Genomic DNA, 72,089 nt, shown 5'->3' on the forward strand with positions numbered 1-72,089 from the left:
GCTACAATTTTCATAAGGACCACTAAACCCAGAGATGTCAAAAAACAAAACCAAATTGCTGGCCCAATTTGGGTCACAAAACTGTACAGAATTAGGTTACCTAGAAACTGCTGGACCTAACCTCACCCGACCAGTTTTGGCAAAATAACCATAACTTGGTCTACAAGAACTCAAATGTAATGAAACTAGTAGCAAAATGTCCAAAAGACACAGACCTACAAAATTAGTGTTTTGACCAAAACCCAAAAAATAAGAGAACTAGGTCAAACAGTTAGAATAAGTCACTGCATCAAAACCTGCAATCTGACCAAACTTCACTTCACCCTAAAACAGTCTTTTAGTCATAACTCCCACTAGAAAAATCCAATTGAGATGAGCCATACCTTTCTAGAAACCTAAGAAATAGGCTACAAATTTTGTTTAGGAACCGTCCTCAAATTATGAATTTAAGAGTCTCAAAAAGTGACCTGCAGTCACTGTCTTGAACTGAGCCCCAGTTGGCACACGATACATGAACCCAGGTCAGTTAATTGGCCATAAATAATTCCACAAAACTTGAAAAATTGTGATACAAATTTCTCAATTATCATAAGAAATAGGCAACAATTTTTATAAAGATTACCATGCCTAAAAGTGACTGCAACCTGTTCCATTAATTAGGTAAAATTTAAGTCCAAAAGCTGCCTAGTTAAGGAACCAAAATCTAAGAATGAGTCAGTTATGGTTATGCAACCATAACTTGAGTTCTAAAAATCAAATTGACATGATTTAAAAGGGAAAATAAAGATAAGACATAAAGGAACAACTTCCATGAAGGAAGTGTGGCCAAACAGTGGCTACAAATTGATCATATGGATAGGTAAAAGTAAGACACAAAAACTAAAACTAAAGAAAGGTCCATGAGATAAATTATCTTATGGTAGGAATTTAACCCTAATAAGCCATTAAATACTAAACCACATAAAAGGGTATGTGGGACCTATTTTCCCACTATAAAGTGATATTTACATTTCAAAGAAATAAGTAATAATGTGTAATTGCTCAACGTGATATGTAAAGTCAAAACAGTGAAACTAAACCTAAAGAAAAGTTCTTGAATTAAATTGTTTTTAGTAAGGACTTATCCCTAATAAGTCTCTACATGCTAAATTACATGAAATAGGTATGTGGGACCTACTTTCCCACTACAAGGTGACATGAAATTAGTTGATACATAAAATGTAAATTTACCTAAATAGTTTGCTAAACACATAAGTCATAGGAAAATACACTTGGAAACTATGTTTCCATCATATATGAAATAACAATACTATAAATATGTATAGTACATGACATAAAATAATGAGAATGATAAATACATAAGTTATATGAATAAGTGCTTGGGACCTATGTTCCTATTATAATAACATGGAAATGGTATGAAGCATAGGTAGTACATGAAGTGAAATAAAAATATGTTATGAACCCTTAATAGTACATAGCATGAAATAATAAAACTATAATTGCTTATTAGTATTAATTTGCTCAAAGTATGCCTAGGCTTATATGTATATAGTTGGATCGATTGGTATACCAATTAGGGACCACAGATAGCAGTACTACTTACAGAGCAAATCATGAACTGACAATATATGTCTGATATGATTGTTCTATAGGCTATATGCCTACCCATTGGTTGTTGTGCCTAACCTTATTTCTAGCTTTACAAGCTTGACAGTAGGCCTCGTGCCTGACAACAGGGCTCATGCCTGACAGCTGGCCTCGTGCCTGACAAATGTATACAAGGTAGACATATGGCTGTCTAACCTGTATACTCCTTTGTATCCAGCATTATAGTTTGTTATAGGTTACTTGGGCACAAATATACAGATATGACATGAAATACACCGATATTACATAAAATACACTGATACGATTCCAAATACTCTAATATGAGTTTAAAAAGTCAGAGAATGAAATTAATACCTAGAAAAGATACTGATAATTAATTTATTTTCAAAGTATAGAAAAGTTATAAATGACTTAGACTGTATAAGAAATGAACAGAAAAGATACCGTTAAATTTAACTGTTCCCAAATTGTGGGAAATTTATAAATGTCTTACTATTGATGACAAATTCACTGATATGAGTTTAAGGAGACTGAAAAATGAAATATATGCATAGATAAGATCCTGATAAATATATTGATTCCAAAGTGTTATAAAATATGTCGTTGACCTAGAATTATGAAATTACACATATTATCGTCATTTTAAATTATTTAGTTATTCTGCTTTAAGATTATGCACCACTAAGTAAATTGCTTTGCACGTTGGATTTTCCATCGCGTGGGTACTGGAGATCAATAGCTGCCACAGCAGCAGCTGCCACAGTAGTCTTCTGACCGCAGTTGACCAGATCTGCATACAGTCTAGAATCACCTCACCAGTTTTTTGTATTTTGGTAGGACCCATGTATAGACTAATATTTTGGTTCATTGTGTATAATCATGATGTAATTACTAGTTTGTGATGTAAATAAAAATTGTAATTACATATTTTGGATTGTAAGTAAAGTTATGAATTTCTGCATATGAATTTCTAGATAAATGAATGAACTTGAAATTGTATGAGCAGAAATGACATGATATGACATGTAGAGATATGAAATTGTTGTTAACAGGTAACTAGTAAAACCCGCCAGATACTAATTAAACAGAGGAGGCTTTTCCTGGGTATCCGCAGAAATAAATTATTATAAAAAAAAATTCACATATGAAATACCTGTTTTTAAATGATATTAAAAATTTACAATGAATATGATAATACAAGATACGGTGCTCCGGCACCGAATGTGGCACTCCTCGCTGGGTTACACTGTAGACGGGTGAGGGGCATCACATGAAGTGTCCATTTTTTTTTTTTTCATAGACTAGAATTCCATCAGAATGGAATGAAATAATGGGAATCTTGTTATGTTTTCCTTACTATATGCTAGCCAGAAGCTCCTTAATCTAAATTAAATGTTAACATAACCCTACTCATGTGGTGCTGAGATACCAAGGCCTACCATGGCTAACAAATCTCAAGGTGATGGCTTTATATTGTTATATAAAAGTAGATTAAGAAGATCGTATCAAAGGATTAATGATCGAGCATTTTCTATTACATAGGATCCTAAAAAAAGCCAAGTGTATAGCATACTCAGACTTTAGTGAGAGGATATATGAATTAGATAAAATATTAGACTTTTAAGAGATGAGAGGAAATTTAGCAAGCCATAAAAGTAGAGATAAAAAGTTGGTTGTTATTTCATTCTAAGTAAAACTGATACAAACTTCTCCTTTTATAGAGAAGAGGAGGGGAAGCAGATAAACTAAAATAGAATATATTCACATGATGTAGTACATCCACTAACACCACTAACTCCAGACTTACTTTTAGTATAGACATGACTTACTTTTAGTATAGATATCTTTTAAAAAGAAAATAAAGAAAATAGTACACAAGGCATCCCATGTGAACCGGCTCAAAGTTGAATGCTTAAAGTCAAAAAGAATTCTGACTGCGACTAGATTAAAGTGATCTTAATTAGAGTCTTCAAATTCAATATTTCCATAAAGACTTTTGTACCATGGCCTACTACCAACATTTGCTCTGTGTCCCTCAATTGTTGTGTTATCTATCTCAGTGGGTCTTGTGAATCCTGCCTGTCACACATTACCCCTCTGTAAGGCATAACATGATCCAATAGTATACATAATGAAATTACCGAACTTCGCCTACCAATAACCCATTAAATATACTACAAGGGATTTTAACCAATTCAATTCGTTTCAAATTTTGAAATAGTGATGAATTATTATTAAATGACTTTTAAGTGAAGTTTATGTCATGAATTGAAATTTTGATTTATTTGGGATTTCAAAAAATTTTACACAAATTTCGGTAGAGTGCCGGCTAAAAATTGAGAAAACAGTTCTTTAAAACCTGTTAAAAACACTCCCAATGTGTATAATATCCACAACTCCATTTAAATCAACACAATCCTATCTCAACCAACGCAAGTTCAAGCAATCTCAATATCATTTAATTCAGTTCAATTTATATATAAAATTCTCAATTTAAGAAAAAGAGAAAAAAAATAATATTATTACAAATTTTATTGTACAACTACTCATTCGGTTCTATAGATACGTATGAATAAACAATTTAAATCAAAAAGAAATTTACAAGGGTATAAATATTATACTCGAAAAAGATCCAAAAATTTCTTCGACTGCAGCTATAAGTAGCTCACTCTACTGCTTTATCTTTCTCCTTATCTGCGACAGTAAGAAAAAGCCATCGCTGAGTAATTTACACAGTGGTGCACAATAATAAATAATTTTTAAAAGTCACCAAAAATATAATCATCCATCGGTAAGTAAAAATTTAAAAATTTTCACAATCATAATTCACAAAACTGATGCCAATATTTTAAATAACAATTTATCAAAATAAATTGCAAACAATAGCGTTGCCAATAATTAATAAAACTTAGGTTATGACACAAAATTTCACCATCAATGCCGTGTTGTACACTACGATAAAGCAATCTACAATCTCACTAATTGAAATTAATGAGGGAGGTGGCTAGCTAGCTATATGAGTACTCATTCGAACTCAACTTCAAACTGACAAGCTAGAGAGGGAGGAACATAATCAATCTTAACTCCCTAGATGGAGGAGGAACACAATAGAATTGTCATACCAAGTGTGATTTCAAAGTTTAATTCAAAACGATATCATTCAAATATTTCATACAATTCACAAATCATATTTCATTTCAAATTCTCATTTACAAAGTAGGTAACACACTATTTCTCAAATAAAATTCTCAAAGTCATAACAATAAAAAAATTATTCACAACACTTATTCAAATAGCTTTTCAAGTAGAAACAATGAATTTAAAATTTATTGTGGACAAACTTCCTTTGCTTGCCTTGAGTTAATCTACTCTTCCTCCTTTCTTGAAGGGCTCCTTTCCAACTGAAACACATAATTAAAGTGTTTCAATACCCATCCAAATCATTTTTAATAATTAATCCAACAATTGAATTTTGCATACTTAATTTACTTATAAAGTCTCATAAGGTTTGAGTTCTTTGCATTAGATATTAGTGTGGTTACTATTCATATTATTATTCATGCAAATTTTTTGCTACTTCATAAATAATAGGTATACAAATTCTAATTTAATGCTAGTACCACATTTTGGATTATAAACTTGTTGGCACTAGTTTCCAATTACAATTTAAGTCTTCCTAGAATAAATTTTAAAATTTCAATTTTTGTTACCAATGTTTACTGTTCCATTAGACCAATCTACAGTGAGAATTTGACTAAACTTTCTTCGTCAAAGTTGTTCCTTAATGTCTCTACTTTAATTCTTTTTTTGAATCACTCCATTTGGAGTTTTTTTAGCTCAAGTTATGAAACTTTTACCATAACTGGCCAGATTGGTCCATGTCCAGGATTTTTGGGCAATTTGTGGTTCTAATAGTTTTAATGAGCTAATTTTGATTAGAAATTTGATTAGGTTATGATCAAAATTTGAATTTCTATTCTCCATAAAAGTTGTTCTACTATGTCTAAGCTTTCCATGGGTTCAAGAATCAGGTCATTTGGACCTCTCTACACAAAGTTATGGCCAGTTGAACATGTGTTGTTCATTTGGTCAATTTTGCCCAGAATCAGAACACCAATTCCAGTTTAGACCAACTTATGGTCAGTTGTTGGGTAGGGTTTCTTCATGAAAAATGTGGCATTATGACCCTAGTTTCATTTCCAATTGGCCACACACTGATTGGAGCAACACAACTCCACTTATGGCCATTTAACCATGCTGGACTCATTGGTCCAGAATTCAGCAACTCAACATACCTCACTTATGTAACACCCTAGGCAAATCCCACATCAACAAAACACGGGAGAGATGCTGAGTTTATAAGTTGGTGGTTCGTAACTCCTAGTGGCGCGTTTTAAAACTGTGAGGGCTTCGGTCTAGAGCGGACAATATCACTAGTGGGCCGAGCCATTACATTTGTGGTATCAGAGCCGCTCTACGTGCAACCTTGAGCGATGGTGGGGCAAACCTCAGCGAGGACACTGAGTCCCATAAGGGGGGTGGATTGTAACACCCTAGGCAAATCTCACATCGGCAAAACACGGGAGAGATGCTGGGTTTATAAGTTGGTGGTTGTGGTTTTCACATTACTATTAGTTTCCCAATTATCCCTAGGCCTGGGGTGTCCTAAGGTCCCACATGAATTTAAGATAGCAACTGAGCTCGCAGTCACTTCCCGTTTTGGTCACCCATTACCGGGACCTCGGCTCATTTAACCGATTATGATTTGTTTTTCTTATTTCCATATCACCTTCATATGATTTCAATTAATTTATATTTATGACTTTTCTAGATGACTTAGATATAGTTCTAAACATCCTAACTGTTCGGATAGACAATAGTTGCGCACTACTCACTCGCCTACAGTATAGCCGAGCAAGGTATATCACATTCGGTACCGGAGCACCCTATCTTATCTTGTCATGTACATTATTAATTTAAATTTCATTTACTAGTCTTGTCCCCTTTTTTATCACAATTTATTTTTGTGGAGACCCGAATAGAGTTTTCTCTATGTTTATTAGCTTTTGGCAGATTCCATTATTTACCTGTTAAAAACTCATATCAATATTTTTCAAATCATATCTCATTATCAATTCATATCACATGTAATATAATCAATTCATGTGAAACACATTTCATTTCATTTATAGAATTCATATACAAAATTTTCAAATTTATTTACAATCACAAATGATTTACATCATTTACTTATGTGCAATAAACAAAATACAAAAGCTAAGTGTCCCTACTACTATTGCTGCTGGTGGTGGTCTTCAGTACCTACACGATGAAAAAACTAACGTACTAAGCATAACGCTTAGTGGTGCATAAATTAAAGTAAAAATAAAATAACTAAACAATTAAAATAATTATTCCATGTATAATTTCATGAATTTCGAATCTTTTACATGTTTATAGAACTTTGGAAATGATTAAGTTAATCAAGATCTTTTTTGTCCACTTATCTCATATTCAGTCTTATTTCTCATATCTGTGCTCAAGTAACCTATGACAGACTATAAATACTAGATACATGAGAGTATACAAGTTGGACATCCGTATGTCTATCATGTATATATCAGTCATGTCAGGCACAAGGCCAGCAGGCAGGCATAAAGCCAGAAATAAAATCAGGCACAATGGCCAACGAGCAGGCATAAAGCCTAAAGAATAATCATATCAGATATATATTGTCTGTCAATGATCATTCCTGTGGGCAATACTGCAATCTGTAGTCTCTAATTAGTATACCAATCGATCCATGCTATATATATAAGTCTAGGTATACTTTGGGCAAAATAATATTATTAAATACTTATTGTTTCATTATTTCATATTGTGTACTAATTGTATTTCATAGCATTTTCATGTCACTTGTAATGGGAAACATAAGTCCCACATACATATTCATGTCACTTTTATGTTTAGCAAATCAGTTTGGTTGATTCCATATCATGTAACAAGTCACTTTATGAACCTTTCTCAAGGTCCAGATTTGGTGTCTTAAATTCACCTAGTAAATTATTCAAGATGTGGCCACTGTTTGGCCACACTTCCTTCATGGAAGTTGTTCCTCTATGTCTTATCTTTGTTTCTCTTTTTGAATCATGTCATTCAGAGTTTTAGAACTCAAGTTATGATTAAATTACCATAATTGGTTCATTGACTCTTTCTAGTTCCAGAACCAGACAGATTCTGGAGTCCAAATTTATCTAATTATTTGGGCATGTTACAGCCACTTTTAGGCCTAATGTTCTTCATACAAGTTGTTACCCTATGTCTTAGGATCACTCAGATTTAAGATTTACAATTTTTCAAGTTTTATGGGATGAGTTATAGTCAATTAACTGGCCTGGACTCCTATATCCTGTGCCTTCAGGATTCTAGGTTCAGGTCAGTGGGTTTGTCTCCCATTTTAGGGTCCTTACACTCAAGATTTGTGGAAAATCTCTAAATAAAAGTTAGACCCCTATCTCTTAGGTTTCCAGAAAAGTTTAGCCCATCTCGTTTGGGATTTCCTAGTGAGAGATATGATATAAATACTATTTTGGGGTCAAGTGACTATTTGGTTAAATTTCAGGTTTTAGTATGCTGAATTGTCCTAGTTAATTGACCTAGTTTCATTGGGTTCTAGGTTTTGGTTAAAATACCAAAATTGTAGTTTTAGGTCTTATAAAGATTTTGGCTTTAGTTTCACTACATTTTTAGTTTTGTGGACCAAGTTATGGCATTTTTGCCAAAACTGGTCGGGTAGGTTCAAGTCCAAAATTTTTGGTCAGTTTGGTTTTAGACAGAATTGGTGACCTAAATTGTGCTAGCGATTTGGGTTAGAGGCAGAATTAGGCTATGTGTTCTTCATGAAAAATGTGCTCCTATGTCTAACATTTCCAATGGTTCAAGAATCAGGTCATTATGATCTTTCTAGAATAAGTTATGGTTATTTGAACAATTACTGTTCATTTAGTCATTTTTCTAGGTCCAGATTAGGGTTGTCCGAATTCAAACAGTTTTTAGGTCAAGTTAGGGACAGTTTTTAGGCATGGTCTCTTCATAAAAATGGGGTATTATGACCCTAGTTTCATCTCCAATTAGCCTCACACCAATTGGAGCAGCACCACTCTACTTATAGCCTTAAAATTAGACTAGACTCATAGGTATAAAATCCTGCATGAAAATTCAGCACTCTCAAATTCAATTCCTCCTAACTCCCAAACTTCAATTGACATTCATAGCACTTCTAATAGTCAACAATTCATCTCAATATCATCAATTTCAAGCAACACACCAAATTCCCAAAGTTAGGTCAAAACTCTAACTCAAAGTTTACAATCTCATGCCAAACTCATACCAATCATCATAGCCATCATATATATACACCAAATGCCATCCATAAACAAGTTTTAGTACTGTTTAAACTCAACCTATTCTCATTTATCATGGCTGCTGAATTTTTAGGTTCCCACTTATTAATGTTTTTCTTTTGTTTTCATGCAATTTCAACCTAATTTAGCATTTTTATCATACTTAAAAAAGGAGGGAAGCATAATAGTGCACTAACCTTGCTTGTGTCCAACTTGGACTTGCTAAAACTTCAATTCTTTCCCTTCTTGTTTCTACAACTAGCTTCCTCAAGGTGTGGAGACAATTTTTAATGAAGACACTTGGGTGTTTTATGGTGAGAAAGGGGAGAAAATCAAGCTTGGGAGCTTGAAAATCAATGGTGGAAGGAAGGCTTTAGTGATTCGCCCATGGGTTCTTAAGGAAGAAGAAGATAAGTCTTTTAATTATTTAAGTAAAATTTGTCTCTATTTATGTGTGTTTGTTTAATATCCATTGGTTATAATTTTTAATGATGTCATTATGACATCATGCTCATGTAATAATTCATTTATATTTTGATTTTCTTTCTTTTCTTTTCTTTTTCCCTTTTTCCATTGCATATTTCATGTTTTTCATTTATTTTATGTGTTTTAATCTCTCTCATTTTAATTAACATTTAGGTCAAAATTCAACAGTGGAGGTGAAATAACCAAAACGCCCTTTATTGAACTTATCGGATTATATTTATCTTTATCGACTGACTTAATTTTTTTTGAATTTTCCTTGACATTTTTAATGCCATTTAATCCTCATAAAACCTTCAATTTAATCCCAATATTTATCTTACAGGGTTTTCCAATGAGTTTGGGATTGGCAACTGTTTTCACAGTCGCTTCCCATTAGGGTCACCCATCGCCATGACTCCGGCTCCTTTAACCTATTAGCATTTCATTTCTTTTAGTTTTCCTTAATTTTTTTTTTTTATCTTTATTCAGTTAATTTATGTCTCCTCACTCTAGTTTGAGTGTAGCTCCAGACATCCTGGCTATCCCAACAAATGTTAGTCATCGGAATAGTAGAATATACAGACTACCTAAAGTGAGGGTGTTACACTAGTCACTGGAACAGTAGAATATATAGACTACTTAGTATGGGGGTGTTACACTACCAAACTAGATGAATGTAATAAAAAAGCTCTTCTGGCTTGGCTCTTGGGCTGAGAGAAGTGGATTTTAGCATTTGGTTTTTGGGCTGATAATTATTAAGTTCACACAAGAAAGAGTTCAGCTCCTTTCTAAGGCCCTTATTGCTTTCTTTGTGTTTGATAGACTAAAAATAAGTCTTCCATTCATAGGCCATGTTCATGGTCCATAACAAGCCTTCTAGGATTCTAAAGAAAGGCCGATGAAGAATGAATAGAGAACATGCATCCTTAGCTTTAGGGGTTGGCTTCATTCAAAGATTGTGATTTTTCAATGATCTTTCAGAGTTTAGAACTCCACCATGTTAATGGAGAGAACCATTCCAGGAAATGCCATGGAAGATATCTTTGGTTTCTTCCGTTATTAAGGAAGCCATAAAGAGCCAAAGTAGTAACTTCAATAGATGTGTCATAGAGAGTGGCCATGCACCAAAGCCACTTTTCTTCATTAAGTAGGTCTTCAAAAGGACTGATATAAAAGACTGTAAGAAAAGGAGTTTCTGATCAAAATTTAATTTTAGTATCTCTAACATTCCTGAGGACATTGGAGATGTTCTGAAAGTGAAACATATTATTCTTTGCAAATTCTATGATTTGGGACAAGGACATGGAGGCATTAAAGTTAGGTGGGAAGTTTTTTAGAGTAAGTCTTAAAAGAGCAAAAGTATGAGAACTGGTTGGTTGAGGAGAGCTAGCCATGAATATTAGTGGGATGGTTTGAATAGAAGTGATGAGTTCTATATTTTGTGGTCTGGTGAGGAGGTTAGGAATGAGATTGAGGTCTCCTTTTATACGTTGAATAGTACTTTGAGAACCAATTCTTCAATCTCAAGAGTTATGGTTTTGGGAGGCTTTTGTTCTTAAAGTCAAGGATTTTAGGAAAAGATGAGTTATCCATTATTAGAAAGCAATGGCCTATCAAATGGAATTCAAACATTTTTATTACATTTTTTATAGTCAGAATCTCTTATAGATTGTATGATAGTGTTTGATTGTATGATAGTGTTTTTCTAACTCCTTGAATTGCCCACTAGCATGTTCATAGATTTGTCACTTTCCTGCAAACTCCTATATTAGGATAGCTCTTTAGTATTCATCACTAGCATCTATCTATAGTATCATTTTTCCTATACTAAGAATCTTTAAATTAAGAGGATTTTGTGCCACTTCTTTTAGCTTCTTTACAACTGATGTTTGCTCATAACTCTAGGTTGAGGTCTGTTTCTTAATCATTTTGGAAAGGAGACTGGTGTATTTGGATACATTGGGAATGAAGTCCCTAGGGTAATTGATAATGCCAAGGAACTGTTAGATTTGCTTTATGGTCAAATCTTAGTATGGGAATTTGAGGAATTCTTAGGAAATATGAGGATCATGTTGATATTTTCCATTTTGAAAGCTCATCCCAAGAAATTTAATATTTGTTTGGCCCAAGTGACTTTTTTCCCAGATAGCATTATTTCATACTTGTGGACTAAATTGTGAAATCGGGCTATAATTGCTTATGGGCTAAAGCATCTTTGAGAATAGTAAGATGTCATCTACATAGATGAAGGCACTATGAAGGATGGACTCAAAAATTTTAACCACTGCTTTTTGGAATAGAGATGGAGTCATATTTAGCTCAAATGGCATAACAGTTCACTGATATTGAGCATTTTGAATGCAAATGCTGTCTTGTATTTGTCTGCTGAATAATTCCTAACTGCCAAAATCCACCTTTTAAGTCAAACTTTGAGAAAATGTGAGCTTCCTGAAGATGAGTAAACAAAGATTTGATCTTTGGTAATGCAAATATGTCATCCATTAAGAAAGATTTAAAGGCTTATAATTGATTACAAGCCTTTTCTTTCCCTAAAGTTTCTCTGATCTTTTCTCCACATAGAATGCTTGATAAGCCTAATTAGAATTGGTTGGTTCTATGAGGCCTTGTTCTAATAATGGTTGACATTCCTTTTGAGCCAAGGGGAGATATGAGGTAGTCATTCCTAGATGTGTGGCTTTTGTGAGATTGACATCCTAGTTAAGCTTAAAAAGGAGCTTAATGAAGAAATTCTAATATTTTCATAATGAGCTTGGATGTACAAAGTCAACATGAGAATCAACACATGAAGGAAGGATAAGATCCCTGTATTCATAAAAGTTTGAAGGAGCTTTCATAAGAGAGAAGAGCTTTTAAACTGTAGTACAACACTTAAAAAAGCCTTTTGAACTTTAATACAATACGGAGGATTTGAAGCTTTTGGACTTGTTGGTAAACATCAAACCCTACTAATAAATCTTTATCAGGGAGATCCATACCAATAACCTTTGTCCATATAATACAAATGGAGAAGAACTGTATTCTAATTGGCTTTCTAGTAATGAGATTTGTTTTAAAGATTTTTCCATCTGCTAGTTTCAAATACTTAGGAAGAGGGATCCAGTCCTCTTCAGGGACATGGCTAGATTCACCATACTCTTATGGACACCAGTATCAATGAACCCAATCACAGAGATTGGTTGTTCATACTTAGAAGGCAAAATCTGCATCTAAACCAAAGGAATTAAGATTGTAGGTTGTGCCAAAGAGTATGGTTGGAGAGCATTAATACACAAAAATTTTGAATTATCTATATCAGAATCTTCATCATCTTCAGAAGATGATATACTGTGTATTAAGATTCTTTCAAGAGCAAAGATAGTTTCTTTATCTGCATCATCTTGTTCTAAAAAACAGGGATTTAATGTCTATTTCTTCAAGATCAAGACGAGTACTCTAATAAATCTGCTGAATCATCTTAGCTACTTTCTTAGGATTCTGAAAACATTCTTGAGAGAAATGTCCTTTGTCTAAGTTATTATATAATAATTTAATAATTAAAATACAATTAAATTTTTAAGTAGTTTAACTACTGTTTATAGTTTTAGAAGGTTGGATTAATTTTAACATTTTTATTTGTTATAATTATTTATGATAATGCTACTCTTTTTATGCTAATTTCTTCTATGTCTTTTATTTTTCCCCTTTCATATTATAATCGCAGTTGCAATTTTTTATTACATTAAAAAAATTAAAATATTTATTAAAGTTAAAAACTTATAATTTTTAATTAAATATTAAACTACTAAGGCTCCGTTTGTTTCACAAAAATTAAAAAATATTTTCCATGAATATATTTTTCATTGTTTAATTACAATGTTAAATTAATAATATATGTTTATTTCATATATGTATAAGTGTTTTTACATTTTAATAAAATTATCAAAGTTAAAAAAATAGAAAATGACTTCTTATTTTGAAAAATGGAAGTCATTTTCCTTAAAAATGACTTAGTTTTCCTTTTAACTAGGACAGTATTTTCTATTGACTAATGTTTAGGAAAATACTTCGGTTGACTAATTTTTCTAAGTGCCTTAAATACTAAAAAATACAGAAAAATATTTTTCAGAAAAATATTTTCTGTGAAACAAATGTAGCCTAAGTGATGCATTCAAATATTAAATAAATTTAGAATTAATGAGATTCAAATTATGAAAGAAGGATAAATTTTTATAACTGTCCCTGAACTTATCTAGTTGTAACATTTCAGTCCCTTAACTTAAAAATTAACATAAAACCCCATCAACTTTTAAATTTTGTACAGTAAAATTCATATAACCTTCAATTACCAGTTTTTCAGTTAGACGCTGACCTGGACAGTTTCAGCATGAAGCTTAGTCAGTATTTCTTTTTTCTCTCTCAAACCATGCGTAAATTGAATTCTTTTTCTCTCTATAGACAGAATAATTTTTCATGCGTAAAGAGAATAATTTTATACTTTGCATAAGAGATGAGAGAAAAATATTGACTAAGTACTGTGCAAGAGCTATTTACATCAATTTTTAACTGAAAAATCAGTAATTGAAAGTCAGAGGGATTTTACTGTATAAAATTTGAAAGTTTAGGGGATTTTATGTTATATTTTAAAGTTAAAGGACTGTAGTGTTACAACTATATAAGTTCAGGGATAGTTATTAAAATTTATCCTATGAAAGAAGTTAAATTAGGTTACGTTTAGTAGAACATAATGTAATGCAATGTAATAAATTATGTAATACAATCAAAATTATAATGTAATGTAATGTAATTGTCATTACTTTTTTTTATTTTGTTATAAAATAATAATATAAATAGTATAATGTAATCATAATTTTTATTTTATTATTTAATTTATTCATAATACTAATAATAAGTTGTAATAATTGCAGTGATTGATAGTCAAGTGATGGTGGTGGTGACAATAATAATAGTTAGATGGTGGTGCTGGTGGTGGTATTGGCAAAGTAAGGTAGTAGTAGTGGTAGTGGCTAAGTGGTAGTAAATGTGACAATAATTAAGCAGTGATAACAGTGGTTAAGCGATAGTGATAGTAATAGGATGGTGATTGTGATGGTGGTGGTGGTGGTGATCGTAGTGTTAGAGTAAGAGTTTAGGGGTAATAGCGGTGGTAATTGAATAGTGATAATAGTAATAGTATTGATAATAAATTAAAAAAAAATAATCATGACTATATCTATTTTTTTATGTAACAATTACATTATTTTAAATATAATTAATTACTTGACGAAATTGTAAATCCATCAAATTTTTTTGTGTTGCTAAACAATATAATCAAATATGCAATATAATCACCATTAGATTATAACTTTGATTGTGCTATACTAATCAAAACCTCTTTATCACCCATGTAAAATTTAGATTTGGACTATATTTGTTTTAGTATCAATTTTAATTTAAAATTTTAATTAGAATCACCGTTTTTATGTTGAACAGAAGTACTGGATTTTGAGAAGCGTGTTGAAGGAGGCGAAGTGGCTGTATAGTACTATTATAGGAACTACAGTTAAGAAAAATATTTTTTAAATATATTAGTTAGAATATATTAAAAATAATTTAAATTAAATTTAATAAATTTTAATTATAAAAAATTTAAAATAATAAAATAATTATTTTTTCTCAAATTATTTTTTTCAACGATAATTAAAATAATTTTTTTTCTTCAAAAAAAGTTTTGACTCTTTAATCACACTACTAAATAGGAAGAAGTGATCTAACTCCATATGTATAAGTGCTTTTGTTTGTTCCACAATAAGATTTGAGTCAATCCCATACAACTTCCAGGTAGTTTCCCTTAGTGGAGTTTTTCCTGATTTGATTAAATGAAAAACGGATTTTGTCCTGAGATAAATATCAATATGGCTTAACTAGGTTTTTGTCCCATTAGCTATAAATCCCAAACAAACAATGTGTAACTTAACAGTTTTCCATTCATTGGAACCTTGACCACTTCCACAATTTAGCCAAAACCTGTGCCTCCAAGACTAAATTTGCACTCAGTTAATTTCAGAACAATTTGAGTGCTCCTTTTCCATTTCTGCAACATGCTACTTCGTCCCAGTGAGACCTTAGTCTAGTAATAAATTAGAATCCTAAAATCAATAAAATTCATTTTCAAGTCCTACTAATGTTGGGTTTATTGAATTTTCAAATTTATGTTTGAACTGATTGCTGATGTTGATCAGTTACAAGTTAACATCACTACATGTATATTGTACTCTTATCACCAATTAAAAAAAATGCTCCATCATCTGTTCTGGAGACATCCCAATTTTCCTCATAGTTTTTACTGCCAAAAATTGCGGTGGTGCATAGAAATAATTGATGCCAAGATCAAGAAAAGATTACCATTTATATCATAATCAAACAAGTGTGTGAGATGCGAGCATAATACATGTATACAGGGAAATAATTCAGGCGGTCTATGATATGTGCCATTTATTTTCAGTAGGTGACCATCTCAATACATTCAACTCCTTTCTAAACATTATGTGCAGAAAGGCTAATTTAGTTATAGTTAGATCCATGGACAGATATTTCTTTTCATACCAAGATGTTGAATTACATCTAGTTAATCAACTCCCAGAACCAGAAATTATCAGTTCCATCTTTAACAGAACCTCAGTAGATCATATCAGTAAATAGAAGCAAAAACAGGACAAAATAATGATGTGCATACCTAAAAAAGAAGTTCAAAGATGGCATATACTACAACATTACTGTTTTCAAGGATATGAAAGTTTATCAGCACATTAAGTTCAGATGACACAAGGAAAGCTAGACCCACCATTAAGCTAATTATGTACAATGTCGTTGCATATATAATAGCTTAACCTGACATCACGATTTGGTATATTCCCCAACACGAATAGCAGGCACCAGCCAGCCTATGTGACAGGAAAACTAAGTTGCATATTCCCTTGATGCCCATCTCTGTTCATACCTCCCAAATGAGTAGGCTGTGTTAGGCACCTCATTTAAGTGAAAAGGGTCAGGTTCAATGCCATAATCTGTTAATGGTCTATGCTCAAGGATATCATCATGATTCTGAACAAATTCAGGAATCTCAATCTCCCCCTTTTTAATGTCTTCCCATAAGTACTGAAGGCGGCTCACATACTTGATCTTCCAATATAAGCTGCCAATTAAAAAATAAAATAAAATATATATATATATATATATATATATATATATATATATATATATATATTGGAATAAATCAGATCAATTGCACCCAAAAAGTTCATACTCCCAAATTAAACATATAACATTCCCTAATATTGTCGTTTGTCACAAGACTGTGATGACTCTTCTCCAAATAAAAACAACTAGCAGATCCTTCCTCATTAGAAACACTTGCTCCTCCTCCTACAACTTTCATCCGAATTGAATTGCTAAAGAAGGAATCCATCAATTGATTCCCTGGCGCTAGACACCACATCAAACACATGAAATCACATAAATAAATATAGTCATTCTTGGGAAATGCTCATTGGCAACCTCTAACATGATGAATTTTAGCTTCTCTGCAGTATTTTGGACAACCACATCCAGGTATTACTACAACAGCAATGCCTAAAACAGCTTAAGAACTTGAATGATGACATTATTGCAAGAAAGTTGGGAATTTAACTCTTAAAAGGCTTCATGAAGCACTCTTCGTAATCCTATATACCAAATTAAAAGTTCATGCATATTTCTTGGAGGACCTTGAAAACCTTTAAAAGTTATTGAAATGTTTATTATGGCATAAGGTCAAGTCATTCCAGAACCAGGTTTTCTTTGTTTTGTGTTTAGTCAGGAACACATATCAACTCTGGTTGCAGGTCCAAGGTCAGACTAGGTCATTTCCCAAAAATTTCATGGATTTTCCCAATAATTTTAAGTGTTAAAAGGTCATACACCCATATCTGAATATTCCTTATTTGTAAGGTAAAGTGAAGCATTAAAGTAGCTACTGTTTTATGCTCATTAAATCTTAACATTAGGAAACCACTCACCCTCCACTTAAGAATAATCGACCAATGGTGGCAATGAGAAGCCATGCACGGAGCCCAGGGTGTATGAAGTATACAACTTGAAGCCTGTCCTTGTAACCAGAAGGAAGTTCTTCATAGATCCACCTCAAGATAGTTGCACCAGGGGAGTTGTCCTCCTTTTGCACAGTAGTATGCATGTATACAATGCAGAATGGTCCTTCAGGCAACTCACTGCATATTTTGTGGAAAATGTACTTCTTCAGTCTCTCCCCACTAACAACTTGAGCTGCATACCATAAGGGGCGAACTTTACAATTACAATTACATTGAGGTCTGAACTTAATATGAAATAATGAAAAATCAATAAAGAATGAAGAGAGAGAGAGAGAGAGACAAAGAATTTACATATATTAAAAAAAATTAAACTAATAAATGTGGGCAAAATTATAAAAGAAAAACAGAGAGAGAGAGAGAGAGAGAGAGAGAGAGAGAGTAAGTTTTGAACTTACTTTCCTCTCCAAACCCTCTCCATTTAGGAAGATGGCAATATGGGAGCCCATATAGAAAGAGTCGAGATGATATGAACTTAGGAGAACCACACCACACCACAAAAGCTAGCTATTGACAATTGGAGAGCCCAAGTCCATATATAGCCCACATTGAAATCCCATACTTTCAATGTGGGACACAAGTATTCTTGAAATAGGATCGTGACATTCCACCACGCTCTGCAGCCTCGGCACCCACGCACGCTGGCTTTGCGCTAGCTTAATCTAGCCCCGGTGAATACTGCTATTCCAGCGTCACCACCTGTGCCGCACGATTGCAACTGGGAGTCATAATGGATGGCTCTGACACCATTGATATGAACTTAGGAGAACCACACCCCAAAAGCTAGGTATTGAGGTTGGAGAGCCTAAGTCCATATAAATCCCACATTGAAATCCCATACTTTCAATGTGGGATACAAGTTTTCTTGCAATGGGATCGTAATACGAGATATCAAATGCTTTCTTATCTTAACCCACTTTTCACCCAACCAAACAAAGAAAAACAAACTCTCCCTCCTACTCTTGCCTCTATCTTGCCTCTATCATCCCTTTCATTCTCTCTCCAATAAAATTACAAAGTAGTAAAGAAGAACAACATAGGAGTAGATATTTAATACTAAGACATGAGCCAACATCATTAAACTTTCTTGTAAGAAATCTTAAGGCATTTACATGAGCCGACATGAACTTAACTAACTAGAAAGAAGAAGAGTAGGAACTTACCAGCATGCTTACTGATGGGGTATTTGTAGTTTGTCAAAAAGAAAACTATATAATGAAATTTATAATTGGAGCATATCATCAACAAATAAGATCAGATATTCTAGGATAAAAAGAGACGAGGAAACAAGTACTAGGTGAATTTGGTAAGCTAGGAGCAGACATGAAATGGTGATAAAAGTTTCCAAGATCCATATAGCTAAACTGCTGATGTACCTTGCCTTAATTTCATATAAAGCACAACTACAATCTTTTGTCTAAAATTTTAGTGAATCTGACAACTAGGCTTATTAACTTCAGCCTAGCACTAGGGAGTTCTCACAAGAAACAATGCACAACCAATACAGTATGTTATGGTGCCTTCTATAGTTATTTGGTTTCATACAAAATATAATTACTTTGTTATGAAAAATAAGATAATTTAACATAAAATTATAACTTCTCTCATGAGATATTCTTAAAATAATTATTTTTTCTGTAAAGTAATTAATTATGAAAATTTTATTAGCTTAATAAAAAAAAAATAAAGTTTCCTCATACAAAAAAGCACATTTAAAAATATTATATGGTAAATTTTATTAAAAAATTATAGGAACAGGTTTAGAATTTATTAAATATTATTTACTAGATTTTTAAAAAATATTATATATGTTTTTTAATGAAGAAACTTTTTTTCTGTTAAAGTTAATAAAGTAAAAAAGAATCAAGTAACCATAGAATACATAGTATGTTATATATCCAGTAAGATAAAGTCTCTTCCATACATTAGTAGAAATAAAATCTCAGTATTGGGTACTTCCATACAGCTTAGTGAACTGCTTATAGTCCTCTAGAATATCAAACCATTATGGAACCAATCAAGCATGCCAAAGTATTCAAATTGCAATTTTTGGAGCATGTTTCCAGTCATTAAGCAGCAAAGTAAAAATTAAAAACTAAATTTTAAATCCATTTCACACCCAATAGCGAAATACCAAAATAGCACAAATCATTCATTTCGTCAAAAACCAAGAACAAAAATTTAAAGAAAAGAAAAAAGTCATGTAAGCAATCGACTATAACGGTGGATTTCTTTTCATTTTTTTCTTAATTACCGGGAAAGTACTTTCCAACGATGCGCACTATGCGGTTTCCAGATTTATCAGAGCCCTCGAGGCGAAAGAATTGCAAGAGATCTAGATCGGAGAAATCTTCATCGGACAAGAGATACTGAGAGCAATCGTGCCAGCTTTCAGGTTCTTGATCTTCTTCTTCTTTGATATCTCTTTCTCGATTCGTCAGAAAGGGCGTGGCATCTATCCCTAAATCCGACGCCAGCACCAGAACTGAGAAATCATCCGTCGGCGTAGATGAGCTCGCCATTTTACTGTTGTTCGCTTGGGCGGTGGCTGAGGATATGGGTCGGAGAAGGAGGGGGGATTGGTCCGATTGGATACGCGAGCGTGCTCCTGCTGCGCACACGTGATACATGGATCAACAACAATATATTGGATCCTATGGCGCAAACAAGTCAGAACAAGTCAAGCCGAGCCCGGCCGACTTTTATTCAATAGCTTAGACTTCGGCTCGCCAAAATGTATTTTTTTGGGGTGAATGCAACGATAGAGTTGCATATTCTTGATTGTGCTTAATTCATCTACTCAATTTTATAAAAATATTTTAACATATAAAATAGATAAAATAATTTTAATATATTTTCAATAAAATTAATAAAAAATAAAATTTATATAATTTATTTTTTAAAAAAAGTTATATAATTTTTTAATAATTTAAATAAAAAATTTGAGATATATTAAAATTATTTTATATTTAAATTCTATTAGGTATCATAGATAAGAAGAAAAATACTCTTAATTTATTATAATCTTCTTTTTAATATTTTAATATATTAAAATAATTGTAAAATGTCTTTATTATTAAAATTTATTTTTTAAATTAATTTTTTACTTACAATTATTTGAAATTTTAATTAATAAATTATATGCATATATATATATATATATTAATTTAAATATACTTCAAATTGAGGAATTAAATAAATGACTCCACTAAATAAAATTTTTAGCTCCAGCATTGACATAATGTTAAATATAAAATCAATTTAAAAAATAATTTATTACACTTATTATTTATATATTTTAAAAGAATTAATGTTATATGTTAAAAAAATCAATATAGTTCAGTTAAACTAAAAAAAAATAAGGGGTCAGTATTATAAAAATTTATTGAATGTATAATAATAAATAAAAAAAATCAAATATTTCACATTATTGGTATCATAATAAAACAATAAAAATTTGTGGAAGGGCCAATGATTAAAATAAAATAAATATTTTAAAGAATATAGGGAATTTTTAAAAGGGTTGAAAGGGAGGGGGAGGAAGGGGCGGCATGGCCCCCACTGACCCCTTCCCTCCTACTTGCCATTTTTTTGAAGGCTCAAACTTAAGTTGAGCTCAGCTTAAGTTCCCCAAAAGAGTATAAGATTAAACAATTGTTTAAACATATAATTCCCAATATAATAAATCCATTACCCATAGCTTTTATCTGCATTACACATTATAGACAAATCAAGTAACACATATCAAATGCAATAGTGAGAAGACTATAATGCCCCATAATCAAAAACCAAAATCTCAGTAATGTGGGCCAATTTAGGAACAAAATAAACAAATAATACAACTAAAAATTGGAAATCCTATTTCAAAATTACCCATTAATTGATTACAAATCGAAGATGAGAACAACAAAGTTACTGGCTAGAGAAGAACATTTTGGAGCATGAAAAGATGTGGATGTGGTTGTAAGCAAAATGATATTAGTGTTTTATGGCTGGTTGTCAATTTGTCTAGCTAGTGGTAGTAAATAAGGGTGTGTAGTTTTCTGTTTAAGCTAAAAAATTGAACAACTGTTTAAACAATTTGATTTGGTTTGGGGTTTTAAATAATTAGGTTATTTGATTCGATTTAATTATTTTCTTAAAAAACTAAAAAATAAAATCGAATAGAAATTCATAAATCAAGTTGTTTTGAAGATATTTATATACCATGTGATACCTAACCCTATTTCTTGAACTAAACTTAATTCTCTTGTTCCCCTTCTTCTTTTTCTTTTTCTTATTCTCCTCCTCCTCCTCTTCTTCTTCTTCCTTCTAATCACTCTTTCTCAACATTTCAGAAAACCATGAACCGTTCCTTCTTTTTTTGATCAGCTGCACCCACTTACCGATTGCTGAGACCCATATCCTTAATGTTTTAGCAGTGACACATATTCTCGCTCAGCTTTTCAACATCGACCTAATTTGTTATGATTTGAGTTATTTTAAAGAAGAAATAGAAGAAAACAGCAGGGAAGAAAGAGAGAGGCTCACAGAAAAGAAGAGAAATTCAAGGGGGAGAGAGAATTCCCATTCATTTCACACTCAAAAGTAGGGATTACAATTATTTATACTATAGGCTCTAACAAACAGCCTGACCAATTCCAGCTCATTCTCTAACAATTTCTATTCCCGCCACATAACTGTCCTGCTCTAACGCAAAAACATATCATCTGTTACTGTTATTGATTCCCGCCTCCATCAAACGCACTGTTTCCATTACAATTTGTAACAATACTCCCTTCCCCAAGGTTCCTTGTTCGCAAGGAAAAAAATGGATAATGCAGTTGGAAGTCATCAGTAAACTCCCAGGTTGCATCTGCTGGTGAATAACCTTGCCAATGGACAAGTAGTTGAGTTGCAGTGGCATTCTTACGCTTCACTATTCGTCGATCAAGAATAGCTTGTGGCTGTATGACGGATTGACGAGACATTGGAGGAAGCTCTGATGAAGCTGCAATGGAAGCATAGGCAGGTTTCAAAAGAGAGACATGGAAAACATTATGGATAATAGCATCAGATGGAAGACGAAGCCTATAAGCAGACTGCCCAATACGCTCAATAATTTGGTAGGGACCATAATATTTAGCTTAGAATTTGGAAGAACAATGAGCAATTGACTATTGGGCATAAGGTTGTAACTTAAGGAAAACCATATCCCCCACATCAAACTCACGATCAGTGCGATGTTTGTCCACCTGTTGCTTCATCCTGTTCATAGCTTGTTGGAGATGATGCTGGAGTAGGGCAATGGCAGTTTCTCTACTGCGAATATAAAGATCAACAGCTTCCACATGAGAATCTCCATGCACATAAGGGACATAGAGGGGTGGTGGTACACCATAAAGGGCCTCAAATGGAGTTGTTTGTATAGCTGAATGAAAGCTAGTATTGTACCAAAATTCTGCTAAACTGAGCCAATCTACCCATTGGCTAGGGAATCACCCACTGCACACCGTAAATAGGTTTCAAGACATCTATTTACCACCTCACTTTGCCCATCAGTTTGTGGATGATAGGCAGTAGAATACTGTAGTCCCACCCCTTGAAATGCAAACAGATCTTTCCAGAAATTGCTTAAAAAAACTGGGTCACGATAAGATGTAATTGTGTTTGGCATTCCATGTAACTTAAACACTCTTTTCATAAAAACTTTAGCTACCGAGTGAGCTGTGTAAGGGTGAGAGAGAGAGAGGAAAAAAATGCGCAAACTTTGTAAGGTGATCTACTACCACAAAAATTACTGTCTTCCCATGAGAGCAGGGCAGACCTTCAATAAAATCCATCGTCAAATCAATAAAATTGCCTGTAGGAAGAGGTAAAGGTTGCAATAATCCTTGAGTTGCCACTGTTTCATATTTATATCTTTGACAGATACTGCATTCACGGACGAAGTTTTGAACTGACCTCCAAAGACCAGGCCAATACACAATAGCAGAGAGACGTCTGGCTATAACATTAGCTCCTGAATGTCCCCCAGTAGCTGATGAATGAAAAAGCTGCAACAATTTCTCCCTTAAATGGACATCATTCCCCACCACTAGCTTCCCATTTCGTCTTAGTTGATCAAAATGGTATGTATAGTGGATGTGTGAAAAAGGGCTATCCTGAAGGTCTGTAATCAGCTGTTGTATGGTAAAGTCATTAACCCATGACTGTCTAATATCTTCCAATAATTCAGTGGGTAAAATCATGGCTTACAAAGCTTTTAATTCCCCAATTGGAACCCGAGACAAGGCATTAGAAGGAGTGTTCTCCTTCCCTTTTTTGTAGCGTAACTCATACTTAAACTGAAGCAATTTGGCAAGCCAAGCCTGCTGGGTTGGTGTGGTTAAGCGTTGCTCCATTAGATACTTTAGTGGTTGATGATCAGTTTGTATAATAAAGTGGTTGGGAAGAAGGTAGGATTCCCATTTTTTAACTGCAAACAAGATAGCCAGCATCTCAAGATCATAAACTGAAAGTTGCTGGTTGCGAAATGAAAGAGCCTTGCTTATATAAGCAATTAGATGTCCTCCTTGAGTTAAAACTGCCCCAATCCCTCCTCTAGAAGCATCTGTCTCTACTGTAAAAGTCTTGTCATAATTAGGTAATGCTAAGACTGGTGCGGAGATCATAGCACCCTTAAGTTCCTCAAAAGCCTGTTGAGACTGAGATGACCACTTAAACAAATCCTTCCCAAAAAGATAAGTGAGTGGTCGAGCAATTTAACCGTAGTTCTGGATGAATCGACGATAATACCCAGTAAGTCCCAAAAAGCCTCTTAATTGTTTCAGTGTTTGAGGAACAGGACAATTGCGAACATCATCCACTTTAGAAGGATCAGTTTGCACCCCGTCTTTAGAGATAAAATGACCAAGGTATTCAATCTTTATACACCCAAAGGAACATTTGCTTTTTTTAGCCAACAGCTTATTGTCCCGTAGCAATTGCAAAACTTAGTGAAGATGCTGTAAGTGTTCCTCAAGATTGCTAATGTGTACTAGTATGTCATCAAAGAAGACGAGTACAAATTTACGTAGACACTTGCGAAAGACATCATTCATCAATGCTTGAAAAGTGGAGGGAGCATTGGTCAATCCAAAGGGCATAACTACAAACTCGTAATGCCCTTCATGCATGCGAAATGCAGTTTTGTAAATATCCTCATCCTCCATTCATATCTGCCAATACCCATGACGTAAGTCAAGTTTGGAAAAAATCACAGCGTTACCCAATTCATCAAGCAACTCTTCTACAACAAGAATCGGAAACTTATCTTTGATGGTAAGAGAATTCAATTTGCAGTAGTCAATGCACATGCGCCACGTACTATCCTTTTTCTTAACTAACACGACGGGGCTGGAGTATGGACTGGTGCTGTGTCTCATTCACCATTAGTTCAATAACATCTTTCTGAAATGCTGCATACTTATAAAGGCGAATATTGACAGGAGATGCCCTTTCCTTAAGAGGAATTTTGTGATCATGGTGTCTTTTGGGAGGTAGACCCTTAGGCTCTACAAATACATCATCATATTCAAGTAGTAGTTGTTAAAGCGCAGGCCACTTTTCCACATTTATGGTATCTACTGCATATAGTGACATTGGATTTGTTACTACCAATTGCATGGATGCAAGTTGGTGTTGTTTGTGCATAAGAACATTCAACCATTTCTCATCAATCATTTGTAACCTTCCCAAGTGCTCCCCCTTTAGCAAACAAACTCTATACTTCGTCTCCAATGTAGAAAAATTCCACGTGATCTCACCCAAAGTCTGCAACCATTGTGTTCCCAAGATAAGGTCATAGTTTTTAAGAGGCAAAATAAAAACCTCTGCTTTAAAGTAGTTACCCTACATAGGCCACCCAAAATTCTTGCACTTAGCCATGCACTGCATATTTTGCTCGTTTGCCACCTCTACCAACACACCACTTACTGGTTCAGTACGACATTGAAGTTTACTGACAATATGACTACCCAAAATGTTATGGGTACTACCTGTGTCCACTAGTATTTGCAGCTTTAATCTTCCACTATTGCCACTGATACACATAGTTTGTGCTCCCTAAGTTCCTTGTAAAGCACTTAGAGACAACTACAGTTCCTGCCTAAGTTCCTCTTCTACCATGTCGTTTTCATCTTCGCCATCATCAACAATGACTTGCATCACAAATGATTGACGTTTCTTACATTTATAGCCTGGTGAAAATTTCTCATCACACCAAAAGCAAAGTCCCTTTTCCCTCTTTTCAGTGATTTGCTTACTTGTTAGATTTCCTGGTAGCCTTGGATTTGCAGCAGGCAGCTTCAGAACATTAAGTAGTGGCAGGATCCTAGCCTGATCCTTAGGAACAATAGCTTTGCTACCAATAGAAATTGGATTGAAATATGAGCGAGCCGGTAGTGATGCAAGGCTAGTTTTAGAGACAGGTTTACTTTTATTATGTAGTGCTGCTACTGTTATCTCCTGAAGTCTGACAAGGAATAAGCCTCTGAAAGAGATTGTGGCTTAAATATCTAGACAGGCATTTGTAACTCATCCACTAACCTAGATAAAAAAAAAACTCAGAACCTGATCTTCACGTATACCAGCTTTAGGATACAGAACATCAAAAGTATTCAAATATTCCTCCAGAGTACCTGTCTGCTTCAAATTTTTTAAATCTGATAATGGGTCATCAAAAACTTGGGCACCAAATCTAGCCCTTAACCCATGAATATAATCCTCCCAATTCTTGTAAGCTCCAACTCCCTTGGTTTTGATATATCCTTAATGCCATTGCACAACCTTCCCATCTAAGTGCATTGCTGTAATTTTGACTCTATTTCCCATCGGAGTCCCAGTAATTTCAAAGTAATAATTGACTTTAATCAACCATGATTCAAGATCTTCCCCATCAAAACGCGGGAAATCCAATTTTGGAAGCTTAAACCAAGAGGGATTAAACTGAGTGAAATTATTGTTGAAGTGCTCACCAACTTGAGAAGTGCCGACCAGAGTTTTAGTAGAAATCAATTCATTATACTGGAGACTTATACTTGCCATAAGAGTTTTGAGCTCATTTATGGCCCGATTGATGCTTGTTTCAGTCTCCTTGCGTAGCTCTGTCTGCTTTTGCTCAATAGGATCCTCCATTTCCCTTATCATTGCAACAAGCTCCCTTCGCAATTCCTGTCCCCTTGTACCTTCTGCCATGGTTGCCAAGATCGTAACTCTAATACCACTGTTATGATTTGAGTTATTTTAGAGAAGAAATAGAAGAAAACAGCAGGGAAGAAAGAGAGAGGCTCACAGAAGAGAAGAGAAATTCAAGGGGGAGAGAGAATTCCCATTCATTTCACACCCAAAAGAGTAGGGATTATAATTATTTATACTATAGGCTCTAACAAACAGCCTAACCAATTACAACCAATTCCAGCTTATTCTCTAACAATTTCTATTCCCACCACATAACTGTACTGCTCTAATGCAAAAACATCTCATCTGTTACTGTTGTTGATTCTCACCTCCATCAAACGCATTGTTTCCATTACAATTTGTAACACAGTTTGACAGAGATTGCTCAATCTCATTAATTGTTGCATGTGATTGTTGAATCTTAAAGATTTTGAATTGATTGTTGAAGCTTCGATTATTGAATCTTGAAGATTTTCAATCGATTATTTAATGAAATGGGTTTTGTTTCTCTTGATGAAAATGGCTTTGTATTATTTGATGAAATGGGTTTTGTTTCTTGATGAAAATTGCTCCATATTTTTCGATGAAAATGACTTTTGTTTGCTATTGTGGCTAGTTTTGGTTTGGGGGAGGGAAACACAGGAAGAGAAGGGTAGCAAGAAAACACAGCTTTTTTTAATGTAAAATGGAAAGCTCAAACTGACAATTTAGAACTAAATTGAACTGAATCGAAATGGTTCAGTTTGATTTAGTTCTCCTTTTAATTCGGTTAAACTTGGGTTGGTATTTTAGAAGAAATTAGTTTCTCGATTTTAATTCTGTTCAGAACCGAATCAATCAAATGTTCTCCCCTAGTAGTAGAGGTGTTCGCTAAGACTATATAAGGAGGAGAGATAAAAACACACCTAAATAAACATTTTCTAGTACTTAAGATGAAAATACCTAAAAATAAAATAGTATTTAGTAGAACAAAAATAATCACCTTAAAAATGTAACTAGAAGCTAGAAATGAGTTGAGACGAGATGTATCATGATTTAGATGAAGGAGAATTAAGGCGATGACAACCAAAACCTAGGAGCCAGGAAGTGTTGACGGGAAAATGGGAATCATAACGACTCGAAATTAAGTTAAGAATGACAATGGGGTGAGTCAGGGATAGAAATCGCTTCTTTCATCCTCTCCCCATAGGAGATCGGGTTGTGGGTAAGGATTTTTCCTTTTTTTTTTTAATTTGTTATTTTAATTTATCATTATATAATATAAATTTATTTATTAAAAAATAAATTATAAGTTAAAAATTATAATATAAGTTTTAAACATAATATTAATAATATACATTTTTTTCTTAAAATTATAATATTCAAATGCATAAATACATAAAAGTAAATTATTTTATAATAAAAAATAATAATATAATGTTATCGTGGTGGGTTACAAGGATTCGGGGCAGGGAGACTGATCTCACCCCTTACACTGCTGAGATTGGAGCAAATTGATCGGGTGCGATACGAATAAGATTGGGTTGAGGAACAATTGTCATACCTAAATTGGGGCCTTCATTGGCATTAAGACTTAGACTGGCATATGGCTTCAGAAACCCATAGCAAATCACACATGCTTTTTTAACATTTTATAAGGCCCATGTAATATATAAAATACATAAAATAAAATAAAAACATTGTTATATTTTAACATTGCGAAATGAACAGCAAGCACAACAAAATACTACTAAAATTGCTTGTCACAAAAATGAAGCTCCCCAAAAAGTACAAAGTATTACAAATAAAAAGTATCATATCAAATCTTGGAGTCAATAGCCAAAATTTGCTGATTGCGTCTCAAAATTTTCTACTCTTGTACTTGGATGGGATGGAAAGAGGAAGAGGAGTGAGCTAGAGCTCATTGAGTAAAAGTCTACGATGGAAGCAAAACATATTTAAATAAAAATATTCAAGCACATAGGATGCAACATACACATGATTTTACACAACACAAATAAGTCACATGAAGAAGTAGTGTAATCAATGGTTCCCCCACATCCCATATCTAATTTCATTGTTTATAGTTTGGGGAATGTTGATTTGGCTATGACCACACTTTTCTTTACATAGCATTTTATAATTAACATATAATGGGCGGACACTGGAGACACAAAATTATCTTATTGGACATCTCATAACATTACATATATAGAGCTCATTCGTATGCATGTCATTTCATATCTTTCTTTTCTTTCCTACTGGGAATCAGTGGGTTATCCTTGAACTACCTTAGATTACAAAAAATAATGCAGCACTTTCATGATTTATGCAATAAAATGCTGTTACATATAAGGATGCAATTGAAAATAAACTATTAATGATGCATCAACATGCATAAACATTTAAGCTTAATTAAAAGAGTTTTAAAGTAGGTCTTACCAGTGGAGGAGCTCCCTTATGACTAGAGGGGGCTATGCAATTTGAAATTCTTATTTTACTTTATATATATATATATATATATATATATATATATATATATATATATATATATATATATATATATATATAAATTTTTACTGTTATTTTCCCTGTAAACTTCTTAATTCTAGATCAATATTTTTATTTTAATGATTAGCTTAAACTAATTCTCTTTATAAGGAATTAATGACTTTTCATTATTATCCATTTATGAAAATAAATTTAAAAAAAAAAATAAAATTAATGAGGCAGTTACTTGTTATTTTAATTTATTCTTATTATTTTTTATAATTATATTAATTTTTGCTAAATTTTTTTCTTTCTTTCATGTATAATTGCTTATATTTATACCTTAAAATGTATAGCTTAAAATACAAAAGAAAATTTCTATTAAATAGACAATCTTCTAAATTTTTTTTAATATCAATTTTGATTATTATAGTAAATAAAATTTAAATTTATCAATAATTTCTAATTTTTTTCCAATATAACAAATATACGGCCCCATCAAAGAAAATCTCCATGCTCCGTCCCTGGGTTCTACTCACCTCAAAAGACAAATCCTAGCATCTTACCTACTCTTCACTAATGACTCTTAGCTGCTAGGATTGCTCCCTTTGATACTCTATCTCCATATCTATGAAGAATACATTAGAGAGTGCACAAGTTTTGGAATTCACAATGGATAGACAAAGAAAACATAAATTCTAATTTTTGAATTGCTCGATGGCTAAAAGTCCAATGCACTGTATACACTATTGCTTACGTAGTTCGGTTGCTCTAAGTCTACGTTGCTAGAATTCCATTTACAATCTAAAAATCCTTCCTTTAACCTCAAAATTCATTTCCAAAGGTCCTTTTTTTACAGTTATTTGACAATTCCACAGCTTTAAGGAATATGTGTAAACTCTTAAATTACTTGAATTCCTTAATTAAATTCAAAGTATTCAAATTCACCAAGCTCTAAATTTCTAAACTTCTCTAAATATTCAACTCAACCGTCAATCATCCTTGCCTACACATAAATAGCTATAGAACACTTAAAGAAATTAAAGGAAGAGAAAACTTGTAGGTACAAAGCTAGTAAATAGGGTATAATTTCCTAAACCTCCAAATTCACTCTTTAAACAAAAGAAAGAGAGAGGGAGAAGAGTGCTTACACTTTAAGGGATAACTTTTAAGAAATCTTTTGAGGTTGTGGGTGTTTGATTAGTGAAAAAAAAAAAAAAAAGAGAAAATGAGAGAATAGAGAAGGGAGAGGGGAAGATTCTAGAGAAAGAGGGTGATAGGAAATTATCTCTTGCCTGTCCCTTATATATTTCTGTTTGAGGACTTTGGTGTCTGAAACTATAATCTTCAGCAGTCGAAAGTCTTCTTGTCAACATTTTTCATTACTTCAACCCTAAAAGTTGCATCATATAACCTTACTTTTACCTTTGCATTATCACAACTCAATTCTCATCATCCCTCATCATCCATGCATGGAAGAATATTCCATTTTTCTAACACAGATTCTGTTTAGCCTAGGAGGTGGATATTATAGATATTATAGGAGTCTAAGCAGAGTCAGGCAGTGAAGAAGTGCACCTAGCAATCTAGGCGGAACACAGGAATAAGTACCCACACTTATTCCACATGTAATTTCCCCTTTCTATATTCCATGCTACATGTAATTTTCTCTTTCTATATTCTATCCTAGACTTTTCCCCTCTTTGTTTTAAAATTTGAGAACAAATTTCTTTAAGGAGAGAATTATGTAACATCTAAAATTTTCATAATGTATTTTTATTTGAGTGTGAGAAAAAAATAAATTTAATTATTATGAATTTAAAATTTTTATATTGATATGTTAGAGATTTAAATATTATTTTATTATTATTTTAATTTTATTTTAAATGTTGGTGATTTTTAAATTGTTTTAAATATTAAAATGAGTTAAATAAACGTTTTTATAGTAATTAAATCCTTTGCGATAGGAGACAGAAAAAAAAAAAAAAGACTAGGACTTAATTGAAAAGGAAAATGAGGTAAAAGGCCTGATAAAAAAAGTTTGATCTTGACCGTCCATTATCATGTCTTCAATAATAGACCGTCAGATCATCATCCCGTTTTCACCTTCAGTGGAGCGACTCTTATCTTTCATTCTTTTCCAGAGCTCCTTTAGAGAGAGAAAAGAGAACCACTAGCCTTTCCGGTTCCCGGCCTTCGCCTATCACCGGCGATGTCATCGTCCTATCCTCCGACCGAAGAACTACCTCTGATGAGGAATATTCTCGACTGAAAATCGAGGGGGAGAAGCATACCGAAGACCAGACGCTATTCCTTATTTTTTTTCTGACGAAAATTTAATCGGAATTGCTTCTTTCACAGGAAACTGGGCGAAAGACCAAATCGAAATTGCTTGTAGGTGAGCTTCTTATTAATCTTCCTTGTGAATTTTTGAAGGTTTTTTTTATTATTATATTTTTGAATTTAATATGAATAAAATTTAGAAGCTTTGAGAAGTCAAAGGAACAAATCAATAGCTGGTTCTGGAAGAAGAAAAAGGTGGAAAGATTAGTTAATCATTTAGTTAGTTACAAATGTTATTCAGTTAGTTGTTTCTTACTTCAGTGAAAGATTTATAAGAACCAATGGATGCAATGATGCTTCATGCTTTTGATCTGACTAGTAAAACTGAATCTCCTGTTCTTTCATTCTTCATTTGCATAAACACTTTCTCACACTTTCTATCTCTTTCTTGCACACCGAACATATACAAAGATTTATTGTTATGAAAAATTAGAGTATAAATCAGTGACTTTTGGCTCCGGGAACTCAATTTGTTTCTTGGGTTTATTTATAATTTATAGTTTTTCACAAACAGAAAAATAAAAAATAATAGGGATTTTTTTTCCGGTTTTTTAGTGGTGAAGCAAACTAATAAATAGATGCGTGTATGTATATACATATATAAATATATGCGTTGGCTATGATGAACGCATGTTTTTGGCTTGCTGTTACGCGATAGATTTTTGGACCATTGTACAGCTGTTTATATGTTAGTATTTTCTTAATTCTGGTGATTATGAATGGATGTAATATGTTGTTTTTATTGTCTTTAATGCTATTTTGAAATTAACCCTGGAAGGACTTGCTTGGCAATGAAATTTCATTTTATTTTCTGAAATTTGAGGCGTATATGTTTGAAGGATCTCTTTTGGTTAATTAAAAAATGAATGTATTTGGCTTTCTGCTTATGATCACCACTTAGTTGATTTGAAAATAGGTTATTAGCTGTTGTGAATCAAGATTTTTTTTAGCCAATCTATGAAAAAATTCATGTGATGTGATTTACTTGCTGTGAATAATAAGGTTGTATTTTGGTTTATGCATGAAGATGAACTATTGTAATTTTTTCCCCTATCCTAATGAATTAAAAATTGCATATTTTTATCCTATGTTGCTGCTTTAGGTTCACAATTGCTCATATATGGCCATGTTAAGGGTTTGACTGTGCCTTGAACTTGAGATCAGTCTTTTTTGCTAGTTCCCACATATTGGTACGTAATTTGAGTAGCACTGAAGTAGTTCTCAGGAATTAACTTTTCAATTTGGAATTGACAGATGCTTTAATACCAGCCTGTGAGTTTTTGAAGTTGTGGTGACCCAGTTGAGATCTTTGAGGGATACTTGAAGCAATTATTAAATCATGGATACTTTATTGAAAACACATAACAAGCTTGAATTCCTGCCTCAACTTCATGTGTTCCCAGAGAAAGCGAGTAATGTGGGCTCTATGAAGCTTCGAAACCCAGAGCTTAGGTTTTGTCTGCATAAGTCTTATAAAAAAAGGGTAAGAAATGGTTGTGTTAAGGCTACCAGTAGTACTCTTTTGGAGCTTGTACCAGAGACCAAGAAGGAAAATCTTGAATTTGACCTGCCTATGTGTGACCCATCAAAAGGACTCGTGGTTGACCTTGCAGTTGTGGGTGGTGGCCCTGCAGGGCTTGCAGTTGCACAACAAGTCTCGAAGGCAGGGCTTTCTGTTTGTTTGATCGACCCATCTCCCAAATTGATTTGGCCTAATAATTATGGTGTTTGGGTGGATGAATTTGAGGCCATGGATTTGCTTGATTGTCTTGATACCACCTGGTCTGGTGCTGTGGTCTACATTGATGACAAAACAAAGAAAGATCTTGGTAGACCGTATGGTAGGGTTAATAGGAAGCAGCTAAAGTCAAAAATGCTACAAAAATGCCTATCCAATGGTGTTAAGTTTCATCAAGCTAAAGTTGTCAAGGTTGTTCATGAGGAATCTGAATCCTTATTGATTTGCAATGATGGTGTTACAATACATGCTGCTGTGGTGCTTGATGCAACTGGCTTTTCTAGATGCCTTGTTCAGTATGATAAGCCATATAATCCAGGTTATCAAGTGGCTTATGGAATTTTAGCCGAGGTAGAAGAGCACCCATTTGACATAGATAAGATGGTTTTTATGGATTGGAGAGATTCACATTTGGATAATAATTTGGAGGTAAAAGAGAGAAATAGAAAGATCCCTACTTTTTTATATGCAATGCCCTTTTCTTCAGGGAGAATATTTCTCGAAGAAACTTCTCTAGTTGCTCGGCCTGGAGTACCCATGGAAGATATCCAGGAAAGGATGGTGGCTAGATTAAGGCACCTAGGCATAAAAGTGAAAAGTATTGAAGAAGACGAACGATGTGTCATCCCAATGGGTGGTCCCCTTCCCGTCCTGCCTCAAAGAGTTGTTGGAATTGGTGGTACAGCTGGCATGGTTCACCCTTCAACTGGGTATATGGTAGCGAGAACTCTAGCTGCAGCTCCAATAGTTGCCAATTCCATAGTCCAGTACCTTGGTTCTGGTAGAGGCCTCTCAGGGAATGAATTGGCAGCAGAAGTTTGGAAAGATTTATGGCCCATACAGAGGAGGAGACAAAGGGAGTTCTTCTGTTTTGGAATGGATATTCTGTTGAAGCTTGATTTACAAGCCACAAGAAGGTTTTTTGATGCATTCTTTGACCTGGAACCTCATTATTGGCATGGTTTTTTGTCGTCTCGACTATTTCTCCCTGAGCTTATATTTTTTGGTCTTTCATTGTTTTCCCATGCTTCTAATACTTCCAGGATAGAGATTATGACAAAGGGTACTCTTCCTTTGGTTTACATGATCAACAATTTAGTACAAGATAGAGAATAGATGGCTAGGATTCCATTTGTTGTCTTCTAATTTTGTTGAAAACTGCATCTTGAAAATTTATATGCTGTTGTTGCCCTTAATTGTTGATAGAATACAAATCACTTCTTGTATTGTTATCTTAATTACAGGTTTGAGAATATTGGTTGCTATCTATCTTTTCCACATTGCTGTTTGGCTTAGCATCCGTAAAATGAAAATTGATGCTTTTGAAGATGTATGATATGATTCAAATAAATTCAAAAGAGAGGTTTAATTGAATCCACACTTTCATCTATTATATTCAAAATAATACAATTTATTCACCTTTCGAGAAGGTACATATATTGAGCCAGCCTACATAATTTTAAAACATCAAACTATATAATAAATGAAAATAAGAAAAGTTCTTTACCCTCATTTATTATGCTAACAAGTTGACATCTGTCTCAGCCAAGATGAAAACAATGGAAATGTCATTATTCAGGCAATGGGAATTGCCCAGTATCCACAGAAGCACCTTTCGCTAACAACTTTTAGAAGGGAGTGAGAAATAAGCCTGAACAGCAGAGAAAAAAAGTCCAAGCAAGGCACCAAGAAAAGCTAGGAAAGTCCAGGGACTACTGAAATAGCTGTGATAGGCCTCAGCTGAATAGGTTGTCCATTTGCTGTTATAGTATTTTTCGATATTATCTTTGACAGTGCCATATATATCAGGGTTTGGGACCAAGTCATTACCTATCTTGTTGAAGAGTTCAGCAACTTCATTGTCACTGCCAAGGACATTTATGAGAATTTTCGCCTTTCTAAGCTCCTGGACATCTTCAGGATGATCAATGAGCGAATCCAGGAAGCATATGTAGGAGGTGACCTGAAAATCATTCATGAAATCAGGGCACATTTCGTATGCTATTAGGTTCAAGAACTTGGCTGCTGTCGAATCGTCTACAACCAGGGAAGGAATTTGTAAGGTTCCTGTGAAGCAAAATTGATTGAATGAAATGTTTAAGGAATTTTCACTACTTGCTTTCAACTGGATCCCTGATGTCATGAGCTCTTTGACATTACGGAACGAGTGCATTGTCAATCCGCCACTCTGTGGCAATATTCCATCTGTAAGTTCTTCCCACAGAAGCTCAAGAAGATGACTCTTTGAAGGTTTTCTTCGGCCTTGTCTGCTCTTTGTTGTTGATTCTGGAGTCATCAGGTTCATATCAATGAAGTTTCTGATAGACTCTCTGATATCTTCCCTCTCCTTATTCTGAACTACCGAGCTTATCAATAGCTCAAGGAGTTGATAAGGAAGTTGATTCTCGAACAAGAACAAATCCTGTTGAGCATACGCCACCTGGTTTTTCTTGAAGTTGAATTTCTCCAACTTTGCAGAATATTGTGGATCATTTTTCTCATCATTCACAACACAATGTATAAAATGCAGGATTGCGCATCCATCCACCAGGAACATCCAGGCGAGCTCATCATCCGTATAGTCCTTTATCACATCCTCTACATAGCGCATTTTCAAATTGCCCAAACCATCCATAATCTTGTCATAAAGATTTTCTGCATCTATCCCATGTTCTTTGATGAAATCACCAGCTACTATATGCTTCCTCTTCTCAGTGAACTCAAAATTGGGATCACGATGGTGGATAGGACCAATTGCAACCATCTTTGGTTTGTAATACTTCTCGAATTCCTTGTTCTCCCTGAGCATGAATGGAACTTTCTGTATCCGTGAAGCGGGATTTTCATTTTCAGGTCCCAGCTTCAAGGAATTCAACCTGTCCTGCCAACTGCAGGTGCTCCTTGGTTTTTCATGGATTAGGATGCTCAGCTTCTGGCTCTCCTCAATAAGTTGGCTATGGCTTCCAGTAGCTTTGTTCTCATCAACTAGCTGGTCATGGCTTCCGCTTGCTTGATCTGCTTCTGCTCTGGCAACCTTCGTTGCTTGCACTTCAATGGTGGTTTTGGCTTCTTGATCCCTTCTGGACATTTTGGGTAAGAAAATTTGCGAGAGAACTCTGCAATAAGTTATGACATTCTAGTTCTTGGATTATACATATCCTCGACTCTGCTTGGAAATTTTAGCTTTCTGGGATAATAATTGTATTTCTCTTAAACTTTACTGCAGCATCAAGTTTGGTATCTTAAGGCTTGCCAACATAAACTTAATCATCTTGGTTCCTTTACTTTATCAAGGTATCAAGTTTTGGATCTTAAGCATATTTGTAATTAATTAATAATTCTCAGCTGAAATATTTCTATACTTATGTGCCAAATGAAATAAATAAATAAATATATATATATATATATATATATATATATATATATATATATATATATATATATATATATATATATATATATATAATTTCTTTGAAAATGGATGGGCATAATCTTTTCTTTACAAATCACAAACTCTGAAAATATGTAGAAATCTGGTTTCTTGGGCGCCGAATATAGTAGGGATAACAACATCTAAAGTAAATAATTAAGTCTAGAAGTCAAATTTTATACAATTAAACATCAACATTTTTAAAATTAATTACCATTAATTCTATTCAATAAATCAATGTATATCCATTAATCAAAAGCTTATTCCATATTCCCCAATATTAAAGATACATATTTTTTTACCCATTCAATGCCAATTTTTTTTTTAATTATAGTTCTTGTCTATTTTGTTAGCTTTTTTTTCCCTCTATTTAACAAAAATTTTAATAATGGATAAAATTATTTAAAAATATAAGAAATTCAAATAAATAAACGGCAATGAATTAGTTAATATTTATTTGATGGTTTAAAGAATTATTTAAAATATACTATGAGTTTTATATTATTTTTCAATGGATTCATTTTAAAAAATTATGAATTTTAGTTTTCAAATTTAACTGTTGCATTTATTTTTAAATAATTTAAACTCTTCAGCTCGAATTTAAGTAGAAAAATGAATATTTAAAAATATTTGAAGAAAAATATTAATAAAATGTTTTATTTTCGTTTGAGAAAATAAAATTTTACATTTTATATTTTTGTTTGTTGATTTTAAATTTATTATTTTTCATATGATTTTGCCAGATTTGAATGTTAATCTTTTTTGAAAAGCTAAAGTTAAAAATGAATAAAAAAATTTTATTATTATTTTTTTTAATCAATGTTAGGATTTCCTTGGTAAATACAAAGGAGCTAAAGTTTGAAAAACAAAACTAAGAAAAAACATTGACATTTATAAGGAGAAATTATTTTATATAACCATTGCATGTATAATGGATAAATTTAACCGGTCATTATGAGAGACCTACAATTAACAATAGTTATAATAAAATTGTTGTACATACAATAGTTATATTCTAAAATTTCTTGTTTATAAGTAATGCCACCAACATCATGAGAAAGGTCAGGGAAGGATTCCTCTAGAAGGAGAATCCAAAGTATGGAACCCTAACTCCAAAAATTGGGCATAGTTAGCCAACTAGTCTGCGCTGAAATTTGATCCTCGATGCACCGCTCTAACCTCCCAGTCTCTCTGAAGGGCTCTATTAATAAGTTCTATTAACATTCTCTAACCACATTGAAAAGGAGAATCCCATTAACTAAACACCTAACACTCAAATTATCACAATGGAGAATAGCTTTCCTATAAATTTTCCTCTTAATTAACTCCAACCTAAAACACACAACCCATAACTTTGCCATAATTATCGAGCATATAGTAATATTTAGTGCAAAACCTGCAATCAATCACCCTGCCTTATCCCTCAACATCCCTTTACAAGAAGCAAGTTTTGTGTTCAATTGCACTACACCATTTACATTTATCGACGTCTAGTCCTCCTTTGGTGCTGCCTATAACACATGAGTAACCTGAGCTTCCCTAAGCTATGAAGACAATTGAGGATTCAAAATAATGTGAGCTCATCAAAACTCCCTTACCTGCATCCAAATGCTTTGCACAACATGAATTAGCCAATATTCATCCTGAAAGGCCATTGCATTTCTTGTATTCCATAAAACCCAACAATAAACCCCAAAAACAAGACCCCAAGAAATGCCTTTTTCCAAATATCAAGCCATTTGCAAGTCTCTGAAATGCAATCCATAACCACAATATATCTAAAAACTTATCCTATCTCTCATATAGTAAAAGCACCTTTCACACAGCGGATGCAGAGAAGTCTCACAAAGCATAAGTCATAGTCTTTGCATGTCACTTTCACAAAGTAAAACAAATGGAGATCTTGCAGACAATTCAACACTGGTGCTAGAGTAACAACAATCAAAAGACCAAATCCTAGAAGCCAAGGGTTTAACCAAAATCTAATTAGTCTGCCATCACCCATTGACCAATTGATTCCTCACTTAACATGATTTCATATATCCATAATTCCTTCTAGATAGACAAACCATAGCCACTCACTAGATCCTTTTGAGTATTACAACAATAACCAAAATGGTATTTATTGCAAATCAACCAAACCCAAAGAGCATTTGGATTTGTAACTAAAGCAAAACCAAGCTTCATAAAGAAAAAAGAGCAATTTGAATTAAATAGCTCTCTAAAATTTAGCTTACCATCATTCTTTAGGCTTTGAACTTCTGACTAAGGAATAAGGGAAAATTTCCCATCATCTCTCATTATACCCCAAATAAACTGCCTACACGCCCTTTCCTCATGCAAACATAAACTATTTGTTATGCTAGATGTTTGTATCGTATATATTGGCAAAGAAGAAATAACCGATTGGACTAATGTAACTTTATTTGTTAGACGTCTATGTAACTTATCAATAATATGTTGGTATGTACTTCTTGTAACTCTTTTATAAAGCAAAGGAACCTTATGGTACTTAGATCAGTAGTAACCTGAAAATCTAGTGCATTATTTAAAGATATTTGTTTTCTTATATTAACATTCTTAGAGAAAAAAAATGTGTGTCTTAGTTGCATCGACCCATTAACTCAATCATTCATAAAAGCTTGCTAGTAGCGTCCAGTTTTAATTTTAAATTTTAAATTATTTTATTTTATATTTTAAATAAAATATAAATATTATTTTAATAAAAATATTATAATAATAAATATTATATATTATAATATTTTTATTAAAAAAATTATTTTTAACTTAAAATCAAATTAAATAAAAATAAATAAAAATTAAAATATAAAATTTATTAAAATAAAATAATTAAAAAATTAAAAGAAAAATTAAACGCTACTATAAGTAGCGTTCGGTCTTAGTTTTAATTTTTTAATTATTTTATTTTATATTTTAAATAAAATATAAATATTAGTTTAATAAAAATATTATAATAATTAATATTGTATATTATAATATTTTTATTATCAAAAACTATTTTTTAATTTAAAATTAAATTAAATAAAATTTAATTAAATAAAAAATTAAAATATAAAATAAAAACTGGACCCTATTTATAATAGCGTCCAGCTTTCATTTTAATTTTTTAATTATTTTATTTTATATTTTAAATAAAATATAAATATTATTTTAATAAATAATATTATAATAAATAATATTATATATTATAATATTTTTATTATAAGAAATTATTTTTTAATTTAAAATTAAATTAAATTTTAATTTATAAAATGTTATAACATTTTATAACATTCTTTTTATATTTTAATTTTTTTATTTAATTAAAGTTAAATTTAATTTTAAATTAAAAAATAATTTTTTATAATAAAAATATTATAATATATAATATTAATTATTATTATATTTTTATTAAAATAATATTTATATTTTATTTAAAATATTAAATAAAATAATTAAAAAATTAAAATTAAAACTGGACGCTAGCGTCCACTTTTTTTTATTTTTTAATTATTTTATTTTAATAAATTTTTATATTTTAATTTTTATTTAATTTGTTTTTAAATTAAAAAATAATTTTTTATAATAAAAATATTATAATATATAATATTATTTATTAAAATAATATTTATATTTTATTTAAAATATAAAATAAAATAATTAAAAATTAAAATAAAAGCCGGACGCTACTTATAATAGCGTCCATCTTTCCTTTCAATTTTTAAAATCTGGACGCTATTTATAATAGCATTCAGACCCTCAAAATGTTATTATAATTAGTGTTCCGCTTCCATATATTCTACCTCAGCAAAATTCATCCCCTTTTGATAATTAAATTCAAACCCACCATTTTTTTGTTTTTTTTATTTATTTCATCCCTTTGGTAAAAAACGCCAGATCATTGGACCGTACAAAACATGCAATCATTAAGGGCTTCTACCAATGACTAGGAATTGACTTTATTGAGATGTTTTCATTAGTAATCAAACTGGCAATGATCTGAGTCCTTCTATCTCTTGCTATCACTCATAACTGGGTCATTCAACAACTTGATGTTTCTAATGCATTCTTGCATGGAGACCTCCTTGATAATGTTTATATAGAGCAGCCTCTGTGGTTTATTGACAAAGACCAACCTACTCATGTTTGCAAATTAAAAAGGTCACTTAATGGCTTGTGGCAAGCACCACGACAGTGGCACCAAAAATTAAAAGATGCCATGACTCAACTACTACTTAATTTACATAGACGATATACTTATTATTAGCAATAACTCTCAAATGATTACTTTCAGTGATTTAATCGTTAAAGTGTCAATTCATGATACGAGAATTAGGCCCACTTTAATATTTTCTTAGGTGGAAGTTTGTCGTATGCCCACCAAATTACTGCTCATGCAACGCAAATACATTCAAGACCTCCTCACTAAGGCGAAATGGACAAGTGCATAGCCTAAACACTTATAGTTGTATGTGTCATAAAGAAATAAAACTCAAGTGTAATTCTACATATGTTTTTTTTTTTTTAAATATAAACATGCCAATAGAAACTTATTTTCTCTTCTTCATTAATCAACAATGGTAGCAACAATCAAAGATCAAAGAGTAAATATGAAAATAAAGCTTTAAAAGCAACAGACCACTCATCTTAACATGGAGTTTAAACTATGTTCTAAGAAGAATTAATAATCTCTAAGATAATTGTGTGTCTTTGTGTCTTCAAGGCAATATATCCATAATAGACCTAGTGCCAGCAAACCTCAACTCAAGGTGGTCCTATCTCATATATATATATATATATATATATATATATATATATATATATATATATATATGAAATATCTAATATCAACTAACATATTTGATGATTGGCACATGTTCTAGCCGTCGAGAACTAGATTAGAAGGAAAAGGACACGAATTATTTATCATTACGTATAATATTTTTATTAGAAACTTGGTAGAAATTACCAAGGCATCACTTAAAAAGACCACTAAAAGTGCAATGAAATTCCTAAAATTATGCTGAAAATTCATTAGTCTCCTCTGTAACTAGGACATTCCCCTTATAAGGCAGACACATATATTTTATATAATTATATGCATAGCCGCAGGCAATCAATACACAATCACAATGTTCGTCCGGGGCCAACATGATATTTACTATCTCATTTTATCCAATAATTTCTTATTAAGCTATTCGCCTTAATTGTCGTAACTACCCAATTTTTGGAAATAATAATAATGGATGAATTAGAGAATGGAAATGCAATTTATGAAAGTTTGAGGAGAATGTTTACTTTAAAATTGGACTATTAGTGAAGCTTTAGAAGTTTTGGGGTGAAAACAAAATTTTGGAAGAGTTGAAGGATTAAAATAAAATTTTCTTTAAACTAGATAGGTGAAAGCCCATGCTCCACTCATTAAGCCCACGTGATAGTCCCCTCTAGCAATTAAAAAATTAAAAAAAAAAAAGAAGTGAAAGAAATGAGAAACAAATGGGAAGAAGAAGAAGCAGCAATTAGAAAATCGAAAGAAAAAAGAAAAGAAGAAGCAATAATTAAAAAACCGTAAAAAAAGAGGAGGAGGAGGAGAAGAAGTTGAGGTTTACTAGTAAGAATGGATGTCAGTAATATTGAGAGATGAAATTCCTTCTCATGAATTTTTTGAAATTTTAAGATAGATATACTGAGGTAATGGTTTTATTCTTATTTTTGAGTGTGTGCAGTTCTAAGCAATTTTTTTTAGATTGTAACACTTGCAGAAAAATTTAAGGAAAATATATGTGGAATTAAAATTATTTTGAAATAGGATATATGTTTGTTGAATATTTAATTAATTATGAAATGTTTTTGAGGAATAAATATTTGCATTTTAGTTGATTTTTGGAGATATGGATATATTTGAATTTTTTTTTATTGAGATTTAGGTATGAATGGTGGATATAGTATTTATATGGAGCTATAAATTGAAAATTTAAGCATGTTAATATAATTATTGAGTTGTGGATTTGAGTTTTTGAGACAGGAAATTTAATTCAATTTTTAGAGAAAATATTGTCAAATTTTGGTGAGATATTTAATATGAAAAGTGAAGTTTATTATTATTATTATTGGAAGGAGGAGCTTTTGAGTATGGTTTGAGTAGATGGAAGAGTGATATCTATCAGTTGGTATATTGCAGTCAGGTAAGTAGATACGTTTATAACTTTTGCTATTTTTCTGAAAATATATCTATTATGTACGCTATGTTTTATATTGAGATTGGAACAGATAATAGCATGTTTTTGTTTTAATTATTAAATTGAGACTTGGATTAGCACAATTAAATGACTAACCTAAATACACTTTTATGCGTGCTTATGGATTGACACCATGATGACTAATGATTTTATAAAATTGTTATACTATCATTGGATATGCATTGAGCATTTTGAGCGTATATCAGATAGTTTACCCTTCAAGGTTAGCTTCTTGCATGCGTGTGATAGGATATTTTGCTCCTGCACAATGGGATGTAAGGATAATTGCTCTTAGGTTGCAAAGCATCATCAATTTTTAAGACGTGAGGAGAGTAATAGGTTACATGTATGAGTGTATATATATATGAATTACAACAAATGATTTGGATTAAGAACTATATTTTAAATGAATAATATTTATTCAGTTGATCAGTTAATTTTATATTTTTATATTATGTGATACAATGTTAGTACCTAATCCTTATCTTAGAGGTTGTAATTTTAAACACGACACAAATATAAAAGGTATGGGGTGGGCTTATTTGTATTCATGTAAAAATCATGACCTATTTATGACATGTCAATAATCAAATCGTGTTCCGGTTGAATCGTTAACCCGATTTGACACATTTATGATACGCTTTATTATTTGTGTCACCCATCGATGTGCGACCCACTTATCCATTTTGAGCTACCAAATTGCCACACCTCTTTTGACCCATTAATTAATAAATTATATTATTAGAAAATGATAAATTAGTAAATATAAACTTAGTTATTTATTATATATTAAAGCTTTATTATAGTTATTTTTATTTTTTATTAAAATTTATTTAATTTATAAATTTACATAACAAGATAAAATTATATTTTTTTACAAATATTTATTTTTTTAATATTAATTAGATGAATATTGAAATATTGCTTTTTTTTAAGGAATAAATATCACTTATTTGTTTAATGTTAGATTAGATATTTTTTTATATTATTAAATTTATGTATAATTAAAATTAAAGGGAAGGGAGGGAGAGATAATAATGGCCCTAATGTAGAGGCTAGGGGTGGGAGTCGGGGAGAGGGTAAGGATTGGTTAAAGGGTTAATGGTGATTTTTGTGTGTATGATGCAAATTATAGTTTAGAGTTGTTTATCATTTATTTTTTTTTTGCAAATGATGAAGGAAAATTAGAAATGAGGATGAGATTGTATTGTGAACTTGTAGATTAATGTTTATGGTAGTCATTGCATATACACAATATATGTAGGTAAGGATAACATGAATGATAGGTCATCTTGATTTTTTGTTTATCTCACTTTGTGCTCTTTTAGGGCACGAATTTGCTCTTTATTGATTAAAATAAGAATTGATAACCTCAAACAAGTTTAGAAAATAATGAAAATCAATTAATGAACTCGTTTTTCATAAATTTTTAATGTCAAAAATTTTATCTGAATCACTATGTGTAGACTTATAATATTTTGTAACATCCCGAATTTTTAAATAATTATTTTATGTGTAAATTTTGATATTTTAATGTATTAAATATTATGGTATTTAATTTGAATTTTTCTAGGTTTTGGAAACCGGGCTTTTATTTTTTAAGATAATTAATTTTAATAATTTTTAAAAATTAATTTAAAGACAACATGGTAAGTTTAAAAATATATTTGAATTCAATAATATTTTCTGAGTTTTTGATAATTTTTTGGAATTTTTGGGCCTCTTTTTGCGTCCCAGGGCAGAGCAAAAATCAATTTCCAGGTGTTCTAAATCGAACAGACTGAATCGAACAAGACTAGATTAGACCAATCAAATCGGACCAACCCTTTTCTTTTCCCCTTCTCCTCCACGCTACAGACCTCTCGTCCCTCTCTCTTCTTTTTCTCTCTCCTACCTCACCCGCACTACCGGCCACCGCTTCCCCTTCTTCCTCCCTCGCCGATGCACCACTGGCCATCCTTCCCCCCGTCACTTCTCCCTCTGGCCAGAATTGCGGCCCAAAGTTTCCCTTTATTCACATATGCCTTTTCGTCTTCCTTCTATTTCTGGCTATTTTGGCCACTAATTGGATCGAGTCTTATCTCCATTATGTTCTACTCCTAGAGAGCTTTCCATAGACACCAATCTTGCTAATTTTCATTGAGCAATTTGTGTAAATTGAGTCCGAAAAGTTTTAGCCCTTTTTGATTTTTTATTTAGATTTCTCCCAAATCGTGAACTCCACTAAAATTCTAAGACTACCAGCACATTCTACTCGTTGAGAGCTTTCCAATTACACCAATTTGAAATTTTTCAGACTATGAAAATTTAGTGGGTTCTACGAGATTGCCAGTGATTTTTTTGGGTCTTAAATGAGTCTTTTTAATTAAATAAAAATTATATTCTAACTTCTAGTATTGTGAGCTTCACGAAGGTGTTTTTGTTTCAAGAATATTTCACTAGCGATCGGGATTGTAATTTCAGAGCATACACATAAGTTGTCGGACTCACTTCATAAGTAGGTCGATATTATAGTGTTTCCTACCATTTTCAAATGCCCCGAAAGTGTTCCAGGTGTCAGAATTGGCATAGGTAAACCTGAATGTAAACCTAAACTCCAAATGTCTCATTTTACCTAAAGTTGGGTTTAGAATAAAAATTTGTAAAATATTCATTGGTAGCTAGAAAATTATATTTCCAATTGTATTAGTATAATAACGTTGCTAAGGACTGTGGGGCATAATTATAGAATTTTATGGGTTAGTTTGGATAGTTTTTGCAAAATGTTAGTTTTTACAAAATATTAGTTTTAAACTTAATAGCTAAATAGTGTGAATATGTTAGATTTGGTTACTTGGGCAGGCCCAAAAGGGGCATTATGATGTTGTTGTGTTGTGAGACTAAGGCCTTTAGAATAGGAAGTGTTGTTTGAGCTATTTTGTAGGCTGGGTAGGTCCTACGTATAGGAAAAACTCTACCGGATTTTTGGCATAAAATTTAGGGTGTCTTCAACTCTTTAAGTTTTTGTTTTGTTTTAATATTGATAAATTCATGAATATAATTATTTAGGTGATCCAAGTCAACCTTCCTCCTCTTCTCAGCCGCCTTAGTGATCTTCGGTTAATTTGTGAGTTGATATTGATTGTATTTGTAATATCAATATTATTAATTTATATTCTAGGCATGCTCATGCATTCACTTATAAATATGTATATAAATAGTTAAATGCTAGACGCATTCCTATGTTGCATATGTTAATGAACTTGTTTATGGATGTTACCTTAAGGTAATTTGGAGCTCTGTGTGTGTGTTGGCGTGAGTATAGTGTGGATATGGGTATGGTAGGACCGGTAGTCGCAGTTAGAGCTTGACTCGCTGGGACTTAATCCTTATATATATGGATAAATCAGGGTGAGTACAGCTTTGAGTCGATCTCGTTGAGCCCCGCACTTGGATTATTAAGAGAAAGTCCGGCTTCAGTTGACCTCACGGGCAAATATTGGAATTAAGAGAGTTGCTTAGGAGATCAGCTCCCATATATATATTGATGTGACACACGGGTGTGTGAGTGCTCTAAATTATCTTTTGTGTGAATATTGTTTGAATTATTTGAAACTATGTGAATATGTTGCATTTCATATATAAGAATGCATTAGGCTTAGATAGTTATAAAAATTATATTTAAAATTAATATCTTACTCTATGAGTTGAACGTTCACCCCTACTCAACTGATTTTCCTCAAGTGGCAGGTGGATTTATGGATATTAACCTGCTTTCTTTTCTCGTAAGTTTAACCAGAAATATTAGTTTTACTATTATCACTTTTTGTTTAATTATAGAACTCTACATGTACTAGTAGTTGTAATATTTTTATATGGGGTTGTAATAACTTAATTTTTTAGAGTTGTAAACTTATTTATATGAAATTGCTTGGATGCATATGATATATACATATTACTGTGGATGGAGGGAGCTGAGCTCCCAATGTTTATTTATCTATTTTTAAGGATTGTGAGAGTGAGCTTAGCTCCTCAGAATATTGATATTATGTGTTACAGGTCAGGTGAGTTAGTGTTATCCATTGGATAGTCTAATTTATGGTTGGACTTTATCCATTTATTTTCTTGAAATTGAGCTACTTCTATGAGTTTAAGGTTTGGATTATAATAGTTAGGCTTACTATGAGCTTCGGGGGTCTTATGCTGACCCAAGTCTTTATGTTGATTCGACCCAAAAATTAAGTCATGACAAAGTTGATATCAGAGTTTAGGCTTTAGATTCATGGGAAGTGTGTAATTAGAATTTTAAAAAGAGTCTTCTTAGGTGCTTACATGCAGAGTATAGAGTCCATATTCGTCCTTATTTTGTTATCCTTACATCTAGTTCCTGCCTTGTGTGCTTAAGTGTGTTCATGGTTGTGCAATTATGTGTAATATATTATTTTGGTTTGTGAGCTAATATAGTTGGATTACAAGAAGTATGCATAAAGGAAGAAGAACTACCATGGCATAAGAACCGAAAGTGCCAGATGAGGTATCGGCACAGAATGAGGTGCCAGCTCTTAGAAGGCGTGGCAAGAGTAACCATAGCTAGAAGAGCAACCATATATGGCCCAGGGTCCTGTAGATCCAATGGAAGCTACCCTTGCAGGACTGCAGAGGACCATTAATATGATAGCCCAATATATGAGACACCCTCCCCAGCAGCCTCTAGTACAAAGGGCCAAGATGTACAAATAGATAATAAATTTTAAAAAGTTCTTTCCTGGGGTATACGACAACACAAGGGATGCATACAAGTTTTTGGATTCTTGCAAACAGACTAGGGTGGAGTTACAATTGATAGAAAGAAGATTAATCAAATGTGTATAGCATGTTTTGGGGCCTGTGCCTAGACAATAGATGACAGACTATGTGCTCCCTCAGATTGAAGGGTTGTCTTAGGCATAGTTTCTGGAGCTATTTATATATAAATTTGTGCTTGAGATAGTGGGCCTTTGAAGCTTTAAAATAAAATGGGAGATCAGCTGATAAGTATACATCTGAGTTTTTAGAACTGAGTAGATATGCTCCAACTACTGTGGCCACTGAGAATATAAAGGTGAAGAGATTTCTGAAGGGACTAGACAGAAGGTATGCAAACTTGGCTATGCTATTAGACTAGCCTTTTGATGTAGTAGTAGACAGGGCCTGATAGATAGAAATCAGTTACATGAGTGATGATAGAGGTAAACCAAAGAAGAGTAAAGCTGAAGGGTCATCTGGTACACCCCATATGAGTACAATGGGTGGGGACAACCAAAGCAACTACAGTGGTAAGACCAGAGGAAATAAGAAAAGAGGCCTTAGACACAAGTCTAGGGGGTTCAGACCAGGATATGGCTCTAGCAGTGAGCAAAGCTTTGGTTACAGCAGTTTAGGGTCTGGTTCGAGATCCTCTTTTGTACCCTGTACTTAATGTACAAGATTACACTCAGGACCCTATTTTGTGAGTATGGGAGGATGTTTTAGATGTGGCCAACTGGGTCACTTTGCTGGGGAATGCCCTATGTTCAGTGAGCATCAGATGGGATCCTAAGGTTCTATAGCTAATGTATCCCACCAACTACTCCCTAGTATTTCTAGCATGTCGGCTAGCTAGTTTAGTGGTCAACAGGGTCGTGGACACAGGGGATGTAGTTTTGGAGGTAGATCTGGTGGAAGAAGCCAGTTTCAGGGTTCTGCATCTCATGGCAGAGGATAGGCTAGGGTTTTTACCTTAACACATTAAGGTGCTCAGACTTCAAATACAGTAGTAGCAGGTATTCTCATAGTCTGTTCTTTTGAGGAATGTGTTTTAATAGACCCGAGTGCATAACACTCATTTGTTTCCCTTGTGTTTGTCTTGAGATTGGGTAGAAATCCTACAGCTTTAGAGTGTCCTCTGTCTATAGCCACTCCTCTCAGTGATGCTATAGAAGTGGCTATGGTTTTTCCTGACAGTCCAGTGATAGTAGAAGGAAAGATCCTCCTGGCAGATTTAGTTCTTTTACCAGTGATGGACTTTGATGTGATTTCAGGCATGGATTGGTTGTCAACCCATTATGCCACACTGGACTGTCGAAACAAAAAACTGTACTTCCAAATTCATGAAATGGAAGAGTTCAGCTTTGATGGTGATAGGATTGTAGCTCCATGCAATCTGGTGTCAACCATAAGTGCTAAAAAGATGTTGAGGTGTGGTTGTTAGGGTTATTTGGCACTAATAAGGGACACATCTATTAAAGGTACTGGTGTGGAAAATGTACCGGTTGTTAAGGAATTTATGGATGTGTTTCCTGATGAGCTTCTTGGGTTGCCATCGAATAAAGAGATTGGATTCTACATAGATATTATGTTGGGTACAAACCCTATTTCTATGCCACCCTATCGGATGGCACCAGCAGAGTTAAAAGAATTGAAAGAGCAGTTATAGGAGCTTTTGGATGAGAGTTTTATCTGGCCAAGTACATCACCTTGGGGTGCTCTTATTTTGTTTGTGAGGAAGAAGGATGGGTCATTGAGGTTATACATTGACTATAGACAACTAAACAAGGTGATAGTTAAGAATAAGTATCTGCTTCCTAGGATTAATGACTTGTTTGATCAGCTATAAGGAGCAAGATAGTTCTCTAAAATAGACCTACAGTCGGGCTATCATCAACTAAGGATAAGGAGTGAGGATGTGCCAAAAATAGCATTCAAGACTACATATGGTCATTATGAGTTCTTGGTGATGTCATTTGGACGCACTAATGCACCAACAACCTTTATAGATCTAATGAACTGGGTGTTTAGACCATTCCTGGATCACTTTGTCATTGTTTTTATAAATGACATTTTGGTATATTCCCGAACCAAAGAAGAACATGCTTAGCATTTAAGGATGGTGTTGCAAACCTTGAAGGAGCATCAGCTGAATGCTAAGTTTTCAAAGTGTGAGTTCTGGCTGGAGAGTATTTCATTCTTAGGACATATGGTCTCTAGTGAAGGTATTCAAGTGAATCCTAAGCAAATTGAAATAGTAACTGATTTGCTTAGGCCTACTACAGTTACTAAGGTGCAAAGTTTTCTAGGCCTAACAACTTATTACAAGCACTTTATATAGAACTTCTCCAAGATAGCAACTCTTCTGACATAGTTGGCTCGAAAGAATGTCCCATTTTTTTAGTTAAATGAGTGTTAGGAAAGATTTCAGAAGCCTAAGGACTGTTTAACTATAACTCCTGTGTTGACTTTGCTTGTGAGTGGAGAAGGATGTACGGTATGCTGTGATGCTTCTAAAGTTAAGTTGGAGTTTGTTTTGATGCAGCATGGTAAAGTGGTGGCTTATGCTTCCAGGTAATTAAAGAAGCACGAGCAGAATTACCCTACTCGTGATTTGGAAATGGCGACTATAGTCTTTACACTAAAAATTTAGAGGCATTACTTGTATGGTGAAATGTGTGAGATATACACCGATCATAAAAGCTTAAAGTATATCTTTCAATAGAGGGATTCAAATTTGAGGCAGAGGAGATGGATGGAGCTTTTGAAGGATTATGATTGCACTATCCAGTACCACCCTGGTAAAGCAAATGTGGTAGCAGATACTTTGAGCAGGAAGCCTTCTAGTAGGTTAGCTCATATAACAATTGAGAGGAGACCATTGATACAGGAGTTGCATGAGCTGAATTTTGGATATAACTACTTCAGGTGCACTTTTCGCACATTTCAGAGTATGGCCAGATCTGCGAGATAGAATTAGAGTTTCCCAACATAGGGACCTATAGTTAATGTAAAAGGTGCAACATGGAGAAGATTGTGAATTTGGGTTTGATGGAGATGGTACCATTATACAAGGCTCCAGGGTATGTGTGCATGATGTGGACAACCTAAGAAATGAGATTATGCAGAGAGCACACTATACACTTTACAACGTTCACCTAGGATCTACAAAGATGTACCATGATTTGAAGGATAGATACTGGTGGAGTAGTCTAAAGAGAGACATAGCGAACTTTGTGTCCAAGTGCCTAACTTGTCAAAAAATAAAGTTTAAGCATTAGAGGCTATCAGGGAAGTTGCAAGAGATTCCCATTCCCAAAGAGAAGTGGGAAATGATCACTATGGACTTTGTAACTAGGCTACCTCGTACTACCTGAGGGTATGATTCCATAAGGTTAATTATGGACCCTTTGACCAAGTTGGCTCACTTTTTGCCTATACAGACCACCTATTCTGTTGCTCAGTATATGAGATTGTACATTCATGAGATAGTTAGATTACATGCGGTTCCTGCTTTCATAATATCTGACAGAAGGCCCCAATTCACTTCTCAGTTTTGCAAAAAGCTTCAGGAAGCACTTGACACATAGCTGAATTTTAGTACAGCTTTCCACCCATAGACAAATGGGCAGTCTGAGAGGATAACACAGACATTGAAGGATATACCTACCATTGGTGGAGTTTGCATATAATAACAGCTATCATTCCAGTATTGGAATGACTTCTTATAAGGCATTATATGACAGGAAGTGTAGATCCCCTCTGTGTTAGATAAAAGTTGGAGAGGCGAGAGTACATAATTTAGATCTAGTGCAGTACACTTCAGAGATGATTCCTTTGATTAGGGAACGTTTAAGAATAGCTTTTAGCAGGCCAAAGAGTTATGCAGATTCGAGGCGAAAAGATGTGAAATTTGTAGTGGGTGATTATGCATTCTTAAATTTAATCCTATGAAAGGGGTTATGAGATTTGGAAAGAAAGGTAAGTTGACACCTTGTCACGTAGGACCTTTTGAGATCACAGACTGAGTGGGAGTAGTAACCTACCGGTTGGAGTTGTCACTAAACCTTTCTCATGTCCACCCACTGTTTCATATTTTTATGCTTAGGAAATATATTCCCAATCCTTCTCATGTGCTACAACCAAACATAGTGGAATTAAATGAGAACTTGACCTTTAAAGAGCAGCTAGTAGCTATAGTAGACTATCAAATGAGACAGCTTCAGTAAAAACAGATCCCTATGGTTAAAGTTTTATGGAGGAGTTAATCTGTAGAGGAATGCACCTAGACGTCAGAGTAGGATATGTGTAACAAGTACCCATACTTGTTTAGTATGTAATTCAATGTTATTGTTCTATCTTGTATAAAATTCAAGGATAAATTTTCTGTACGGAGGGAAGAATGTCATATCCCAAATTTTTAAATAATTATTTTATGTGTAAATTTTAATATTTTAATGTATTAAATATTATAGTATTTAATTTGATTTTTTTTTGGATTTTTGAAACCAGGTTTTTATTTTTCAAGATAATTAAATTTAATGATTTTTAAAAATTAATTTAAAGACCATATAGCAAGTTTAAAAATATATTTGGATTCCATAAATTTTGCTGAGTTTTTGATAATTTTTTTTGAATTTTTGGGCATCGTTTTGGGTCCCACGGCAGAGCAAAAATTAATTTTAGGGTGTCTTGAATCAAACCGATTGAATTAGACAGACCCTTTTCTTTTCCCCTCCCTCTCCTTCGCATGATAGACCTCTCCTCTCTCTCTCTTCTTTTTCTCTCTCCTTTCTCACCCCCACCGCCGACCACCACTTTCCCCTCCTTCCTCCCTTGTCGACGCACCACAGGCCACCCTTCCCTGCACCACTGGCCACCCTTCCCACCAGGCAACCGCTTCTCCCTCCGGCCAGAATCGTGGCCCAAAGTTTTCCTTCCTTCACATGTGCCTTTTCGTCTTCCTTCCCTGTTTCCGGCAATTTTGGCCACCAATTGGATTGAGTCTTTTCCCCATTGTGTTTTACTCCTCGAGAGCTTTTCATAGACATCAATTTTCATAGAGCTTTTTGTGCAAATTGAGTCCGGGAAGTTTTAGCCCTTTTCGTCTTCTGAGCTAGGTTTCTCCCAAACCGTGAACCCCACTAAAATTCTGAGACCACTAGCGCATTTTACTCATTGAGAGCTTTCCAATGGTGTCGCAAGGTATTTTGCGGTCGCCCAGACGAAAGCTCTTCACCAAAGTGGGAAAGAGTGAGGAGTCGCCACTTTAATTTTGAGGGAAATTAAAGAAAACCGTTTGTGAAAATAAATTAAAAGAAACCACTTCGAAAACAGAGATTCCAGGTTCAGGGTCCATATACGGGCGGGGAAGGTGTTAGGCACCCCGCCTCGTCCCTCAATGAGGGTAAACAGATTTAATCTTATGCTCTTTCATAAATTAAAAAGGGTAATTAGGGGGTTGGGATAATGATGATGCTAATCCTTTGTGCAAAATGAAGGACTGTTTGATATTTCACTTATTTTGGGTTGCCCAGGAACACAAGTTCGTGAGATGGCCCTTTGGTGAATAAGTGTTTGAGTGAATTTGTCTTGTGTATTGGAGTTGCTTTGTTTTAATTTTGAATTTTGTTAAGAGAGCTCAGGCAGGGAACTTCTCCCGATCTCTAGATGTATTTTATTAGGAGTTTTGAGTGGGAGATTTCGGATAAGAACTCTCCTTCGATTTCCCCGTTTTAGTTTAGGTGAGAATCAAGTAAGAACTCTCCCCCGATCTCTTAAGGTGTATGATTTAAAATTTGATGAAGGATCTCGGATAAGAACTCTCCTCCGATCTATGTGTTTGTTCGAATGAGGATCGGGTAAGAACTCTCCCCCGACCTCTTAAAATATTTGGTTTAAGGTTTTTTTTTTAATGAAGGATCTCGGATAAGAACTCTCCTTCGATCTCCGTGTTTGTTCGAATGAGGATCGGGTAAGAACTCTCCCCCGACCTCTTAAAATATTTGTTACGATCGTATATCGTAAGAATCTTAGATTAATGGTTTTGGCGCTTAGAGGCGCCAGGAACCCGAGCGAGGCTTCTCTTAACCCATTGATGCCTTATAACTAGAGAGGGGACACCAGACTGAGTTTTTGCCGATCTCCTTTTTGATCGCCTTACTAGTACTCTTTGACAGGCAATGTCCGATCTCTTTCTTTTACTAGGCTGGGATCCGATCTTATCTCGATCCCCCACTATACCAGGTTATCTCTTGAGCTCGTTTAGTAGTTTGACTTCATAACTTTTCCCTCCGCTTAATCATTCAAACTTTTATTATTTTTATTTGTTTAAAGAAACTCTCGTGTTAGGATACGACTACCAATATTTTATTAAAACTACCTACACGTTGCCCGTAACCAGAAAACCTATATTTGAAGGTAATAAAGGCTAAGAACAAACAAATAACATGAACTGATGAATAAAAGATAAACTCAAGAGAATAACTATCTACATGGGGCTCTTTAGCATAACATGAACTTGATGAAAATTACGAGCATGAAAACAAAGAAAATAAAAAGCAAGCACTTGATAAAGCAATGGTCTAGACACTTACCTGTGGGAGATTGAGTCTATTGAACTAACTGTGGAGTCACAAATATTGTAGAGCTGCGAGCTAATAGTCTGGGGACTAATGCTTACTTTGAAATAACAAGTACCAAGTTAGAATGTAGTTGAGCCGAAGTAACAGTAACCGGGTTGGAATGAGATTAAGCTTGGAGAATAAAATGTTGATATTAAGGTTATGAAGACGAAACTGAACTGAGAAATGGTATCGCAGAGTAGTGAACAAACTAAAAATGAAGAGTTTTAGGGTCCAATACTCCTTTAACGGAGATACTTAAGAAAACTGGTTTTTGAAGTTTCTCTATTTTTGAAAGCTTAAAATATCAAAGACTAAATCAAGTTTTAGAGCCTTTCCACTATAATCACCACCTTTTTTCGTCCGTCCCCTCTACAGTATTGCATGCAGGTATTTATAGGGAACGGTTGCTCTCAACGAAGGGTCAGGATCTCCCCTTGGGGAGATGGAAGGTCTGGATTTAAAAGGACATGATCCGATGCCTGAGAATTAAAGAGAATCAAAATGGATGGCTGGGATCTCATCCAGAATATCTGTCCTTTCTCTTCCTAATCCAACGACCCAGGGTCTTGCCTTACAAGATGGATCCGAGGGCTGAGAATAAAAGGCGCCAGACCTGTCGCCTGTTTTTGATCAAAGGGTTCCGAGTCCATCCTTGCAAGTATGATCAACGGTGAGGATTGCGATGTACAGAACTGTCGTACTGTTTTGACGTCTGTCAGCAATGCGGGCGATTCTGCAAATGAGGTGTGCGATGAAGATTTGATCACGCCTGCAATGCTTTAACTACCTCAGCTCTGATTATGTGGAGAGGGTTATTGGAAATTGTCTCATCCCTCCTTGCTTTCCGATCTCCCATCCCTTCCGATCTCTCTATTAGGACCCTTTTCCGATCTCTCATATCGGGCCCCTCTCTCGATCTCTCCCATTCCAGAACTTTCCCTTTTATCTGATCTGCCTCAGTCAAAGCATTTAATTCTTCGGTTACCGATGCATCCGCTTCGATTTTCGCAAGTAATAAATGCTCAGACCCCCTATATATATGCCTCAGCGGGGACTTTTTCCCACATTCCATTTCTTCTCTTCCCATTTTTCACTTCTCCTGTTCTAGTTTCTCCGGCAACAATCCTGGCCATGGTGACTGCTTTTGATCTTTTTCCAACTGTTCACTTTGTTCTTCTATTGAAAATTTATGATTCTGGTGATCGGAGAATCATGACAACCACCTCTGATGACAGTGAGAGAACCGGACTAATTTATCGATCAAGATCGACAATATCGATCATGCCGATCTCGAGTCGGTCCACCGATATAATCGGTGAACCTATTTCGGGCGAGAAGACTGCTAATTTCCCTCTTAACATCGGTGACTGCCCTTTGAAGTTCATTTGGCTCCTCACCACATCAGGCGTCCTGACTACAGCTCGGTTCTGGTCGATGACATCGACGATGACCCCTCTCATCATCATGAGAGTTATAATCACCCCATCTGAGTTGCACATCTATCCAATGCCTATGGCTGGCTTTCTGATCAGACACATCTTTTGATTCAGCCACGAGACTAGGCTTTGACATAGGTCCTTACTAGGTAGGATGTAGTGCCGATCTTTAGAGATCGCCCAAATGATGTACTCTGTTCTTTAAAGATTCTTAATGATGTAATCTAATCTCTTGAGATCGCCCAAATGATGTAATCCGACCTTTTGGAAATGAAATGAAATTTTACTTTGACAATTATCATTTTATTATTGCATTGGTTATTTTCCAATCTCTGATGTGTGTATCCGATCTGGTTCCTAACTAAATCACCCTTAGCCGATCTGTAACTCCGAACATCCGCCTTAATCCGACGATCTTTAGCCAGCCAATCTCCTCTTATTTTATTTATGGAATTTCTGGAATGTTCCTGCGACGTGTCAGAAAAGCGGGTGGATTTCGCTTACCGATGCGTCGCTTGGGACACTGTGAGCATTGAATGCTCAGACGGGTATAAATAGGGGAAGGGTCAGTCGGTTGTTCTCTTATGTCATTTCCTGCACTTTGCGAGCGATTCCGAAATTCCTCCGTTTTTTCAAGTTTTTTCTACACCGATCACATTCCGATAAGGGTTTTGATCTTTCCTTAGTTAGAATTCTTTGGTTTCTTTGAAAATGAGTTGCGCCGGAGGTCAGAGAGCTGCGAGTCCGTCTTCTGTCCACGTTTCGTGGACCTCAGAAGAGGGTGAGGTGATTAGATCGGGTGGTCAAGCCAGTAGAGCCCTCGTCCCGGTAACTAGTTTGGGTGCCAGACCAAGGCGAAGGGCATCTTTGAGAAGAGACAAACTGCCAATTGATGAGCTGCCTTTAGTCTTGAGGGATGCCGATCTCCAATCAATAAGCCAGGAGTACAATCTGCGGATCGACTCCTTTGAACTGATCAAATGCCATGGTGATCACCGGGCCGACCATTTCTTTGATGAGGGCGATCTCATCATGGTGTATGAAGAGCAATTGAAGGCCGGGCTCCGCTTTCCCTTGGACGAATTTTATAAAGCCGTCCTAAAATTCCACCACGTCTCGGTATCCCAAGTGCATCCGAATTCCTGGCGAACTCTAATAGCCTTCCAGGGCCTTTGTCGAGCTAAGGGACTAGAACCCACAGCCAAAGTTTTTGCCGAGCTGCATAGGCTCGCCCGAAGGAAGGATGACGAGTTCTGGTTCTTCCAAGCTAAGCCCCATTGCTCTCTCTTTACCGATCTTCCTTCTTCATTGAAGAATTAGAAGAACCGGTTCTTTATTTTGAGAAGCAAGATTCGGAACGGCTTTGAGGGGATCCCCCGGAGTTGGCAACACCTGGTTGCTCCGATCCCAAAAAGGATCACATTAAATAAGGACGAGGATGCCGTGGTGAAAGAGTTAAAGTCTCAGGCGTCCACTCAAAAATTCTCTTGCTTAGACGCAGTGATGGCCGAACTGCACCATTGGATGATGCGGCTGGTTACTGGCGAAGAATACGAGCTTCAGCTCTCTGACCTCGGCCCTGGTATTATCCATATCTCTGGTCTTTGAACCTTAGCGAACTCACTGACTTCCTTTTTCGTGCAGGTATGGCAGGCGATGATGCTTCCAGGGAGAGCCGCAAACGAAAGAGGGAGGTTTCTAGAAAAGTGAGGGCGATGAAGGGGGCCGCCACTGTCGATGCTCAAACCCCTCATCGTGAATCAATGGAGGTGCCGAGCTCTCCCCCCCGGCCTCAGGAGCAACCGATCCCTGAAGTGGAAATCCTTCCCCCGGCTCCTCAACAGGTCGAGCTTCCACCTCCCCCTCCTCCTCCGACTTCTTCCCATGTAGAAGGGGAGTCTTCCGGTCCCACGGTCAGGGCACTTTCCCGGGGCGCACAACTTCTGATCCAGTCATTGGAGAGGAACCGCTCTACTAGGGGAAACCCCAACCTAGCCAAAGTCCTGGGAGCTTCCATTTGCTTCCAAGAAGATCGAAACCGATTGGCAGAGGAGAGCTTTAATGATCTCTTGGCTCAAACAATGAGCTTAGGCTTAGAGGCCATTGCAAACCAATATATGCTCAGAGAGAAAGCGCATGGCTTGAAGAAGGAGATCCTCAAGGCGGTCCAAGATGCTTCTGTCACACAAGCTCAGCTTTCCTCTGCTAATGAGCACATCACCAGAATGGAGGATCAGATGAAGCGTTATGAGGAGAGGATTATTGAAATGGAACGGGAACTCAAAGATTCTCGAGCTAGTTGGCCTGCCGATCTCGCTCGCTATGCTGAAGAGCTTCGGGCGAAGGAGGAAGAGCTCCGAGCCAAGGATGAAGAGCTTCAAGCTAAGGAAGAAGATAGCACAACGAAGGAGGCCGGGGCTTATGTGAACACTCACAATGACCTTATGGCCGAGCTGAAGAAACGGTATCCCGAAGAGGATTTTTCCTGGATGAACGAGCTCGCCCCAGAGGCCGAGGACGAGAGCGACGAGGAACCCGAGGGAGATAGAGAGACTGAGCGAAATGTAGAACAGGCTGGGGGTGATCCTCCAGCCGAATGACTAGTATTTTATTTTGATATGAAATAAAATCCCTTTTGTTCAATTTCTTGATGAGCTCGGAAAGTATCCAAATTGCATGAATGCTTGATTACTTGAATGTATTGGGACATCAAACTTAAAAGTAATTATTACTCTAAGTATGAGAGATCGGAGAAACATTATAAGCATAAGATCGGCCTAAGGCGGAACCAAGCACCGGGTAGAACTTTAGATCATTAGAATTGGAAACTTGATTTAATTTCCTAAGCTCGGAAACACCATTAAGTCGGACTGCCACCTTAACTTTATTAAACGATTTTCCACAATATTTATAAAGGAGAGATCGGAAATAAGACTGGATGGCACGGAGACCTGATGTTGGTTTGATTTCCTTTGGCGAGAGATCGGAAATGTGCTTGAATGGCGTGGAGACCTGACATTGGTTTGATCTCTTTGATGAGAGATCGGTAATGAATCGAATGACATGGAGACTTGGTGTTGGTTCGACCTCCTTTGACGAGAGATCGAAAATGAGATTGGATGGCATGAAGACTTGATATTGGTTTGATCTCTTTGACGAGAGGTCGGAAATGAATCGACTAGATGGGGGATCGGTTTATTTTCTAATCGAGTCATCTGCAACCGAAGAATTTCGGGCGGTGCTTGATTCCAAAGTCCATTGACTTCGGGGGATCAGCCAAAATATGGTGTCGACAAATGGCACTAATTTCAAATTTTTCTAACACTAAAAATTTAGTGGGTCCGACGAGCTTGCCAGTGATTTTTCAGGTATTAAATGAGTCTTTTCAATTAAATAAAAATTATATTCTAACTTCTAATATTGTGGGCTTCGCGTAGGTATTTTCATTTTGAGGAAATTTCACTGACGATAGGGACTGCAATTTTGGAGTAGACACGTGGGCTGTCAGACTCACTTCAGAAGTGGGTCAATATTATAGTGCTTCCTACCATTTTCAAATGCTCGGATGCATTTCAGGTGTCAGAATTGACATATATAAACCTGAACTCTAAATGTCCCATTTTACCTAAAGTTGGATTTAGAATAAAAATTCATAAAATATTCGTGAGTAGATAGAAAATTATATTTCCAATTATATTAGTATAATAACATTGTTAAGGACAGCGGGCATAATTATAGAATTTTTGGGGTTAGTTTGGATAGTTTTTGCAAAATGTTAGTTTTAAGCTTAATAGCTGTATAGCTGAATAGTGTAAATATATGAGATTTGGTTGTTTGGGCAGGCCTAGGAGGGGCATTATGATGTTATTGTGTTGTGGGCCTAAAGCCATTAGAATAGGAAGTGTTGTTTAAGCTGTTTTACAGGTTGGGTAGGTCCTCGGTATAAGAAAAACTCTGTCAGATTTTTGGCACAAAATTTAGGGTGTCTTTAACTCTTTAAGTTATTGTTTTGTTTTAATATTGATAAATTCATGAATATAATTGTTGAGGTGATCCAAGTCAACTCTTCTTCTCTTCTCAGCTGCCTCAGTGTTCTTCGGTTAATCTGTGAGTTGATATTGATTTTATTTGTAATTTCACTATTATTAATTTATATTCTAAGCATGCTCATGCATTCACTTATAAATATATATATATATATATATATATATATAAATAGTTAAATGCTAGGCATATTCCTGTGTTTTCTATGTTAATGAACTTGTTTGTAGATGTCACCTTAAAGTAATTTGGAGCTGTGTATGTGTGTGTTGGCGTGAGTGCAGTGTGGATATGGGTATGGTAAGACGGGTAGTCGCGGTTGAAGCTTGACTCATTTCCTTATATATATGGATAAGTTGGGCTGAGTATGACTTTGAGTTGATCTCGCTAACCCCCACACTTGGATTATTAAGACAAAGTCCAGTTTGAGTTGACCTCGCTAGTAAGTATTGGAATTAAGAGAGCTGCTTAGTGGATCAACTCCCATATATATATTGATGTGATATACAGGTGTGTGAGTGCTCTAAATTTTTTTTTTGTGTGAATATTATTTAAATTATTTGAAGCTATGTGAATATATTGCATTTCATATATAGGAATGCATTAGATTTACATAGTTATAGAAATTATATTTAAAATCAATATCTTACCCTATGAGTCGAGTGCTCACTCCTGTTCAACTATTTTTCCTCAGATGACAAGTAAATTTATTGAGATTAATCTGCTTTCTTTTCTAGCAGGTTTAACAAAAAACATTCGTTTTACTATTATAACTTGTTTAATTTTAGAACTCTGCATGTACCAGCAGTTGTAATATTTTTATATGGGGTTGTAATAACTTAATTTTTTGGAGTTGTAAACTTATTTATGTGAAATTGTTTGGATGCATGTGATATTTTTGAGGATTGTGAGGGTGAGCTGAGCTCTTCAGAATATTGATATTATGTGTTACAAGTCGGGTGAGTTAGTGTTCTCCATTGGATAGTCTAATTTATGGACGAATTCTATCCGTTTATTTTCTTGAAATTTGACTACTTCTATGGGTTTAAGATTTGGGTTAAAATAGTTAGGCTTACTACGAGATTCGGGAAGCTTATGCTAACCCAAGTCTTAGTGCCGGTTCAGCCCAGAAATCGGGTCGTGACATATTTTATGGAATGTTCTATGCTTATTATTTATAATTGGAGAAACTATATGTATCTTTATCATACAATATTTGAGAAATATAATTTGAACAGCATATTTGAGGCAAAAGTCTAAATTTTCAATTTTATAAAATTTATTTAATTATAAAAATTTTGGTTTCATTGTCCAAAATTAAAAGATTTAGATAAAATGAGCAATCAACTCAAATGTTTGGATTTTTCTGGTCAATAACACTTAAATAAAATTATATTTTTATTTAATATTAATTTTATAATTAAATTATTATTATTATTATTATTATATGAAAAATTTTTAAAAATTATTTAAAAAAAATGAAAAATTTTTAAAAATTATTAAAAAAAAATTTAATTACGAATATGTACAGCAATATAAACGTGCAATGCACGTTTCAAAAAAAAACTAGCTAGTTTTAAATAGCTCAGGTTGATTTGGTTTAATTATTTTTAAATAGAAATCATAAATTAAAAAAAAAATTCAGTGAGAAAGCATCATCAGTGTATATGTATAGGTTAAAAAAAAAAAAGGAAGAAAGCTTAGCACTCGATTAATTACATAGAAGAGAGACGATAGTTTTATTAACCAAACACAACACAAGATCTTGTATAGTTTATTTGTGACCCACATAAGAGGAAAAAAAAAATAAAGAAGAAAATGACCAGAGTGGATACGATGCCAAACGATGGCTGATGGAGGACTCTGCAGGGTATAAACCTTTTATTTTGAAAAACACACACACACACACACACACACATATATATATATATAGAAGGGAGGAAATTGCTTTTTCCCTTTTTACAGAGAACTAACAGGACAAAGACAGCAAACACCCCTTAAATTATGGATGATTAGTGCAAACCTTCAAGCAATGATCAGGTTTCAATGAAGGCAAAGCCTGAATGAAACTTAGAATGAGTCCTATTATCGCAGCCATGAAGGCAAGGAAAGTCCAGGGGCTACTGAAATGATCATGATACCCTTGAGCTATCCAAGTCTTCCATGTTTTGTCGTAGTGCAATTGGATTTGCTGTTTGACGAATGAATATGCATTAGGATTTGGCACCAAGTCAGTGCTTATCTCATTGAACAAAGTAGAAACTTCTTCATCGCTTCCAAGTAAATTGTGAAGTATATTAGCCTTCCTGAGCTCCTTCACGTCTTCAGGATGATCAATGAGAGAATCCATGAAGCACAGATAGGAGCTGACCTCGAATTCATTAGGGAATTCTGGACACATTTCATATGCCACAAGATTCAAAAATTTAGGTGCGGTTGAGTCGTCCACTATCATGGATGGCAGCTCCAATATTGCCTTTAAGAATCTGCTTTTGAAATGAGTATCTTTCAAGCAACTCGTGTTACTACGCTTCACATGAATCCCTGCAGCTTTAAGCTCCATGATGTTACGAAATGTAGGCCACTTGCTTACTGGTATATCTATAGCAACGTCAAGGTTTCCTTCGTGGGGAAGGAGGAGTCTGGTGCGCAAAAGGTCAAGAAGATGAGTGGGTTGTGAATAGAGGTTCAGCCCCTCTTTTGGATGCACCGCCATGTTCATATCCACGAAATGTTGGATGGATTCCCTCAAATCGACACCATGTTCACTATGGTTCATCAGCAAGTCCAGAACTTCGAAAGGAAGCTGATTCTCTAGCAAGAATAAATCTTGCGCTGCGAAAGCTGCAAGATCATTCTTTATATTGTGTTGTTTTAATTTCTCCAATTTTTTGTAGTGTATGAATTGCAGGACTGCACAACCATCCACGAAGAGTATTTGTGCCAGCTTCTCATTGCTGTATTTTCTTATCACCTTCTTCTCATAACAGTCCTTGAAGCGCTCAATGTCTTTCTCAATCATTTGGTGAAGGAAGTCTTTTGTCCGGCCACTAGCTTTGATGAATTCTGCAACTAGTCTTTCCTTGAACTTCTCCGCAGGCGCAAGCTCATCTTTACCATGGTGTAGAGGACCGATTGAGACTGCTCTTGGCTTGAAGTACCTGTCATAGTTCTTTCTACCTTTCAACGTCAATGGAACTTCTCTTATAGGAGGTCTGTAAGTCTCACATTGATTTCCCTCCATAATCAAGGGACTGCTGCTTTTCGTACTGGTATATCTTTAGTTTTTGTGGATATATCAATTGCCAAATTTTGTAATATAGATTTTAGTTCTTATTGGGCAGGCTGAGGATGCAGAATATAAGCTTTACAAATATGCCAAGTTTGGTATTATTTTAGTGTCACGCTTTTCTGAATCAAATTGGTGAATCTGTTCTTTGTTTATGCCTTTAACCAAAGGGCCAGCTAAGTAAGGCATGTTTTTTCCTTTTGAAAGGGGAATTTTAGAAAGTTTATATACTTGAATTGTGATGGGAAGTTTAGAACAACATCATATAGCTCTTCTTATTATGGTGTATAGATCAATTTTTGTATAGGAGAAATAAAAAATTTTATAACCAAACCGATCTATGCATAATGATTTCATATGATTCCACAATAATCAATTGTTGTAATAAACAATATAGTCGTGGGTTTGATACCATATCAAACTTCCCCATTTATATACTTGTATATTCCCCACATTGTTTGCATTCAAAATTTCTAAAAAATGAGTAATTACTCCTCTTACTCTCTCTCCCTCTCTCTCTATCTCTATCCTCATTCTCTCCTCTCAATTAAGGGTGAGCATTCGGTTAACTGGACCGAAACAAACCGAATTCTCAACTAACCTAATTATTAATCGCCTCTAAAATTATTAATCGATCCGAACCAAAACCGATAGAAAACTGAAATTAACCGAAACTGAAAATATTCAGTCGGTTATTAGTTATAACCAAATTAACAAAAAAAAAATTAAAATATATACTTTATATTATTAATTATTTAATAAAATATTAATAAAAATATATTTATATTCTTTTTTATTTATAAAAAATAATAAATATGATTTAATATTAATAATTATAAGTTAAATATTATTATAAAATCATAAAAATAATAATTATAAATAATATAATATTAATAAAATTATAATTAATATATTAATTCATTGAAATTCAGTTATTTTGATTCGTTCGGTTACCAAATTAAAAGTAACCGAATCGATAACTGAAAATTAAAAATTTTTATTATTATTAATCAAAAATCAAATCGAATTGAACCGAATTTACCTTATTAAAATAACCAAATTTTATTAGTGGATTCAATTAATCGATTATAACCTAATAATGCACTCCTCACCCACTTGAACACAGCTTCCCAAACAGCCAACTTCCCACCAGAGATTCCCTTCAATCCCATCTTCCACCACCACTATCTTTCTTCCAACATTCCTATACCGTGGATACACTACTCTCTAGAACTATGTTCTGCAATCAAAGGAAAAAACACAGCAAACTCATCACTTCCAACATTAAAAATGAATTCAAATTCTGCGTTTCAATCAAACATTGTGTAGTCATATTCATTAATAATCAATTCATCAAATATTGCGTAAAATTCAAATTTCGAAATGTCAACTGAAATTTGTTGTAAAAGAATTGGCTCTTGAATTGAAAATAGTAACAGCCGCAGATCTTGGTTTTGGCTATTGGCTCTTTTCTTCCTATGGTATTGTATCGGTTAGATATATTATGATTTTACGTTTATTATTTGCAAATTTAAGTTTTCGAAATTTCATAATTTTAAAAATAATTTTAATATAATTAAATTGAAGAATTATTGTTATTTTTTATTTAATTAAATTATTAATAAGTTATTTGTCTTAACTTATAATTTGGTTAAACAAACTTATAAATTTTAAAAATAAGTTCAACCGTTTGTTTATAATAATTTTTTAGTTTAAAAGTTGTGCATATAAACAAAAAAAAATAATAATAACTTAAGGGAACTCAACTTTTCATTTTTGTGTTTATAAGCTATATGTTTATAAGTTAGTTTGATAAAATATTTTAGTATAGTATCTTCATTTAATTTTTAAAATTTCATCATAAATCTCATTTAGAGAGTATTTAATTTGGCTACTTACTTTTTAACTTAAAATATATTTATAACTTATGAGTCAAATTATAAATAAATAATTAATTATTTGGTATGATTACTTAAAGATAAATTTTAAATAATTTAAATATTTGGTTAAATGGTGTTTAAAAATAATTTAATTTATTAAAATTATTAAAAATAATATGTAATTAAGTATTATAGTTGTTAAAATAAGAATAATGTTGATATTTTTAAAAATTATTTGGATAATAATTTTTTATTTGATCAAAGAGTAATTTTAAAATAAGTAAATAAGTCATAAGTAAGGTACCCTCACTTATGACTTATGATTTATTTTAAATAATTTTTTCAATTTATAAATTAAATTAAACACTAATTTATTTACAACTTATAAGTATGTTTGATCGACTTATAAACCAAATTAAATATTTTTTTAATATTTTTTTATTATTTTAATAATAAATATACGTATAGGTTATTTTTTATCAAATATATCAATTGTTTGCCAGTCACTTATAAGAATTTTAACAAAATAAGTAACTACTTAAAATTTTAAATAATTATAAGTTCAGATTAGTTTATAAGTACCTATAAACTAGTATTTATAAGTTGATTTTTATAAGATTATTTATATTTTATTTATTAGTGAATCATATTAAATTATGGATAAAAGTATAAACAATATTAGCATGTCATAAATTATAAAATAAAATTGAATCCTTTTAAAAAATTTAGCATGGGAACAAACACCTCCTATTTTTAAATACTTAATTTATCTATGAAAATTCTTTTTAATATATTAAATATCTTGAAATATTGAAGAAGATTCTAGATATTTATCTTTTTTATTATTATTTTTCTAAGAAAGATAATGTATTTTATCAATTAATATTAGAATTAATCACTCAATTTTAATATTAGAAACCTGTTATTGAAATATATGTTAAGAGAAAAATCCTAAACAAAATAAATAAATATAAAATTTGAATCTAGCAATTCTATGTAAATAATTAATTGTTCTAATTGGATAAAATGGATCACTTAAAATTTCAACCAAACAACTTTAAATTTTGGGTAAATTATAATTAACTCCCTGAAATATAGTAAAATTCACAGGTAGTAATGATTTCATTCTCAAATTTAAATTCTGTTAAAATTTAGTCTATTTAGTTTAAATTGACCATTAACTACTTTTTAATTTGAAACAATTGTCTCTAAAATTTTATTTAATAATTACATTTAAATTTTATAGTTAATTAATTATTTATTTAAATTTAAATAATTATATATTGTATAAAATATTAAATAGTTTTATATTTATAATTATTTAATTGTAAAATAGTAATAGTTCAAAACAAATAATGTGTTTTACTAAATCTTTAAATTATTTATATTATAGTCTATATTTTCCTTGAAAAAATTATTTTTTTATAGTAATATTTTTAATAGATAAATAAATTATAAAAATTCTTTTAACAAATTTTAAGAAAAAAAAATATATAAAATAGTTTACTTTTACTTGCTTTGATATAATTTATTTATTTTGATAATATATAATCATACATATATATAGTTTAAGTTATAATTTAAAAATATTTCTCAAAAATTACATTTTAAATTAAATTTTTATTTAAATTAATTCTTTGAAAAAACATATTATTATCTATCTAATATGGTACAAAATAAATAAATTATTATCTATTTAAACTATTTTATTAATAAAACAAAATTTCAGTTTGATATCACTATTGTTTTTTTTTTATTTAAAAAAAATTCATTTTATTAGCTTTTTTAATAAACGCTTTAAAAAGATACAGCAGTAATAAGATATACTTGTAGATATAATATTGATTTCATATTGTTTTGTTGCAATCTCTCAACCTCTGATTTTCCTAGATCTTAGCCATGCAATTTCAATTTCTCATTTATACTTTCTTTAAAATTTCTCTATGATCTTTTCTTTGAATTCAAATTCTAGGTTAAATCCTAATTTGCCTCAATAGTCTTAATGGCTTTCGGAAGTGATTTTAATCTCTCCTCTGTTTGCAAACTGCAAGCTTTGGGTGGTTCTTAGAGTTGAATACCTGTTCTACAATGGTGAATCAGAATTTAGAAGAAATAATGGGTGTTGTTGGTGATGGTTATATAAAACGACAACGTTAAAAGAAAGAAAAAAAAATGATAATAATAAAGGAATTATGAATTTTATAAAATATAAAACCAAAATCTAAAATTGAATTTTTCGTTTTAATAAAACTAAAAATCATAAAACAAAAACCTTATCGAGCACACCTTATTATTTCAATTTGACAAACAATTAATCAAAGACTAATTTGTTAACAAAAATTTTATTAAAAACAATAACAGAATAAGTGTAGGTTTTACTGTCCTTAAAATATTTAGTTATAATATATCATTTTAAAAAATTCATAAATTAGATAAAATTTCAAAAATAAAATTTTTTAAAACATTAAATGACTAAAGCTCTATTTGTTTTCAAGAAAATAGCTTATATATGGAAAAATTTTTCCCTGAAAAATAAAATATTTTCTGTAAAATATTTTTTATTGTTTAATTATAATATTAAATTAATGACATATACTTATTTTAATATAATAAGTGTTTTTATATTTTAATAAAACTATTAAAACCTGAAAAATAAAAAATGACTTTCTGTTTTGAAAAAAAAGAAAGTTATTTTTTTCAAAAAAATAACTTAATTTTTTCTTTAATCAGAAAAATATTTTTTCTGTTTAATTAATTTTTCTGAAGGTCTCAAATGTTAAAAAATATATAAAATATTTTTCAAAAAAAAATTTTTGTAAAATAAATGAAGCTTAAATTTTAAAAAAATTTTAGAATAGATAGAATTTAATATTTTAAATATAATAAAATTAAATATATATTAATATAAAATTTTAAATTACAACTATGTTAAAATAACTTTTTTTTGCGTAGGATGGCTCAACTGCTTTCAAGACTTAAATTTTTGGTATAAGTTTAATAACAATTTGATCATTAAATTTTATTTTTATTAACAATTTGGTTCTCGTATTTTATTTTTGTTAATAAATTAGTCATCAAAATTCACTGGTCATTGCTGCCAATTTATTAATAAAAATAAAATATAAAGACTAAATTATAAACGAAAATAAAATTAAGGACTAATCATTATCAAACTTACTCTAGAAACTAATCTATGAGTTTTTGTTAATCCTCAACATAATTTAGCCAAACTTTTATGGGTTAACAGGTTAATGATCAGATGGAATTTTAGAAGCAATCTATAGAACAATGACAACCCAAAGAGGAAATGTGAAGAAATTTTTTTATTCTTGTCTCACACCAAAAGCTTAAACATGCCAAAAAAATCCTAATCCTCTATATGTTTTATCCTGGCCATAAGCAAGGAAAACAGGGGAACTCTTTATTACCATTGCCACTGCCTACAAGGAAATGGGGAATTTTTTTAACTCTGAGAAAGTTCCTGACCGCGCTTAGCAGCAGCAACAACAGCATTCATTAACACGCCACGGAATCCAGCTTTCTCCAACTCGTAAACACCAGCAATAGTCGTCCCTCCAGGCGATGCAACATCATCTTTAAGCTGACCTGGATGCTTCCCAGTTTTGGTAGCCATAGTTGCTGCCCCTAAAACCTGCAAAAGGAATACAAAATTCAACTGCCCGCACAAATGGATTTCAAGCAAATGGCAGACAACTTTAACATGGCAGACAACTTTAACATGGCAGCCAGAATTCAACAGCCAGCAATACATACTCCATGTATGACTGCTTTAAGCCTTATCCAAAGGAAACAGGAGACAAGCTCTGCTGGTGTTCATTTGAGGGTTAGAGCAGCCAAATTCATGATTTTACCTTGCATTTACACTTATTTATGGAAGGTGGGCAGGTTCTGCAGTTTATTTTGCAGTACTTTTGTCTGTATACTATTGATGAATTATAAATATACGAGTGAATATTTTATTGTGATATTGTAGCTACTCTGGACTCAAAAATTGGCAACTAAATTCTCACAACTAAACAAACAAATTAACTAATAAATAGGTACTACTGCAACTAATTTCTCACCCATCCTTGTTTTCCTTTCCGTGTACAATTTTTCCCCTTTCTCTCTCGAGCATTAGAATATCATTTCATCATTACAGTCTAGATGATTTCCATTACTCATGTCAATAAAAGACTGGTTCCAACAAACTAAAATGGTAATACGCGAAAACAATTAGAAACCCCTGCTTCCTGCTACTAGTGGGGAGCTGTTGGGTTATTATGAAAATTTGATTTAGATCCTCTTTCTTCAGTTCTTTTCCCCTTTCTTGTGGGATGAAGTAAAGAGCAGTTGGGTCACAAAGGGAGCTGATTCAAATCCTCAATCCACAACATCAATAAATTACATGATTTATTGAGCATAGATCATCATCATTATTAACTTACAGTTTGGGAAGCTAGACCCAAGGCAAGTTCTCGAGGTAGACCTGCAGCCACTCCTCCATCAGCTAATGCTTCAATTGCTAAATATATGTAGGCTGGGCCGCTCCCACTGTTCATTTGAGGGAAACAGAGTATTATAACATGGCAAATGGCATTTATGACACAGATGTGTGCCCATTTGATGTATATTGTAGCCTTTCTGAAAAAATTAACCAACTCCTTCCCATATAAGCATTAAGAATATAAGAAGGATCCCAAGTAATGGGTATTGGTCAGAATAATTCTATTTTCCGGAAAAGGATCATACCTCAGACCAGTAATTGCATCAAAATATTTATCATCAGCTCTCCATACCTTACCAACTGATCCAAATAATTTAGCAATCAATTCTCCATCCTCTTCAGTTGCAGCTCTACCCAGGCTCATTACTGCTCAGAAGCAAGAAAATTAGACAGCCAATAACAAATAATTTGTAGGAAACAAAGAATACGTCAGCATCTCTTTCAAGTTTTTAAGAAGCAAACACCACTGAAATATTTGCGATTCGTCTTTCACAGTGAAGGAAATAAGAACTAATCTCTCTTCACTAGCAAAATTATTAGCCATAAATCAGAGAAGAGGACAACAATCATGATCAAGCTGCAGTTTTCTAGATGTAATTACCCCTGGAAGATCCCATGAGATTCTGCTCTCAAATTACTATGAACTATTAGAATTCAAATTTTATAGATCAAGATGTGGGAATTTTTTATTTAGTACCCCACTTGGCAGTAAAAGAAGTGTGGATATAAGCCTTTATATCAGGTGACAGAATGTACTATAGAAAATTCATATTGGACCACAACATCATAAGAAGCCTACCATCTTTTTTTGAAAGATCAGAAATTATCAAAATCTGTATAAAGTTCTGCATGGAGCTGTCAAGCATATATCTTCATTAGAAAAGAACAGATCAAATAAGAATAAGCCAATGAAGTCCCCCTTGCTACAGTTACCATGCCTAGTCCCTTGCAGCAGCATTGCAATTTAGTAAGCACTTTTCTTGCAACATTACTTAAATAAAATAAATTGATTATATATATATATATATATATATATATATATATATATATATATATATATATATATATATATATATTTGCTGGAAATTTCAAAGATAAAAGAAAAAACAAATAAAAAGAAAAAAAAAAACTATAAAGTAAGATTTAGCCATGCAAGTTTGCCTATGAAAACTCAATAAAGGCTATCTGGATATATTTTACAAATTCATACATATAATGATAATTTTAACTAGTACATGAAATGCTGCTCCAGTAATAAGCATTATGAAAATAAGTAGCACTAAAAATTACAAAACTGTACCTGTTGCTGCCTCTCCTACAGAAGCAGCAGTATTTGGCATCACCCTAATAAACCGGCTGTGAGCAGCCCACTCCTAAAGAAATTGAAATAAAAATAAAATTAATTGCAATATATGACAGCCTAAAACTTTGAGAAATTAAAGAAGTACAAAAGAACATTAATTTATTTTTCAGTAAGGAAGCAAATGGAACTTTTCAATTAAAAAATGAAAATAGATAATGTGAAACAACTAAGCAACTTTCAATCTAGCATTCTAATTATACTTCATAGTGAAAAGAAATAACAAAATACATGATGTCTCTCTCATCTTTAGATTCATGGCAAGTATTTATTTAGCTAGAAATCAAATGGCCCACAGGCAATCAAAACAAATTTTGGCCAAAAATAACATCAATTTCAGACCACACCAATGATCAAATATCTATCATCAAGATATGCAGATCACATCATCAGTCAATAGTGAAAATGCACATTTGGGCAAGGCATAAATAGAGACTCTAATATCTTATATTTAAGGAAAAATACAGGAAATGCATGTTGTATCAGAAAGTTCTCACCTCTCAGCAGAAAATTGGCTTAGTAGGGAATAAAGACAACAGGACTAATAAAAACCAAAGAACAGGTTTTGCTATGCAAAGAGGAAACAACATTCACCTACCTTCAACACTTGCATCAGAAAAAGGCAAGTGAAGTCAAGTAGCACACAATTAGGTTGATTTGCCATCACAACAAACTAATGAAAAAGGACCATATGAAGTAATTGAATGGCTTAAATTCATAAGAACAACAACTAAGCCTTCATCCCAAACTAATTGGGTTTGGCTATACGGATCCTTTTTTTGCCATTCAAATCATTTTGAAATCAATTCCAACATCAATTCCATTCAAATTTTTTTAAATCATTTTAAATGTTGTACGTCAAATGCACAACATTCATTCTCATATGACATAGCTGTATGAATACATTTTTCTTGAGCTTACCAAATAATCTATGTGAATCAAAATCTTACCTAACACAAAAAAAAAGGAGGGAGGAGGGAGGGCAAGGGAAGTCAAGTAGCATTGTCAAGTTGAATTGACATTACACACAAAAAAAAAAAAAAAAAGAAAGAAAGGGTACCACATGGCAAGATAGCATCAGAGAATAGCTTAAATTGATAATAGGTCACCAAACTTCACAAACATTCCAAAACATCTATACATATC

The 72,089-nt window shown here is 33.3% G+C and overlaps 7 protein-coding genes across 8 annotated transcripts in view; 2 read left to right on the top strand and 5 right to left on the bottom strand.

Annotated features, from left to right (window-relative positions):
* Positions 1–16,189: 16,189 nt before the first annotated feature.
* On the bottom strand, positions 16,190–20,342 carry LOC110664738 (uncharacterized). The gene is made up of 3 exons (XM_021824565.2): positions 19,878–20,342; positions 17,534–17,798; positions 16,190–16,671 (listed from the first exon to the last, which is right to left on the bottom strand). The coding sequence occupies exons 1-3, from the start codon at positions 20,251–20,253 to the stop codon at positions 16,437–16,439; spliced, it is 876 nt and encodes a 291-aa protein (XP_021680257.1). The 5' UTR covers positions 20,254–20,342; the 3' UTR covers positions 16,190–16,436.
* A 1,999-nt stretch (positions 20,343–22,341) lies between these two features.
* Positions 22,342–23,853, bottom strand: LOC131178348 (uncharacterized). The gene is made up of 3 exons (XM_058143307.1): positions 23,430–23,853; positions 22,813–23,033; positions 22,342–22,704 (listed from the first exon to the last, which is right to left on the bottom strand). Exons 1-3 carry the CDS (start codon positions 23,851–23,853, stop codon positions 22,342–22,344), a joined length of 1,008 nt encoding a protein of 335 aa, XP_057999290.1.
* A 7,454-nt stretch (positions 23,854–31,307) lies between these two features.
* Positions 31,308–34,624, top strand: LOC110664739 (lycopene beta cyclase, chloroplastic/chromoplastic). 2 transcript variants are annotated; one of them, XM_021824567.2, is made up of 2 exons: positions 31,308–31,684; positions 32,888–34,624. In XM_021824567.2, the coding sequence occupies exon 2, from the start codon at positions 32,973–32,975 to the stop codon at positions 34,485–34,487; it is 1,515 nt and encodes a 504-aa protein (XP_021680259.2). In that variant the 5' UTR covers positions 31,308–31,684; positions 32,888–32,972; the 3' UTR covers positions 34,488–34,624. The 2 variants fall into 2 exon arrangements, with proteins under 2 accessions (XP_021680259.2, XP_021680258.2); XM_021824566.2 differs by having other exon boundaries at positions 31,309–31,688.
* Positions 34,625–34,735: 111 nt separating this feature from the next.
* On the bottom strand, positions 34,736–36,736 carry LOC110664740 (UPF0481 protein At3g47200-like). Its single transcript, XM_021824568.2, has one exon. It carries the CDS (start codon positions 36,457–36,459, stop codon positions 34,990–34,992), a length of 1,470 nt encoding a protein of 489 aa, XP_021680260.2. The 5' UTR covers positions 36,460–36,736; the 3' UTR covers positions 34,736–34,989.
* Positions 36,737–49,923: 13,187 nt separating this feature from the next.
* On the top strand, positions 49,924–50,778 carry LOC131178349 (uncharacterized). The gene is made up of 3 exons (XM_058143308.1): positions 49,924–50,097; positions 50,224–50,378; positions 50,640–50,778. The coding sequence occupies exons 1-3, from the start codon at positions 49,924–49,926 to the stop codon at positions 50,776–50,778; spliced, it is 468 nt and encodes a 155-aa protein (XP_057999291.1).
* An 11,131-nt stretch (positions 50,779–61,909) lies between these two features.
* Positions 61,910–63,151, bottom strand: LOC110664741 (UPF0481 protein At3g47200-like). Its single transcript, XM_058143309.1, has one exon. It carries the CDS (start codon positions 63,149–63,151, stop codon positions 61,910–61,912), a length of 1,242 nt encoding a protein of 413 aa, XP_057999292.1.
* Positions 63,152–68,384: 5,233 nt separating this feature from the next.
* LOC110664742 (pyrroline-5-carboxylate reductase) overlaps positions 68,385–72,089 on the bottom strand; it is an 8,216-nt gene continuing 4,511 nt past the window's right edge. Inside the window, exons 4-7 of the mRNA XM_021824569.2 lie at positions 70,884–70,956; positions 69,829–69,949; positions 69,525–69,630; positions 68,385–68,728 (exon numbers count right to left, since the gene is read on the bottom strand). Coding sequence (XP_021680261.2) covers positions 68,540–68,728; positions 69,525–69,630; positions 69,829–69,949; positions 70,884–70,956 — 489 coding nt within the window. The 3' untranslated portion in view covers positions 68,385–68,539. The remainder of the gene's footprint in view (positions 68,729–69,524; positions 69,631–69,828; positions 69,950–70,883; positions 70,957–72,089) is intronic.

Source organism: Hevea brasiliensis, chromosome 3 (genome assembly GCF_030052815.1).
Source record: "Hevea brasiliensis isolate MT/VB/25A 57/8 chromosome 3, ASM3005281v1, whole genome shotgun sequence".
In the NCBI taxonomy this organism is placed as follows: Eukaryota; Viridiplantae; Streptophyta; class Magnoliopsida; order Malpighiales; family Euphorbiaceae; genus Hevea; species Hevea brasiliensis.

What these genes read in the sequence shown, in the direction of transcription:
- LOC110664738 (XM_021824565.2), bottom strand. Translation starts at nt 20,253, where the DNA reads ATGTATCACGTGTGCGCAGCAGGAGCACGCTCGCGTATCCAATCGGAC. An exon ending in CGTTGGAAAGTACTTTCCCG is followed by an intron (nt 17,799 to 19,877) that starts GTAATTAAGAAA and finishes TATGGTATGCAG; the next exon opens with CTCAAGTTGTTAGTGGGGAG. An exon ending in CGATTATTCTTAAGTGGAGG is followed by an intron (nt 16,672 to 17,533) that starts GTGAGTGGTTTC and finishes TTTAATTGGCAG; the next exon opens with CTTATATTGGAAGATCAAGT.
- LOC131178348 (XM_058143307.1), bottom strand. Translation starts at nt 23,853, where the DNA reads ATGATTTTACCCACTGAATTATTGGAAGATATTAGACAGTCATGGGTT. An exon ending in GACGATGGATTTTATTGAAG is followed by an intron (nt 23,034 to 23,429) that starts GTCTGCCCTGCT and finishes GCTTTCATTCAG; the next exon opens with CTATACAAACAACTCCATTT. An exon ending in AGTTTGATGTGGGGGATATG is followed by an intron (nt 22,705 to 22,812) that starts GTTTTCCTTAAG and finishes CGTATTGGGCAG; the next exon opens with TCTGCTTATAGGCTTCGTCT.
- LOC110664739 (XM_021824567.2), top strand. Translation starts at nt 32,973, where the DNA reads ATGGATACTTTATTGAAAACACATAACAAGCTTGAATTCCTGCCTCAA.
- LOC110664740 (XM_021824568.2), bottom strand. Translation starts at nt 36,459, where the DNA reads ATGTCCAGAAGGGATCAAGAAGCCAAAACCACCATTGAAGTGCAAGCA.
- LOC131178349 (XM_058143308.1), top strand. Translation starts at nt 49,924, where the DNA reads ATGGTGTTGCAAACCTTGAAGGAGCATCAGCTGAATGCTAAGTTTTCA. An exon ending in GGCCTACTACAGTTACTAAG is followed by an intron (nt 50,098 to 50,223) that starts GTGCAAAGTTTT and finishes AATGAGTGTTAG; the next exon opens with GAAAGATTTCAGAAGCCTAA. An exon ending in GTGGTGGCTTATGCTTCCAG is followed by an intron (nt 50,379 to 50,639) that starts GTAATTAAAGAA and finishes TACTTTGAGCAG; the next exon opens with GAAGCCTTCTAGTAGGTTAG.
- LOC110664741 (XM_058143309.1), bottom strand. Translation starts at nt 63,151, where the DNA reads ATGGAGGGAAATCAATGTGAGACTTACAGACCTCCTATAAGAGAAGTT.